This window comes from Haemaphysalis longicornis, unplaced genomic scaffold (assembly GCF_048455015.1).
Source record: "Haemaphysalis longicornis isolate Haplotype H1 unplaced genomic scaffold, Haemaphysalis longicornis Haplotype H1 scaffold_2, whole genome shotgun sequence".
Classification (NCBI taxonomy): Eukaryota; Metazoa; Arthropoda; class Arachnida; order Ixodida; family Ixodidae; genus Haemaphysalis; species Haemaphysalis longicornis.
This window is the reverse complement of record NW_027526295.1, coordinates 79,006,438-79,078,526: the sequence shown is the minus strand read 5'-3', so window position 1 is coordinate 79,078,526 and position 72,089 is coordinate 79,006,438. Positions and strand designations below refer to the sequence as shown.

The following is a 72,089-nucleotide window of genomic DNA, read 5'->3' as shown; positions in this document are numbered from 1 at the left end:
GTTGCAAAATTTAACTAGCCTTTTTTAAATAATTTTCTCTAAGCCTTTTGAAAAAACCGGTAATATAGAAATCGGTCTATAACTCGAGAAGCTATTTTATCTCCGCCTTTATAAAACACAATTACCTTAGATTTCTGCAATTGCATTGGAGAAGCTCCAGTTATTAAGTCAAGGTTATAAATATGCGTTAATGCAGGAACTGTTATAGTGAGGACAAACTTTACTGGTGCGATTTGAATTCCATCTATGTCGCAAGACCTGCTATTCGTAAAGGGAGAAAAAATGTTGAATACCTCGATGTCATCAGTTGGTTCCAAAAATATGCTATTGTTGTTGCTTCGTATAGTATTGTAAGTAATGTCAGAAGTCAAACCGGTATTTATAGTATCTTTGAAAAATGCAATAAACTTCTCTGCAAGTTCCAGACCCTCAACACGTTCACCCTCAAAAACAAGATCTGTGACTTTTGATGCAGATGGGGCCAGGTTTAATAATTTATTACCTTTTTTTCCAGACTTGTGCACTACCGTCGCAGAATTCCTTAGCATACTCTTTATGCAAAAAGTTTATTTTTTTTGTTTTTAAGAAAAGACGTTACTTTGTTGCGGTATTTTCTAAAGCTTGCTATTCAGTGGGGGACTTTGTTCTCATACATTTTTTATGTAACTGTTTTTTTCTTTCTTATAATTTTAAGGCAATCTCAATTTATATATGGCTTACGAGATTTAGTAGACTTTGTCATGGTTTTCTCGGGAAATTGGGCATGGTATACTCGTTTAAAGCAGATAATAAATGCCTCGTACGCCTCGTCAGTATTTTCAGAACCAAAGACGTCATCCCAATGTTGATTTGAAAAAGCAGAGAAAAAGGATGCTAGAGTGCCAGGCGTTATCTTTTGGACTGTATTGTGTGCTGGCAATTCGAGTTGCTTACCAGTGACACATTTCGCAAGTACATAAATGGGAAAGTGATCGCTGATTGCACTGTGCAGTACACCTGAAACTAAGTTAGTGATATTTATGTTAGAGATAAATACATCTATAAGTGTGGCTGACTGCATCGTAACGCGTGTAGCCGTCTGTGTCAGAATAGAGTTGCCATACGATTCTACCGTTAATAAAAAGCTTCCTGAGCAGGATATTTCAGGAGGTCGATGTTGAAGTCACCCCCAAGAATCAAATTGTATTTGTTGTTGTTCACATAGATGAAAAGGTGGTCCAAAAAGTCAATAAATATATTTAAATCGGGATCAGGGGGTAGGTACGCTACGGAATAAATAGAATTTTTAGATATAACGGTTAAGCATTCAACGACGTTCATTATGAAAGAAAAGTCTGACAGGATGTCACAATCAAACATATTTTTAAGCAAGATAGCCAGCCCGCCTCCATTTCTACAAGATCGATTCACAAAAAAGCTTCGATATCCATCACGCTTGTAAATTTCATCATTGCATGGATAGCATGTTTCTGTCAACATGACAGCATCCAACTCAAAAGTAAACTCGTCCAGAAATACTGATAATTCGTCTTGCTTGTGTCTCGCCGAACGAATGTTAAGGTGTAGGCAAGAAAACCGTACATCGGGGTTGGTTTCAACTAGGTCGCTAACATCACGTGGGGACGCGGTCATCTTTTAAGATAGACTGCTGAGGCAGCGAAAACCTGACCAGATTACACAATCTTTTCTACGTCATGTCCGCTTCGAATGTGCAGGAGAGAAGATTTTTCATGTTTTCGCGCATAGGCCTTGCCACACGTGTCCAAATGAAACGCCACTTTTTCGACTTTTTTTGTGCAATAGCCATGCCCAGCAACAGTTTCATCGCAGGGAAAAGGTGCTCGTTGATGAAAACAGGTTCGCTAGACTCGTGGCCAAAGTCATGCGTCGAAAGTTTCATTTTCTTACCTTCTCCAGCACCGCGTCACGCTTTGAACGGCATTTGAATTGCAAGACAATGTTAGGAGCAACATTCTGGTTTTTCACCGGGACACGGGGGCAGGCATCAATATCTGATTCCAAAATGGGCTCGTTTACAAGTCTACCGATCTCGCTCACGGTGTTAACAAGGTTTTCATCCTCAGCCAACGGTTAACCCTTTACTTCAAGGTTAGACTTCCTGGAGTACAGCTCCGAGGCAGTAATGCGTTGCTCATGCTGCAACATTTGTTTTCGCAGAGCTTCGCACTCCAAAAGTAGCTTTTCGTTTGTTTTCTTGAGAGATTTGTTTCAATTTTCTAGCTCACTTCGCTCCTGCTTTGCCTGTTCAAATTGCTTATTGAAAAAAGTTCATGCTTGACTTAAGTTTGCGGATTTGAAAGAGTTAAATCATGCTCCGGACGTCCCGGGTACGGCCGGACGTCCATTTCCTCGTCAGATGACAGATAGGTGCCCGGCGGGCCGGGCCCCTAAGACTTGGCCCCCCTTTGGGGGCCGTTAGTTTGTCCCGCCACCGACGAGGCCTTGGGGGGCGCCAGAGGTGGCATGGGCGGTACGCTAGCGTTCGGAGTCGATAAGGGGCCCCCGGTGTCTATCCCCTCGGACCCATCCAACACACTGGATGACGGGGAGGCAGCGGCGCGAGCGGCATCGGTCCCAACATAGATGGTTGGCACCACAACCACTGCTGCCTCAGCAAGTTGTGGTGACGGGTTCGGCTGCCTGAGGCAACCCAGTGGGGGGTGCGAAAGGGATGAGGCAAGACTCGCTGAACTGAGTACATGTGGAAACCAGACGATGCTGCGCCCCCCGGCGAACTGCGTCGGCGTACGTCCCCAAAGGGAAAGAGGCGAACCTCTTTCGCGCTTCTGGGAAGGAGGTGTTCTCAGTTACCTGATGTTTATTATCTTTTTCCCCAGTTTAACTTTTTCACGTTTGAGGGAGTACGCCGCATGCAGCCTGCCGCAGTTCACGGAAGTGAGGGTGTCGAATGGGCAGTTGTTGCTCGGATGATCGTGTGCCGCGAAGTTTGCACAGGTCGCTCGGCCACGGCAAAAGTTTGTACCGTGCCCGAACCGCTGGCACATAAAACGGCATCGTGGGTTCTGGATGTGGGGACGGATGGAGCAATGGATAAAGCCTGCATTTATAAGTTAAGTACTGCGCGGTGAAAAGTCAAGGTGATGTGTTCGAAGGGAATCTCCTTGTAGCCTCTGCAAATGGCGATGCGTCTCCCCGCAGTGAAACCCTGATGCTTCAAGCCCGCGAGGAGATCCACATCCGTTTCGTTCAGATATGTCTCGGATATCACACCCTGCGAGCTGTTTAGGCTACGATGGGGTGTCACCCTTAAGACTAGATCAGCCACTCTAGTCGGAGCTAGAAACTTTGACAACTGCTGCTTGTCAATTACCTCGATGAGGAGTTCACCAGTCGTTTGTTTTTCCGCCTTATGCGATTTCCCTATTATGGCTTCAGGATATTTTGCGATCAAGAACAGTGACTGCGATATAAGAGGGTGGGCTTGATTGAGGGATTCCATCACAAGAAATCAAGAAAAATTATCCAGTTACGAAAAGGTCCCTGGTGACAATGGGGGAAAATATACCTCGATGCGGCCCCATTTCAGAAACCAATCACGTTTGGGAAGGGGTTTACACAATATCATAAAGCACAGCATAAAAGCAGGTATACAGGGGTACGTTTTTCGTCAGCCTTACCCTGATAGCAGAAGAGGTCCCTAAGCTCCTTGCATGGTAAACAGACAGATGCCCATACACCGGAGCCTGACCTGGGCTTTGACGGCCACCGTTTGAGGCTTCTACCCTTCACCTTAAAACATATAGCCACGGTTTACGACAGCTTATGTTTGGGGCTCGGGGTCCTTGGTGTCACCAATACTATTACCAAGTTTACCCAAGGTGCCCCTCACGGCCCTGGCATTTTTCCCGCGAAGATGAAACTGTTTGAGGCGGTAGAGTTATACAGCTTCGCTGTAGCTCTTGGGTCTTTCAAGCGAGAAGCATTTTAGTGCGAGGTGTTGGAAAACGAGTGTGCGGGTGTGTTTCTGTATATGCGTTTTTTCTGCCTAGATGAAACGTTCTAGTACGAGGCGTTGGAAAACAAGCGTCTCAGTGTTTTGGTATCTTGACCGCATGAAGGTACGATGGTTTAACACGATGACCACATGAAACGCCGACACACGGAGCACCTAAGGGCTACGCCCCTATATTAATTACACCTGCTTAGCCAATGCCCTAGGCTTTCCTTTGCGTTATTGACAAATTATTTCTTTCTTATATATGGATACGTGAAGAAAGTTAAGATAAGCTTAAACATTGGGAAACACTACCACGCCCGCCACTTTTCAAAGAGGACGACATGCACGGCTTGCACGAATCTTAACATCCACAGTGCGGATTGCCTTGAGAAGGCTTTCCTTGCCTTGAGAACATCTGCCGAGAAGACATTTCCTCCAAACCTGAGAAATTCGCATGCTGCATTATGCTGCAGAATAATGCGGTGTATGAAGAAACACAACTTCGCTAGCAGTTGTAGCTGGCAGCGTACCGGCCTCTCTATACCCCGTAAATCTGTCTACCGTGATGATCGCCAAGTGGTTGCCAGATGATGCTGTACAAGGAAGGGGTGCGTACAGGTTAATGACAAAATTGTCCAATGGGTGCACAGATGATGGAAACGGCTGGCTGAGTGAAATCTATGGCTTGACACTTATTTGCAGCGTTTGGATTTCGCGCAATACCGACCTTACGCGTTCAAGAAACCATCTTTGCCAATCCCGTAGTATCGCAGGCAGACTTGTCGATAGATTTATGTGCGCGAGCTGATAGAAGTGCTCACATACATAAAGCGTAGATGACGCGTTAGTACATGAAGCCACTGGCCACCATCATTGTGCTAGTGGCGCCTGTACACCACTTCCCCGCGAATATAAATAAATTAGTGCGCTTCAACTCTGTGACGAAGGATGGCCTACGAAGCAGGGTGCAGTCCACGTAGTGCACAAAAGATAACACGTTTGTTCGTAATTTGTGATTGAGCATACCTCCTGTCCAATTACCTGAATAAAGATCAGCAGGACCTGAGCTTCACTCGCACGGACATACGTGGAGCTGTATGTTCCCTCTCATACTGTAGCAATCCCACTGTTTGTGCTACACACCAACCCAATCCCCTCGACCACTGAGCGGACGCAGAAGAAGTCGCAATTAGGCCATTGGACGTCCACGTTTAAACCTCCCGCCATCACAACCAACACGTCATCTGTCAGTGCAGGAAACCTATATTTTGGTGTACACGACATCGTTATTTGCGCTGGCTTAGAACTGACGTAAGCCTCAAGAATGTCGCTGTAAGATCGCTTTAGGCTGGAAAAGTTTAAATGCCCTCGTCGGTGTTCCATGCGGGAATTGTGCTCTCCATTCGACAGAGATTCGCAGCTACTTGACGAGCTAAGGCAGCAGGGGGCATCGGCGGTGGCATTGGCTTTTTATTGTTTACGCGCCGATCACGCTTCAGTTCGGGCCGACTGTTCGGCAATTACCGCTCTTCCTCCAAGCGAAGGACATGCGTCAGTCCCATAGCGAGTTCAAGCTCGAAGATGTGGTGCTTTGTTCTAGCGGGCAAACATATGACTGTGCATATGCTTTCCCCTTCGGTGGCACCTTTCGAACACACTAATCAGATCAAAACCACTCGATTACGGAAGGCAGCTGACAGGACAGATTTAGCCGTGAGTCCTCCGCTTTAAAAACGCGAACCACCAAAACATGCATTATAGGTAGAGGCGTTGAGCCCAGCTATGTGTGCACGCCGCACTTCTCTACCCCCCCATTGCCCCCAAAACGGAGCCAACGGGTGACGGGCGCACACTGAGGTGTGAAATATACCATCGAAAACGTCTCCGGGAAAGCCTTTGAAATTGAAGAATTACGGGTTCACGCTGCAGTTCCATCCGGGCAAGGTGGATGTTCAATTGACACCAGCTCAGCGAGGGGGAATTTGACGTGGCCACGGCGTCGCGGCTTTCGGTCATTTTTACACCCATTCGCGCTTGTGTGCGTTCTCTGCAATCATCTAATAACGGCGCTGCCACCACCGTCAGCCGATAGCGCAAATTGTAAAAGCGGTATGGGTGGTAGTGAGAAGAATAGCAGTGGTGATAGAGCTGACGGCGGCGTTGACGAGGGGCCCCGGAGCTGCGCCGAGTAAATCGGATTCACAGGAATAAAAACCGGAGGCGGGGAAGGGGGGGGGGTTACACATAACTGCTTCGCAGTGAAAAGAGATTTCAGGCGCAGGGGTTGTGATTCTTCAGTTGAAGACTTTTACACAAGGGTGATGATGCAGGAAATTAACTCATCTTGTCGTTGTTCATGCGGCATCGAGTCAATATACACCGGCGAGCAGAACCAGTTGGCGCTCGAGAAGATGTCTCGAGTTTAAAAAGCTGAGTCAGAGGCGCTACGACAGATGCAAAGGTACGTACGAAACCTCGAAAGAAGTGCAAAGTGTAATATTAGTACCAAGAGCCTTCAGTATAGTTGGCTGTGGAAATACCATAAAAGCGCACCACTCGGCCATGTCAAGAACTACGCATGTATTGCGAAAAAGTGGCCGAGGATTTTCAGCTGCTGGGTGACAAATCGAATTGTTTGAGGCATGACACATGACACAGGCATGACACAGTACGTAAAGGTTCGCAAGATGAGTCAGGCCATTTGGAGAAAGTGAACACCGTCGTATAGGTTGCTTAATTAATCTTTAAATATAAACCAAGACCAATAGAAGCCATCATTTGTTCAAATGTGGCAGGCGGAATGCAAAGATCACACTGCGTGGTAATGAATGTCTAGAGGCAGTCCGGATTAAAAAAAGCCGTTTTTGCTTGGTAGCCATCGGCTACGCGGACGTTTTTCCTGGACGCTGGTCGAGTGACAACAAAAATTCTGCGCCTTGCACAGAGTTGAGGGCGCCATATAGACTGATCGAAGGGTACGTGCGTTTGAGAGTTCGCTTGTTTAACAACCGGTAGTGGGCGCAAAATCGAATAGAAACGTTTCTTGGCTCACAATCCCCACAAAAGAAGTCCGTGGATGGTAAGAAGTACCAAAGCCACGTACCTCTACCGTGCCATCTCCTTGCTCGTCCGTTAAGTGGCATTCAGAATACGGGACCGAATACAGTGTTGTCGCAAAGCAACTTCACTGCCCAATTTGAATATGTAATTTATGGTGGACGCACGCAAAAAAACATCTCCGCCATGTAAAAGAAGCAAGCGACAAAGTGTGGGAAGTAATCGATTTTTGCTTACTGCAGACATGCATGGGAAAAAATCTTTTTCGGAGAAATCTGATAATGGTGGATATGTCACGGCTATGTGGGGACAGAGTCCGTACACCTCGACGTCGGCTATACCGTTGCAAGCGTCAACCACGCCAACGCAGTCGACAAGGACTATGCGACCAATGCACGCATCATGGTACCAGGGGCACAAGCCAGGGTTAGGCACGATGAGTGTATCGCGTCGTCGCAAACAGTGAGCAGACAGTTCGGCACCAGAAGACCGAATAAGATTATAAGGCGGAAAAATACATTTGGGTCACCGATGGGATTGCCGGTTAGGGCTTAAGAATGGCCAACCGAGTAAAACTGTTGACCATCATCAGTTATCAGTTTTCTAAGGTAATAATGCGAAATGCAAAGAGTTTTTTTCGGTGCGGGCGCAATCGATGGTGGTTTTGTGGTGTAGAAGAAAACCGCAATGTAATATTACGTCGTGGAAACTTGGATAGAGGACACTAAACTCAATCGTATAGAATTTTCTATCCTCGCGGTGAGCTGGCATGTGGTTCCAATCAGCCACGGAAGGAAGAGGGCGAAGAAAAGAAAACGCACGTGCAGCCCGCAGCGCGTGCAGTGCCTTTTGCTTTCTCTTTTGAAAAAGTACACACGCTCGCTGGGATGGATGCCGGATTTTGCGTTTCTTTTCTTCTGCTCCACTAACCGCCATGGCACGGTTTTCCCACATGGAACACTATTTGGATTGTGACGCGAACAATCAGGGCGGAAACAGAACCAGCTGCAGCAGTATGCAGTGATATTCCGGCGTGCGTCGTCGTCAAGTTTTTAGCATGCGCCAAAGGTTTGTCTCTATAACAAAGCGGCAGCTCCGGTTTCAAAGAGCTCCAAAACATCTGCGCCTTCTATACTATCACCGATAATACTTGTGGGACATATATCAGCTCTTCGGCAGCTTGAGTGCCACGCAGTCCTTGCCCCTGCCTTTTCGATATAGTTATGGAAGAAAGACAGTAAGGGGCAACAAACTGGATGCCAAGGCATTAACGCAGTTTAAGCATGTGCATTGGCATGAGTTGTCTGTTAAGGGTATCGCAACAACACTCCCATAGGTTTGCTACGGGCATTTGTTGCACTTGTTTTTTGAATCTAAAGAAAGAGTTGGTAATGATTTGTGGCACGGTGTCCATGTGGGTCACCAGAATTACCGCGCGTGTGGGCTGTCGTGCCCCTGGAAGTGCGCCAACCACACGTTGCTGCATTATGGCTTTAAGCTTTGGGGCGAAATTGAATTGACGCTCGAACAAGTTGTGTGTAAGTGAAGGTGGCAATACACCTATTCCAGAAAAAACTGCTTTAGACATAGACACAGTGCAGCCTTATTGTCTTCATACGTCAAATCTGACAGAAAATGGTCTTGTGCTGCTAGCAGCCCTACGAGGGAGCGCTGCTTGTAAAGTTTGTCAAATATTTGGCAAATGCTGAGGACGCCAGCAAGAATTGGTGACGTTAGGCCACACCATCTGGAAGCAATCGACGTGTAAGATTGTAAATATTTGCTTGGTATTTTCTTCCCCACTCATGGCGGTGTTCACCATTTTGTAGAGCCGTGCGATGTCGTGTTTCTACAATTTGAAAGCTTCAGCTGTTCTTGTAGCACGTTCTCGCAAACGCGGTTGAGGGTGCATTTGCTGACAGCAGCGCTCCTGAACACTTCAGCTAAGCTGCTCTTAATATTTGTCCACACGCGAGCAGGGGATTTGGTTTTCAAAAACCCCAAAATTTCAACACAGGTCAAATAAAGGATAGCGTTCTTCATCAAGATGGCTTTCTCTCCGTTGTCTGTGCCCTCCCTTACGTACGAAACGAGCCAGGCTAAGACGACATGCCCTCCAGTGCTACTGAACACGCACGGGCTCCTTCGGAAGATTGCAGAATGACACAGCAAGGAGTGCAAGGGAGGCGCAACCTCGTTATCTTGGAGTGGAGAGAGAGAAATTTTTTTCTCTAAACAGCACTAGCCCGGGCGGAGTGTCCGACTACGCAGCTCCAGGGTAAACAAATGTTGACTCGGACACTCCTACCAAAACTCTTAGGAGGTTTTATTCTGATCGTATTAGGCCTGGCTGAAAACCGGGTGTCCTTCCGAAGTCATGCTTGGAAGAATTGCTATGGCAGCCGGCTGTGTCTCTACAGGAGCCAAGCGCTCGCGCGGTGGCTGTGTCTGCCTGCGTCTTTGTGATTGCTGTGCCTAAGTTGTGCAATCTATACTGATAGGGATCATCATTCTTTCTTGGCTATCGGCTCGTCCTCGAAACTGAGAATTGCAGTGGCATCCTTCCTCGCAGGGAACCTTGATATCCTTGCGGCTGGATACACCCTGGAGAAGGATATCAAACCATGACAATTATCTATCTTGCTTATAGCAATATTCACATGTATTCGGTTTCATATATGGCCCAACCCAATCATCAAGTATCATCTTAGATAAGAACAATTGCCTCGATAAAATACCCTCTCACCGTCGGGTAGTATTATGCAGAAAAATGGTTTTTCTTTTCTGAGATCAAAAATGTACTCAAAAAAGGTTTAGAAAAATCCCATGACTACTTTTCCTTTTGTAGCATAGGACCGTGAAAATGAACGTTTAATGTTCAGTGCAATGAACCGCGATAAAGATACAACACTGTGATCTCCTGAATTTGTTACGTGTGTAAATCTGTAGCTTGTTTTCAGAAAGGCCGATTTGCATGCCCCGAATTGAGTCTGTCACTATTGAGTTTCTCGCGTTTTTCAAAATATTTGTTTCGATAGAGTATCTGCCTTATCTGCTTGTGCGAAATGTGGAAATAGTGAGATTCGCTAGCTACGCCTTCATCCTTAACTATTAAACCTGGGCCTACCTCCCAGGCACTGAAGGAGACAGCACTGAAGGTCCTGGTGGTACAACGAAACCCTCTTACACGTTTCGGCAGCCTTCTACAATACACACGTCACAATCACATACTTGGGGTAAGTATAAGTAATACTTTAGCGTAACTCCTTTTGTAGCTGTCCTGTATCTACACGATCGTTCTCTTTCCTCTGTCGTGCTTCTAACAACCATGAAGGCGCGAACATAAGTATAGAACTCATGCGGCAGGGGATTTACCTCATAAAGAGCCAAGAAGTATGGTAATAATTTATATGAACTGAGCTCTGCAAATTTTTTAAAAAAGGTGTGCAAACAGAGAAGAATCAGACAAAATTATGGCTTGTTATTTACCGAGTGTATCATCCACTCCATCTATTCTTTGGACACATTTACTATATACTGATCAATTGAAATGTTAATTCTGTTGTTTGAAAGAGCGAAATTGGCACTAGTTCATCTTATTTTCGTTTGAATTTGTTTCTGTTGTTAAAAAGGAGGCTTAGGTTAGTAAAGTAAGAATTTGAGGTCAAAATGCACTTTGTACCCATATTATACCGTAATTACCCGATTCTAACGCGCACTTTTTTCTGGAAAAATAGGTCGAAAAATCGCATGCGCGTTAGAATCGGATACGAAACCGAAACTACCGAAACAGTGAAAATTTCGTCCCACCCATCGCCATCGCCATCGGAAGATGGTGTAAAAGCTTTTAACAACAATTTTTAGGACGCAGGAAGCATAGGCGCCTGGGCTTTCGTATCCGCGTTCACACAAATCGTCAAATCGTTCCACTTGCGCGCGTGATAACAGCAATGGCAGCAGCGGCTCTCTCGCGTTCAAAACGAGCGGTCGGATTAAGCGTGCGCCTATGCAGAAGCTCGCAGGATGGGCGTGTGAGGCGTGGGCCACGATCCCATCAATCATGGTTGAACGTTCGTTTAGAAGTCTGGCATCGCGAATGCGCTTGATGGCACCGAGGACGAGGTGTTGTGGTCAGCGGAGAGCGACGAGGAGTGAGATGACTGAGATTACTTCGGCAAATAAATCGCCCGTTTCTGTCGCATTCGTTTTTCTTGCTCACAAAGTTCCGTGTGCGTTACAATCGGAGGTGCAAGTTTTTTCAGTTTTTTTGCCAGGAAAGTCGGGTGCGCAGTATAATTGGGGGCGCGTTGGAATGGGGTTATTACGGTATAAAATACTAATAAAAGCCAAGCATTTGCAATGCATTTGATGAACTATGTATGTGTGCAGGGGTTTGGTACGCACAGAACATTCATCAACCAACAGGCATAAATCCGAAGGAAGTTTGTTTGGCAAGGACTAAGTGATCTGTGCATATAACCTCATTGTAAGCGTGACGCAGTCGCCGCTGTATTTGGTTAGCAATCGTCCTAAACTGTCTTACTGCCATGTGGCGCCGGTTGTTCAGGGCGTGGTTGAGAGCCTCTTATTTGGCAATGCAGTCTTCCGCTGCTTTTGTGGCTGCAGACTTTGCAAAAGAGCTTCTTGAGAGCCATCTGTAACTTTTCTGTTCTGCTGGAGACGGCTGAATAACCCGCAAAAAGCCAAAGTGTGTATTAAGACAACTGTCGAGGGGTAATGTGCCAACGTTGAGCCCATTTATGTCGTCTCGGCACATTTCGTTCTGTTGAAAACTGGATGGAGCACTAGGTCCGTTCAGTCCTCAAGTCAGCCGGCGCACCATCCCTGTGACGTAATTCTTCTAGAACAAGTATGCCAGCTTCGAGGCAACTAATGGGAATTACTCGTTCATTTTATCAACGTCTGGCAGCAAAGAAGTGTTTATGTACTAATGAAGTCTCCCTGGTCAATTTACGTACTCGTCGATATTTATTGAATTGGGGGGGGGGGGGTGCCAGGAAGGTCAATGTGCAGTTATTGGAGCAAGGCATAAAACATGGCGTCGTTTCCGTGCAGTACTGCAATATGAGCTTTTGGTTACAGAAATAAATGGTCAAGTACGAAATATTAACAAAACATGCAGTCACCCTGGTGATAGAAGATTGGAGGATACAATCTTATTTTTTGTATTCCTACATGCCGAGGCCCGGGTCAAAACGGCTCCTCCTAACTCGATGAAATGTCTTCTATGAAACGTCCTTCGGCTACACGGAGTTTGATGGTACTGTATTCTGTGAAACGGCTTGAATGAAGTGGCGTTCGATGTAACGTCGTTAGATGAATTGTTTGCGACCCGTGGCACCTAATTGTACTGCCAGACTAAGGACAGCCATTAGTACTGATGCCAACTATATAGTCTTGCAGAAGAAGTCATTGCTGTGATAATTATATTGGAGAAACCTAGATTTTGTTTAATATATGGCAGAGGCGTTCGGGGAATCATAGCTCCTTACAAGTAAAAGGTCTGACGCGAGCACCACTGAGATCGAGTCCATACCCCACTGCAGCCCCGCACTGATCACACTCCGATTGCACCAGATTTCTATATGCAAATATAATGAGCGTATAGGGAAATCTTGACACGTTCTGGTGAACACTTTTCAATGGCGATGAGGGAATTATTAGAAAAGTGCTTGAGACAATACTCCACATTGTGGATGCCACGAGTTACTGTGTACTTCGTTCTGCCCCAGTCGGGGGTGGTGGGGATCAATGTTGTTCTGCCGCACTGGTCATTACACAGCCAATCCTAAATACGCCAAAAATACCTAAAAAATTCATTGCAAATTAAATATTCATGCACGACCCAGTCATGTGCATCCTTGATATCTAAAAACACTCGTGTAATGGTGTTACGCAGTGATTTTTCGCGCTTAACATATTTTCCCACTGGATACAATTGCGGATGCTGATCCTGCCCTTAAGAAACCGGAGATTTCTGCGCGTATTTATTCGTGGTGGTGAGATGTAAATTTAAACAAAGCAACACTATTTTTAAGATGACCGTACCTGCACAGCTCTTAAGTGCAATAGGTCTGTATGACAGAATGCCTGTTGGGCCTTTTCCTGGTTTTAATTAGGGTACCATGCGAGCAGGTTTTCAGGTTGGCTGAAGGCTACTGGTCATCTAGCATTAGTTGAAACTGCCCGGGAGAAATATCTCCCCGCATCCCCCAGATGGGCTAGAGCAGTGCAGTTTAGGCCACCCGAGCGAGGGAAGAGCGAGTTAACGGATGATAAAGCCATGACGTGTGCAAATAGTGCCAAAGGGTAATTGAGTAATTAATGAGTGCATTTGTATCTGACAGGAGTTCAATATCCGGCAAGATAAGTGACAGAGGCGATATTGATGCTTCTGCAAAATCATTGGAGCTTTGGAGAGACAAGGTGGCGTGCGGATACATCTGAGCAGGCTCCATATTCTAGTGCGTAGCTTCCTGGTGTCCGCGTTTGAGCAGAAGCATGGCTATGCACGCTTTGCCAAGTTACACATGTGCTGATGAATGCGCTTCAGCACGCGTCTGGATGCTCGAATGTCTTCATGTGGCAAAGTTTAACGCGCTCTTCTTGCTGTTCACCGGCGCATCGCAGAAATTCCGTGAAACTCGGCGTCGGTTACTAAGTATAACTTGGATATTAGGAAAGTCTTCCGGCTTGTTTTGCGTGCCCTAAACATCGTGCTTTCAAAGTGATCTCGTACACCAACAGTGAAAACTGCTACCTTTGAGTGCTGCGGGGGAATCATTCCAATCGAAGAATCCCACCTTAACAGTACATCTATATATATATATATATATATATATATATATATATATATATATATATATATATGTATGTATATATATATATATATATATATATATATATATATATATATATATATATATATATATATATATATATATATATTGTAGCAAGTATGTATGTAGCTTACATGGAAGTGTGACGACCAGAAGTCATAACGGGCACATCGCCATATGTAGGAATGGGCCGCATGGCGACGAGGAAGAGGACGCTCTAGCGCATGCTCAGCCTCGCGCAAAGCTGAGCTGGTCGTTTCGGCTCGCTCCTTCTGTGTTGACACCTCGTCCAAGAATAAACGAGCCGATCCTTGTACAGGAACGTCGAGTATCTCCTTTACAATTTTTGGTGGAGGTTGCGGCCCTGCTCCGGTCCCCATCTGTCTACCCTGGAGCTGCGCAGTCGCACACTTCCCTCTACGATGTCTCACGGTAACCACCACGAGTCCACACCTCCTGTGACACCTTTCATCTGCCCTGGCACGGTCCGTCAACAGGATCCCCCCTTCTTCGACGGCACTGGTGATCAGGACGCTGAGGACTGGCTCACCACCTTAAATTGGGTGAGCACCCATAACAACTGCGACGATAAACTGAAGCAGCAATGTCAGTCTCTCCTTTACCGGTGTTGCAGAGACGTGATATAAGGAGCACGGGTCTGATCTCCGCCCATGGTCAGACTTCAAGACCGAATTTACCAAAGTGTTAGGGCGCCCAGCAATTCGGAAACTGTGCGATGAACAGTGTCTGCGCGAACGTGCTCAGCGCATGAACGAAACCTTTACATATAACATCGAGGATATCCTTGACTTGTGTAAAAGGGCAAATAGTGCTATGACCGAAGAGGGAAAGATAAAGCGTGTCCTTAAAGGTATAGACGGTGATACCTTCCAAATGTTGCTCGTGAAAAACCCTCGCACTGTTGCTGAACTCATCAACACTTGCCAAGAGGTCGATGAACTCCGCAGAGAGAAGGCTCTCACCCGTAAACCAGCGGAACAAGGCCATTCGATATCCAGCTTAGCCTCTGATGATAGGGGTGTCCTCTTCGCCCGAATTCAGCAGTTCGTCCGCGAAGAAGTGGCTCATCAGCTTTCCCTCGTTAGCGACGTAGCAAATAGCCTCAGTCCGATTTAGCCCCAACCCTCAAGAGCGTTATACAACAATTCGCCGACGCACTTCCGTGCACCCGGCAGCCCAATCTCGCGGTAGCTCCATTGGCTTACGCCGACATCAGGCCGCAAACGCCAATGGCCGCTCCTTCGACTTTTGCCGACCCAATGCCACATATGCCTCTAACCTATGCTGAGACTGTTGCGCGACCTTTTACTGGAACCATACCTTTACCATACCTTGCGACTGCTGCAAGCTCTGGTACTCATGCCACTGCCGGTGTTCAACGCACCCGGCCCATGCGTGTCGTGCCGCATCCGGCGTCCCCATTCGCAAATCCTTGTCGCATGCCTCATAATCGGCCCATCTGCTATTCGTGTGGGATTCCGAAACATGTGGCACGCTACTGTCGCCGTGGCATGACGGGTGCGTGCAACTCATCGTGGACTTTTCCCTATGCGCCCTCACCGCCCATGACGCAAGCCCTAGCCCGGTTTTCAACGACGCCTATCTCGCCCGATGACCGTGACTTCGCCAGCCGCCGCTCGCAGTCCCCACGATGCCGCTCAATCTCTCCGATGCGCCATCGCCCTACGGCAGGTCAGACGGAAAACTAGACGCCGCAGTATCGGAGGCAAAAACTCCGTCACCGTCGAAATTCCAAAGTCCTCCTTTTTCGCCGCCTAATTTAATCAAATTGTATGATGAGGGTGTTGCTAGCCTGGCGCTCATTGATACTGGAGCTGGGGTTTCTGTTATTGATGGCAAATTATGCCAATCGTTACGAAAGGTGACGACACCTCTGCGCAACGCTACTGCGCAACTCGTGAAACCGCTGGCCGCATGCACCGCTGGGGTTACAATTTAAGGGGTCGCCTACATCATCGAACTCATCGTCCTGTCGTCTTGCTCTCACAATCTCATTATAGGATGGGACTTCTTGTCACCCCATCAGTGACTGCGCGCGCGCTTAAGTAGAGCTGTTTCCGGCACTTGAAAACGATTGCCAGAAAGGCGCCGCAAAGTTGCTTGTTGCTGACGACACGGACATTTCACCGGATTCATCTGTGCTTGTGCCGTTGTCATGCAGCAGTGTTTCGGACGCCACAGTCATATTTGCTCCTTCTCTTTTCTCTTTTCGCGTCGCAAATCCTTTCCACTGCAGTTCGCTGCCCTGGACATCAAATCCGGTTCCTGTTTTCTGCCTGTCTCAAACCCTAATCCTTGCCCCATCAAACTGTTTCGCAGTGAATGCGTTCGCCTTATAGAAGAAGTTCACGCTTTCGTTCTTATCGACGTAGCCGAAGACGTTTCTTCCATCGAAATCACACCGCTTAGCTCTGGTTGCTTACGTGATACCTCGCCTGATGTGACTATGTCGCTCAACGCCATCGATGACACCTTTACTTGGACCCAACGTGACCAACTATTCACTGTTCTTCGACGCTTCAGTACATCATTCGACTGTCATCTCACTCGTTTGGGCCGCACGTCAGCTGTTTCGCATCAGATCGACACTGGCACCCACGCACCGTGGCGAAACGACCGTACTGTGTGTACTCCACCGAGCGCCGTGTCATTGAGGAACACTTGGAGGACATGCTAAAACGCGATGTCATTAGACCATCGATGAGTCCTTGGGCTTCTCCTGTAGTCCTTGTCAAGAAAAAAGATGGATCCACCCGGTTCTGCGTGGATTATAGACGTCTCAACCAAATAATTTGCAAGGACGCGTATCTGCTGCCCCGAATTGATGACACTCCTGACAGCTTGCAAGGGGCCGAGTACTTCTCATCATTGGATTTGCGGTTTGGCTATTGGCAAGTGCCCATGGCCGTCGCAGATTGTTTTAAAACAGCATTCGTAACACCAGATGGCCTCTACGATTTCAATGTCATGCCATTCGGACTCTGTAATGCTCCCGCGACATTCGAACAATGATGGACAACGTATTGCGCGGTCTGAAATGGAAAACATGCCCTTGCTACTTAGATTGCATCGTCGTGTTTTCACCAGATTTTACGACCCACCCAACACGCCTGGAACAAGCATTGAAATGCTTTACTCCCGCCGGTTTGCAGCTGAACCTTAAAAACTGCCGCTTCGTTTCTCGGAAACTCACGATTTTGGGCCATGTGGTTTCGAAAGACGACGTCCTCCCGGATCCAATGAAACTCCGTGCCATGGCAATGTTCCCAAAGCCGACTACGATGAAAGAGCTGCGAAGCTTTATCGTCCTCAGCTCCTATTTCCGGCGCTTCGTAGGGAACTTTGCCTCCATGATTGCTCTCCTCACGCGACTTCTCCGTGGAAGTGGGGAAATTTCAGACTGGCCTTCTGATTGCGAAAACGCTTTTCGGAGGCTACGCCGTGTTCCTACGTCGCCAGCCATACTCAGACATTTTGATCCACGCGCACCATCTGAACTCCTCATCGACGACTCTGGTGTGGCAATAGGAGCAGTCCTCGCCCAACGACTAGACGGTTATGAGGAATACGTAGTCAGTTATGTGAAGAGTACGTTGACGAAGGCGGAAGCGAACTACTCTGTAACAGAAAGGAATGTTTCACTATCGTTTGGGCAATCAGAAAGTTTCGTCCCTACCTGTACGGACGCCCGTTCGACCTCGTGACGGATCATCATGCTCTTTGTTGGTTTTTTTCACTAAAGGAACCGTGCAGTCACCTCGCCCGCTGGGCCCTCCGCCTTGAAGAGTATGATATCCGTGTTGTGTACAGGTCAGGACACAAACATAACAATGCTGACGCCCTTTCTCGCTTTCCGCTTCCACCGGACGTAGCGAGCTTGTCGACAGCAGAAAACATCCTGGCGCCCTTCGCCATAGCTGGTATGGCTGCTGAACAGCGTAAGGACCCGTGGATCACCTCGATTCTCGAGTATCTCTAACGCCCGCCGGCAAATGCTGCTCCAAGATCACGGCGCCGACAAGCTGCCCACTGCACCATTCGTGGCGAACTCCTACACCACCGCAACTACCACAACGACGGTCGAAAATGGCTCCTAGTTATTCCTCACCACCTGCGCAAGGAAATTTGCTCTTCCTTTCACGATGACGCGCAGTGCGCTCACGCTGCAGTCCTGAAAACGTACGAGCGCCTTAGACTTCGCTACTACTCACGCGGGATGTATACCTTTGTGAAAAAGTTTGTTAAATCCTGCCCAGACTGTCAACGACACAAGACTCCTCCGCAGCACACCGGCGCTCCACTTCAGCCGTTGCCTTGTACAGTGGGTCCCTTCGACAGAGTGGGCATTGATCTCTATGGCACACTTCCCAGCACAGCTGCCGGTAACCGCTGGATCATCGTCGCCGTTCATCATAAAACGCGTTATGCCGAAACAGCCGCGCTACCGGCGGCCACGGCTCGAGAAGTAGCGTCCTTCCTCCTTCAGCGATTCATTCTCCGCCAGGGTGCTTCTCGCGAGCTACTCAGCGATCCAGGTCCCGTGTTTTTATCTGACGTCGTGGACGCCGTTCTAGCTGAATGCAACGTGGTCCACCTCAAAAGCACATCATACCAACCACAGACCACTGATCTGACGGAGCGGTTTAACCGCAGACTGGGGATATGATCGCAATAGACATTTCCTCGGACCATTTCAATTGAGACCTCGTTCTTCCTTTTGTTACGTATGCTTGCAACACCGCTAAGCAGACGACCACGGGATTTTCGCCGTTCTTTTTGCTCTACGGCCGTGAGCTTTCATTTATACTAGACACTATACTGCCATACCGACCTGACGCCTCCGAATTTATGCCAGGTTCAGACGTAGCTCGGCGCGCCGAGGAATTTCGCCAGCTTGCTTGTCGATTCCCATCGGAAGACCAGCAGCCCCAGAAGGCACGTCACGATGTTGCGGTCAACGCTCCAACTTTTCAGAGCGGATCACTCGTGTTGCTCTACGTACCGTACCCGACTCCCGGACTGTCGCAGAAATTTGTGTTGCAATACCACGGCCCCTACCGGGTTGTGAGCGAACATCGCCCGGGAATTACGTTGTTGAGCCTGTAACGGCCACTTGAGGCGGCCGCCGTGTGGGGCGTGAGACAGTTCATGTCGCGCGGCTAAAGCCCTACTATGACCCGTTCGTATCGTGTACACCTTAGTTCGCCAGGATGGCTTCCCCTTTCCGATGGGGGAACTGTAGCAAGTATGTATGTAGCTTACATGGAAGTGTGACGACCAAAAGCCATAACGGGCAAATCGCTATATGTGGGTATGCGCCGGAAGGTGCCGAGGAAGAGGACGCTCTCGTTTATGCTCAGCCTCGCGTACAGCTATTCGTTTATACATATATATATATATATATATGTATGTTGTCACCGATGAGGCGGCTGCTCCCACTGATTGAGAGGTAATACAGTTGGCTTTATAGCCAAGAGCGCGTCAAGTAAAGACAGAAGCATCAGCTGGATTGCCGTGTCCGAGTCCAAGTCTCGTCTTTCCCCGGTCAAGTGATCTTGATCACAGATGTTGGTTTTTTTCAATCAAAACAGATGGTCTCTCCAGCAGCTCACAGCGGCAGCTGGCACTGAAGTGTTTGGCGAAATCGGCTTTTATGGTGTCCTTATGGTTTCCTTAGTACCCTCTCGCCCCTTTTCGGAAGGATAAAAACGGTGGCATGCATAGCGCCGCTTCGGTACCCAGGATGGCATGCTGAGGATCAACGTAAGGTTCAAAAGCACGACATGACCGATATCTCGGCGTAGTTTGGCGAGATGGTCGGCCCGTTGGTTCTGAAAAGACCTCGTATTTGACGTCACCCATACGGCGAAGTGTCGCGTTTGACTCTGACTAGGGTTTAAAAGAAGCTTTTCGACGAGTTCACAGTAGTGTACCCCAGCTTGGTCACCTGGCCAAAGCAGCACGCCACGTCGGCGAAGGTTGTGAAGAAAAACGTCGTGATGATGATGATGATGGTTGGTGTTTTATGGCGCAAGGCCAACGAGGGCAAAGAGCGCCAAAGAAGAAGTTATTGAGTTTTCATCACACCGTAAGTACTAAAATATGTAACTAAAAGTAAAGGTGATGCAAAACAAAAGACAATGGAGATGGCTGGTGTATAGGGCCAGGGTGATTACACATGATATGACAAGAGCTGCAGGAAGTTTACCTCAGCTAAAAACTTAAAAACACGTTGACTAGAAAACATTGGTTCGTCGGCTAAAAAATATGATGGGTGCAAAGGAATGTGTCGTCTGTATAATTTAGGGAAATGTTTGTGTCGTGTTGTGTCAAGTGCTCTGCATGTGATTAGTATGTGGACTACGGATAGGCCCTTTCCACACCTGCTACACGTGGGTCCCGAAGTTCCAGTGAGCAGGTGGGAGTGCGTCGCATGTGTGTGGCCTATCCGCAGCCTAGCCAGGGCAACTTCAGTGTATCTGTTGTGTGAGTCAATTATGTAGCGTCCCAGTTGTGGTTTTATTACGTGTAGTTTGTTGTCTGTCTGTTGACTCCAATGTAGTTGCCATGTGTTACGAAGCTGTCGTCTGATGTGTGTCTTTAGGTCGGTGTAAGGTACTGTTGTTATGTCAACTGTGGTCATGAGAGCAGCAGCACTAGCCATTTGATCAGCGGTCTCATTGCCAGGGATCCCACAGTGACCTGGTACCCAGCATATGGTTATTTCTAAATCTGAAGCATATGCAGTCATTATGACCTTTAAAAGAACATTGATTACATAGTTTTTTGACGACCTTCCTGATGACAATGCCTGCACAACGCTTAGAGAATCTGTGTAGACGATGGACTTTGGAATCTTATGTTCGAGGATGTGATTTGACACGAGTAAAATGCCATATGCTTCTGCCGTGTAAATACTGCTGTGAAAATTCATTGTTTTGATAACTCTAAAATTTGGTCCGTGCGCTGCACAAGAGACAGTAGAATTAGTTTTGGACGCGTCGCTATAGAATTCTGCGCACCTGTACTTGTCCTGCAGGAACTGGAAGTGCTGCAGAATTGCATTCCTGGGTACCCTATTTTTTTCTACACGAATGAATGACAGGTCGCATGTTACAGGACGAAGATGCCATGGTGCGATAAAATTATGAATGGGTGTCTTGTGCGTGTCTGAAAGGGGGACATTGAGTGCAGAAGCACAAGCCTCCTCCCTAACTCTGAGAGAGAACGGTAAGGGAATAGATGGCCTGTTTAAAAAGAGTTGTAAATTTGATGTATCGTTCATGATGGGATTAAAAGGATGGTTGGTCAGTGACACGATCTTGGATGCATACAACAGGTCAACATACTCCCGCTGATGCTCTAGGCACCATTTGTCGCACTCGACATAAAGACTTTCAACGGGGCTAGTGCGGAATGCGCCACATGAGAGGCGAAGGCCAAGATGCAGCACTGGGTCGAGCATTCTCAGTGCGGTCTTTGTCGCCGACCCATACACGACACTGCCGTAGTCGAGCCGAGACCCCACCAACGCTGTGTACAGGCGCAGCAGGAGTTGTTTGTCGGACCCATAAGATTGATGTGAGAGGACCTTAAGAATATTCATTGTTTTTAAGCATTTGCATTTGAGCTGTCTGATATGTGGGATGAATGTAAGTTTTTCGTCGAATATAATACCTAAAAACTTGTGTTCCTTGTTCACAGGAATTGGCACATTCGCAAGAGTGATGTCTGGGTCCGGTGGGACGCCACGCCTCCTGGAGAATAGAACACAAGAGCTCTTCGCGGGATTAAGATTAAAGCCATTCTTGTCAGCCCAGCCGGCAAGCTTCTTTACGCCGAGCTGGACTTGACGTTCGCAGATGGACATATTACATGATTTAAAAGATATCTGCACGTCATCTACATACATGGAATAAGAAATTGTAGGCGGCAGTGCCTTCCCAAGGGAGTTCATTTTTACTATGAAGAGAGTGCAGCTTAGAACCCCGCCTTGCGGCACGCCATTTTCTTGCACGTGTACCTTTGACAGTGCAGAACCAACTCTGACGCGAAAGGTTCTCTCCGACAAATAGCTAGCAAGGGTGTTAAACATATTACCAGAAACACCGAATGACTTCAGGTCAGTAAGGATCCCATAACGCCAAGCGGTGTCATAGGCCTTTTCTAGTTCGAAAAACACAGTTAAACAGAACTGTTTATGCACGAAGGCATCCTTAATATACGACTCTAGTGCCACAAGTTGATCATTCGTGGATCGCCCTGCCCTGAAGCCTGCCTGGCAGCTCTCGAGAAGGCCGTTATAATCCAAAAAGTACACGAGCCTCCGGTTTATCATCTTCTCGAGAAGCTTGCACAGGCAGCTGGTCAGGGCAATGGGTCGATAGCTAGCGGGAGAAGAAGGGTCCTTCCCTTCTTTCAAGAATGCTACAACTATGGCATCCCTCCAAGACTTTGGAATGTGCCCCGAAAGCCATATCTTGTTGAAAAGGTGAAGAAGTGTTACAAGAGTGTCTGTGTGTAAGTTCTGTATCATTGTATATGTAATGTTGTCTGGGCCTGGAGCTGAGGGTTTACACGTGCTCAGAGCATCCCTCAGCTCATATAGTGAAAACAGGGAGTTGTACGAAGTCTGTGATTTGTTGTTGTCGTGTAGGGACTTCTTTTCACAAGAGGCTTTATGTTTCAGGAAAGTGTTCGTGTAGTGTGCTGAACTGGACACGTGTTGGAAGTGTTGTGCGAGTGTGTCAGCCTGGTCTTCCAGAGTGTCCCCTGTTGTACTGACCAGGGGCAGGCTGTGTGTCTGTTGTCCTTTGAGTTTGCGTATACGTGTCCGTACTTTCCGTGTGTCTGTGAAGGAGTTTATTGATGTTATGAATGTACGCCAACTCTCTCGTTTTGCCTCACGGCGCACGCGTTTTCCTAAGGCCTTGGCCCGTTTGAACAAGAGGAGGTTTCCCGACGTGGGGTACCGACGAAGGATACCCCACGCCTTGTTCTGGGCCTCTCGCGCCCGCCTACAGTCCTCATTCCACCACGGCCTCCGCTGGTTGCGCGGGGCACCAGAGACGTGGGGAATGGACTTTTCGGCGGCGTCGAGGATGTGCGCCGTGAGGAGTTGGGTAGCTTCTTCAATGTGTAGGTGTCCTATGGAGGTGTGGTGTAGTTTGGATGTCTCTGTAAATGTATTCCAGTTAGCTCGTGCTTCATTGAACCTATTATGGGAAGATGAACTGCTTGGGCCTTTACCTATATATGTAAGAGAGGTGGGGAAGTGGTCGCTGCCATATGGGTCAGTGCCCACACCCCACTCGAGTAGAGGAAAGAGAACTGCGGAGCCAATCGCCAAGTCAAGACATGAGTATGTGTTGTGTCCTATGTTATAGTATGTAGGCTGTTTACTGTTGAAAAGGCATGCTCCAGAAGATGTCAGCAATTTTTCTATCAGGCGACCTCGGGCATCCGTTCTGGAAGAGCCCCAAAGAGAGTTGTGAGCATTAAGGTCGCCTGTAAGGATGTATGGTTCGGGCAGCTGGTCAACCAGCGCCTCGAAGTCGGAGCTCGTAAGCGAAACATCAGGAGGAATGTATATGGAGCATACCGTTATCAACCTATTAAATATTATTAAGCGTATTGCTACAGCCTCAAGGATAGTGTTCAAGGTGACAGGGTGGCATGCTAAGGATTTCCGGTCGATTATGGCCACACCGCCAGAAGAGTGTGTGCAGCCATCCCTGTCTTTCCTGTATACCAGGTAACTATTCAAGAAATTTTTGTGTTTAGAATTCAAATGTGTTTCCTGAAAACACATTACACTTGGCTGATTGGTATGCAGAATCTCATAAACGTCGTCAAGATTATTCAGAAGGCCTCTGCAGTTCCATTGAACAATATTTTCTCTTCCCATTATATAGTGTGAGAGCTACTGGAGTGTGTATGTTTATGTGTCGTCTTTCGGGGCTGTGACTCTTGGATTTGGCTTTTTGGGCGGCCTGTCTGAAGGCTTGGACGTCGGATGCCGCTCCTTGCGCTGCGTTGCAGGCAAGAACGGCACGACGTCCATCTCGTCGTCCGATGTCCTGGGTGTGCCCGTCGAACCGGGCCCCCCGGACTTGGCCCCCCTTCGGGGGCCCTTCGTTTGAGCCGCCACCGCCGGTGGTGTTGAAGGCACCAGAAGTGGCACGGGCGGTGTGGTGGCGGTGGGAGCCGGTGCGGGGCTTGTGGTGTCCATGGCACCCTCCAACGCACTGGACGATGGGGAGGCACGGACGGGAGCGGCACCGGTCCCGACGGAAGAGGTTGCCACCACAACCGCTGCTGGCTCAGCGAGCGGTGCGGAGGCGGGTTGGGCTGCCAGAGGCAACCCAGGGGGGGGGGGGGCGGGGGCGGGACCAAGTCCGACTCGCGGTACTGGGTCCCCGCCGAAACCAGACGCCGCTCCGCCCCCCGGCGAGCTGCGTCGGCGTACCTGTCCAGAGGGGAGGAGGCGAACCTCTTCCGCGCCTCTGAGAAGGTGATGTTTTCGGTTACCTTGATGTTTATGATTTTTTTTTCAAGTTGGAATTTTTCAAATTTCCTGGAGTAGGCCGCGTGTGGACCCTGGCAGTTTGTGCAAAGAGGTTGTTGCATGTTACAATTTTCGGACGCGTGGTCGTGCTGGGCGCATTTCGCGCAGGTAAGTCGGCCGCGACAGGAGTTCGTGCCGTGCCCGAACCGTTGGCACTTGAAACAGCGCCGCGGGTTCGGGATGTAAGGCCGGACTGGACATCGCACTAAACCTGCATTGATGTATTCCGGAAGGCTCGACCTGTCAAAGGTTAGAATGAGGTGCTTTGTTGGTATGTGTTTATCATCTCTTCGTATTGTTATTCGCCTGACCGCTGTTACGCCCTGGCCGCGAAGGCCCTCCAGCAAGTAGGCTTCAGTTTCATTCAGTAGGTCATAGTCAGAAATCACGCCCTGGGAGCTGTTTAGGCTGCGGTGGGGCGTGACTCGGATTGGCAGATCGGCGATGCTGGTTTGCGCAAGAAGTTTTTTGGCCTGATCCTGGCTACTGACCTCGACAAGAATTTCACCGGTTCGATGTTTTTTGGCCTTATACGACCCTCCAACAATACCGTCAAGAAACTTTGAAATGAGAAATACGGACTGTGAAGCAAGAGGTTTGGATTGGTCTACAGATTCCATCACGATGAAGCGAGGATAGTTGTTCGGTTTCGGAGGACTCAAGTCTGGAAGTGGTGGAAAGGAAACTTCGGTGCCGCCCCTTTTCGGGGGCCGATCACGTCTGGGGGGGGGGTTTGGAAAATGCCATATGATACATTGAAAAGCAGGGAGACGGGGGTACTTTCTCCTTTGACCTTACCCTGGTAGTCAAAGAGGTCCCGGAGCTCCCTGCCTGGTAGACAGGCAGGGAGCCCATCGGCCGGAGCTTGACCAAGGCTCCGACGGCCACCGTTTACGGCTTCTACCCTTCACCTTTAAACACCTCGCCACGGTTGGACGCGGCTTATGTTGGGAGCTCGGGGTCCGCGGTGTCGCTGCTCACCGTCACCATGAATACTCAAGGTGCCCCGTGCGGGGAAGAAAAACGTCGTGGACTGCTGAGTGCTGATTATGATTCTGGCTAGTTTTGGCAACTAGCCAGAATCCTGACCACCACTCAGCAGCCCGTCGATGCTTCTCGTCTGCAAGGTGGGATAGAAGATGCGCCTTTTCATAGGTCTCGTAATAGTGCAACAGTGTCAGCATGCCATCCAACATTTTTATCACTTGTCCATGAACCAGCAGAAAGAAAAAAAAATCCCCGTTGTCTCTTGTACGGCGGTGTTATTTACGAACGGCAAGACCTCGTCCCGTGTTCGGTGTTCGGCATTAACATGCATCGCCATCATATTCATTGTTGTCCTATTCAGTCGCTGTGTAAGAGCATTAGCTTGCGGACGGTACATTGCCGTTCTGCGATGGCTGGTGTGACCTAACGGTAGGAAATCTTGCGTTCGTTGGGCTGAGAAGACATACCCGCGGTCGGTAATTTGACCTTGGGTTCACCATCTCCTAAGGAGATCTCATGGTTAAAGAAGGTTGCAATTTTAGACGTGGCTGTTGAGGGAAGGACTTTCGTTTCAGCATATCTATTATGTTACCATCTCGCTATAATTATATACCGAGGATGCGTGCTGGACTTCGGGAAATTACTTACAACATCCTTTCCTACTTGCTGCAACGGATCCATCGGCGGTTGTATTGGTTGTAGAAATCCGACTGAACGGGTTGGTGCACTGTTTTGTCATTGGCATTCTAGTCATAGTCTGGCATTATGATGCATTGATTTGTCAAGGCACCGCCAGTACTAGCTTTCTCGCCATCGCGCAAGCGCAGTGCTGTAACCTAAGTATCTAGAAGTGAGTCATCGTGGCAAGATCGGATGACCGCCTGCCGTAGGTTATCAGGCAGGACTAATAAGCATGACCACCCGCCACGTTCAAGAATTCGTTTAAAAGTTCATGGAATACAGCTTGCGTTGCCGTCTATATAATGAATTACCTGCCCAAGTTCAGGGTCGCACCGTTGACGGGTCGTCGTGGCTCCATTTCTAACTGCCCCCAAAGTCGCCGTCTTCGTCATCGGAAATTGTGTGAACAATGTCAATCCGTCAATCACTATGCTAGCCATGGGTCAATGGGTTAATCACTATGCTTGCGCCCAGACTCGTACGTTATAGTGACGTAGAATTCCTGTAGCGGCAGATTCCATCGCGCCTGGCGACCACAGGAGCCCTTCAGGTTAGCCAGCCAGCATAAGCTGTAATGATCAGAGACCACACGAAACCAGCGTTCATACAGATAGGGACGAAATAGTTTGATGGCCGTAGTAACGACTACTAAGTCATTTTGAGAAGTGGAGATTGCGTTCCGTTTTGGGGAGTATGCGGCTACCTTATGCGATGACGCAATTAGGGCCATCGTCATTTTGAATTAGTTGTTCACCGAGCCTCTTGTGGCTTGCGTCAACGTGAATCTTAGTCGCCGCCTCTTGGTGGAAGTTTTGCACAACAGACGTCATCAGGAAAGCTTTTCTCAATTCTTCGAATGCCTCCTTTTGCTTTTTCTGCTATTCTCCATTTAAATGGGACGTCGTCTTTGTGAGGTGGGTCAGTGGCGCGTAAATATGAGAGGAGTTCCACGCGAGACTTCGGTGGGGCGCGCACAAACCCAGGAACTTCCTGACTCCCTCCTTGTCCGATCGCGTCGTAGTTACTGCAGAAAACGTCTCGCGGTCAGCACGTACTTCACAGCTCACGACGTCACCAAGAAATTTTTATTGCTCGTAAGCAAAGCGTCATTTCCTTGGATTTAGCTTAGGTCAGCGTTCTTCAGAACTTGCAGCACGGCTCGGAGTTTGCGGAATCTCTCGTGACTGCAAGGAAATTGACGTCGTCATCCAGGTACGAGACAAGTCTTGCATGTTAAAGCTGCTGAAACTGCGTCCATGACGCGTTGAAACGTAACCGGTGCTCTACATAGCCTAAATGTCATCACCCTGTATTCGCGTACACAATTTGGTGCGATAAAGGTCTTGTTGTCTTTGCCCCGCTGTCCACCACATTTTGCTAATATTCGCATTTTAAGTGAATCGGCAAGAAGGAACGGGAATGGAGGGGCCGATTAGGCGTGTCATAAATGTGAGCAAGCGTATACACGTCTTTCTTGGTCACCTCGTCAAATCTTCAGTATCCACACAAAACCACAATAACCCGTATGTCTTTTTCACAAGCACTACCAGCAGCGCAAAGGCCGTGTCGCCCGTTGAATATAGTCGTCTTCAAGGTTGCGGCGCACCTAATCTTGCATACCTGCTCTCTATTTTGAGGAAACACGGTAAGGTGGTTGACGGATTGAATGGGTGACGTAGACAATAATTAATTTGGGTTTGGCAGTGCTCTTTCTGCCAACACTACCGTGTGCAGGGAAACAGTGTCGCAATTTGTCAAGCCGGTGTCATGGCACTGTGAGGGTGAAAGCTTTGCTGTAACTTCGACCTCGACGAAATCGGTAACGTCAGGGTTCGTGCTACAATATGCTTTATTTCAGTTACTGCGGGTTCAGAAGCTGAGTCAGCTATTCCTTCCATGTGAGCAATCTTCATTCCTTTAGTGAGATCGCCCTGGAAGTTTGGGGGAAGGACATCGGCGCAACCATGATGAAGTTTTACGATACCGCGGGTAAAGCCGATCCCTTTTTCTGGAATGAGTCAGACACTTTCTTCGAGCAGACCTTCTATGGAGGTTTTTGTGTGTGACCGCACAGACATAAACGCACTAGGCCCGGGGTGGGCAGCTTCATGTGATCCGCTATAACACGCAGCGGCGCAAATGTCAAGAAAATCTTTTCAAGGGTTCCAGGCTTCCGAAGAGTCAGCCTGCTCAATCGCAGGACGTCAAGGCCTCCATATCCTACCAGAAAGTCATTCCTAAGGATAACGTCCCTTAAACAGTTATCGAGGACGACGAATTGTATTGGACGTGCTTCCCGATTAATTTCCACGTGAGCAGTGCGTCCTCCGACTGGCGCTACAGAGTGTTCCCCGGTGATACGTACCTAAGGACCATGCCACTACGTCGCTACTGTTCGCAAAGGGCGGCATAACGTCACACTTAAAAGAGAATAGCTACCGCCAGTGTCCATGAGCGCTGTAACCTAGTGGCCGTCGACAACGACTTCGAAATTATTTCATGTGGCATGGGAGTTATCATGCTTGTCGGCGCTAGAGTTCGTTTATTACAAAGTTGGTGGAGTCCGTTTACTATCTTCGACGTACGCAGCACCACCTGCAGTCGTTGCCGAGCATAGTTTTCTAGGTGAACAGCAGACGAGCGCTCACGGAGCAATCATCGAAAGGAATACGTTGGGCGATGCGAGGATGGCGAGCGGGATGGCGTGCCGACGAACGTCCTCCTCGATTTCTCGAGTCTGCTGGCAATATTTTGGGGTTGGATCGTTGGCTTGGAAATCACGGAGGTCAACATCCCGGTAGGGCCATCCGCGATATATTGTGTCGGCCGCGGTGCAGTCGAAGCACAGCGGGCGGTTGTCAGCCATCCTCTAGATGCAAGTTTCCGCAAGCAACGCTGTTCTGGCTAAGGTGGTATCCCGTTGCTAAGGGAAGTGCAACCGCGTCTCGTCACGTCGCGGGAAGTCTCGGTGTAGGATCGCTCATCGCGGTATGCCTCGTCGTGGTTGGCTCATGTCCCGTCCAGCAGGAAGTAACTGCGGCGGGGCGGCGATGGCGGAATACGTGACCGCAGGGCACTCAGGTGAGGCATCGCCTGGACAATTTGGAATAAGTGCTCGTTGGAATTCTTCCTCAACAGTCTGCACGACACAAATTTCTGTTACAAAAAAATTCTGTTCAACATCTGTTACAAAGAAAATTCAGTAACTCAAAATGTTGAACTGTGTGGGGCTTCAAACTGTCAGTTGGTGAAAGTGATTTATTTTGTTCATTCCAATTGTTCAAATCATCTCGCCCCTAGAGGAGGTCGATTTAAACTAAACATGCTTCCAATTCGCAAAACCGAATGGAGATATTGAGCAAGTTTTACTGCAAAAAATATTTTTTTCCTTATTACCGTTTCTCACAGAAACGAAATGCTTGAAGCGATATTTATTTTCTCTTGTACATCAAGTAGGTGCTGCAGTGGATACATATTTGACATAAATTACTGTGTTTACGGGATTTATTTATGGAGAAAGCTGTAAAGCCTGTAAATGTGGCGGATTGTTCTCCCCACTCACCAGCAATTACGACATCCTCGACATCGACAACAACTACCGAAAGGCTTCCTAGACATGTATACTGCGTAATTGGAGAAGGGCTTGTCGATGACGTGATTATCACTTCTGGGTCTTGCGACTACGTCATCTATCCTGACCTCGCATTTGCCAAAGACAACTTCCAAGCGATTCACGGACAGCTGTCTTGGGACGTGTTTGATAAGGTGAGTGCCCCATTGCACCCCAAACAATCGCGTGGAAAACTTCTTCTAAGAAAAGAGCCTTTCAGATTACATGCAATCGCCTGTTGTAACCCCAGCCACCTTATTTGACCATCATTTAGGTCGTGCGGAAGCACATCTTTGAACAAAGCACAAATGCATAAAATGACGTACGAAGTGGGCAAACAAAACCCCGCATGTCTTAATACAAGAAATTGTAAATATGGATAGCTTTAAACTAGATTTATTTTTACTAGATTGTTGGCAATTCTAGTTTAAGCTAGCACTTTTTTGTGAAAGAAATGCGGTGGTTTAGCAGGTCACTCCGTCAAACTTTGCGTTTACCTGCACATATCATTAAAGGCCAGCGTCATAGATCAATGACAAAGCAACCATGCAAGCCATTGATGTCTTCAGTCCGAAATCTTAGGAAGGGGTCATAAGGAATTGGGTTGGAACTTGTATTGTCACTTCATTATCCATAAAATGGCTTCCGCGCCCGTGCCGTTGACAGAAATAAAACCATCTTGGAATGCAACAAAGCACGATTAACTGAGGCAGAAAAGCTCTGTAGGTGAGCATTGTAAAGCCTCTAAAGGAATCACATTTGCATCGCAGTCGTCCATTCAGCGTCTATGCCGGTCAAGACGCAGTTGATTCGTGAAAAGTAAAAAGCGCTCCCATTTTTTAGAAACGCGGGTTGTAAGAAGACCTGTTGGAATATATTAAATAGGTGATGTCTTCTAAAACGTGTGGGCAAAACATGGCCTTCTGCCCCTGGAATTGCCTTGTTGCCGTGGTGTTAACCGTGTAATAAAACATCGGCATGATATTCAGAAACGTACGGTAGCTGTTCGAGAGGAGGGATGGCTCGCCCACCAAGATCATGTACTGTAAACCTGTATTACGTTCAGGAGTTTTTGACAAGCTGCCAGAAAAAACCTTAGGTTCAAGTGAAGACAGTGTCGTCAATAAAGTTCTAAGGGCGTATTTAGAGATATTGTTTTTCGTTTCCTAACAGGTTGACCTCTTCCAGCTACAATTATTATTGAGCACGAGTGCCACTTGATGTGCATCTACAGCGCATCGCATAAATTGAGAATAGGTATCGTTTATTGTACTAGGAACGGTACTCTGATGCTGCGACAATGGGCCGGTAACTGCTTCTCAAAGCTTGCATATCAAGTTAGCGCAGCTTGAAGTACTGTAACTATAAAATTGTTGAGAAAATTTGCTCTCGTAACTTGTAAAAGTAGAGCTGTCTTCGCGAAAATTCTAATTGCGGTCAAAACATGTTTTGTTGCACCTAGCAAATATAATTTCATAGCTTTTCGCGCCATATTATTCCATGTGGGTAAACGTCTTCCTATCAATTACAAATCAGTGACCAACTCTTACTAACGCCATTGAAAGCAAGATAAGATACAATCTCTGGAACCAGTGGTCTTGTTTTCATTGTTCGCGCCATTTTGCCCTCAGTTGATTCGTCAATAAAGAACTTGCCTTGAAATTTGAGGCCGAAAATATAGGCCCTAAAATCAAACCTTTAGGCACCAGCCAAAGGTAATCAAAGTTCTATTTACGTATATATAAGCGACCAATACTATCGTTTCGCAGATGTAGGCCCAATTTAAAGGCACTTCTGACCCGTGGTTAAGGACAACTATTTTAATTGCAATAAAAAAGAAAAACTAGCGGGCGAAGCCGGTAAATCATTAGATAAGTATCGCCATGTTAGCTGATTAACGTGAAATGTGGGGATATTGGCCCAAAGAAAAAGGCTTTATATAAAAGACTTGCCAAAGTGGTACAAGGTCAGTGTTTTACGGTTTACAGTTTAGCTTCTTTCACTGAATATTTGTGGGCGAACAAAGAACGCCCACCGCACAATGCAGTCGGTGGAATTTGCCTGTACTGCGCAACCCTCGAGGATCCTATTACATTGTAAAAAGAATCAGGGTATTTCCATATGAGGGCCTTTTGTCGTTTACTTCTCACTGCAAACCGCGTATTTTGTTCTAGGTAAATTCTGGCCTTTTAAATGGAAACGTTTTATGCTTTAGGAGCACCGACAAGTAGGCAAGTTGGTATGGAGACATGCTAAATTAAAGCACAGAAAAACGCGGGACAAAGAGAAGACCTACACAGGACGGGCGCTTACTAACTGAGTTTATTTAAACTAAAAACTAAAAATCTCGACACAGCGCACCCTTGTGGCGCATCATACATTCAAAACTGACGTAATTCAATCGGGAGAAAATCAGCAATAACATGCGCTGCGACAAATTGCCCGATGATCCGCGCGAATGTTGACAGACCAATAACATCAGAACTGAACATTGCGATTCCAAGACATATACTGCCTTTTCACTGAACGCTATCTTAAAGATAGGCGAATTCCTCTTTAAGGAGGACAACGGATGGGGCGCTTACACAAGTTCCATTCTTACTGCACAAAAAGATAAAGTACGCCACTGCCACCTCGCGTGTACGTTGCTGAGTGTGCCCTAATAGGGCTTCTTTTTTTCTAGCAGACGCACACACCTATGCTGCCTACAGTGGTCAGATAGATGAGAACATGGGGTCCCCTTCAATGAAAACGTCTGCTCTTGAAGACGGATGTTCAGTCACCTGCCCGTCTTTCCTACGTAGGATCCACCGCAATCAAACAGGATTCGGTGAACAACGCCTTTCTCGCAGACGGGCAGGTGACTGAACATCCGTCTTCTAAGCACTCGTCTTCTTTGAAGGACACCCCACGTTCCCATCTATCTGACCACTGTAGGAGGCATGGTTGTGTGCCTATGGTGAAAAATAAGAAGTCCTCTTTAGGCACACTCAGCAACGTACACGAGAGGTGGCAGAGGCGTACTTTATCTTTTTGTGACGTTTAAGAGTGTAACTTGTGTAAGCGCCCCATCCACCGCCCTCCTTAATGAGGAATTCGCCTACCTTGAAGATAGCGTTCAGTGAAAAGGCAGTAAATGTCTTGTATTCCCAATGTTCGGTGCTGATGTTATCCATCTGTCAAAATTTGCGCTGATAATCGGGCAATTTATCGCGGCGCATGTGACTTCTGATTTCTTCCCGATAGAAGTACGTCGCTTTTGTATGTATGATGCGCCCCAAGTGTGCGCAGTGTCGAGATTTTTTGTTTTTGGTTTCAATAAACTCTGTTGTTACTAAGCGCTCGTTCTGTGTAGTTCTTCTTTTTGTCCCGCGTTTTTCTGCGCTTTTATTTAGCATGTTTTTATGCATTGTTGATAACGTTCACCTACCAGCGAAACACCGTACCGTAAAGCCCACTTTAAACAAACTGCACAAACGGCCTATTGCAGCACATAACATAAAATGAACCATTTGCACATTTACGGACCCCTCGTAACACACAAACTACACAACGGCAGTACACACCGTTTGCAATGATGACTGTAATGATGATGGTGGTGGTGGTGGCGACGGCGACGACGGTGATGATGATGCTGTACAGTCTCTCAGTGGAGTTTAATTCTCTGTGGACTTCCCTTGTGTAGGGTTTACATTGGCTTTGGACTTCGGCTAAGTAGAACTGGACTTTGGCTTGGAACTTTGGCAGTTTCAATTTTTGTGTTTTAGAGGGAGGATTTCAAACTTTGTTTTTTTACCCAATCTGCATGGAAGAAAGCTTCGCGTTTTAACCCATTCCATTCTGTGGGTGGTGCGAAGTTGTTTAAGTGATTTCGATAAATGAGGATATGCGCCCGCGCTGACAACATTTTCGGTGGATATAAGCAGGCGTCAATATGCTCGTATGAACAAAAAGGACAGCATCATTGAGAACAGAGATACCTGCAAAACAACCTGCAAAAATTCTTGAGGAATGAATATACGAAAATCAAGGCCGTCGGTCATAAATAGGTGCATGCCTCAAGTATTGATGAACAAACATCCCAAAACCGCCCTGTTCAGCATATTGCACCAACCGGTAGAGTTAGAATTTGCCTGAGGGCCATGAAGGCAGGCCGGCGAATTCTTGTGGACAGGATCATTATTACATTTAACGTTAACTACATTTAACATGATATACACAAGGCAGGAAAATGACAACGGTGGAAGGGCTATACGTGCTGGTACTCGCGGAAGGCAGAGTTCGTCAACGAACACTTCCATGAAAAGGCTAGCAAGTTCAGACGTCCGAGAACGACTGGCGCAAGAGGCTGACGAGAAAACGGTCCAACGTACCCCTGGGCCATGGGACGGAGAAGAAAACTCAGACAGGGGTGCAGATTGGAGTCCTGGTACGTCGTGAACACGGTCAAGAGAGACCAGGAACGCTGCCACTATGGGAGTAGAGCCGTTGCCGCAGGAGTCGGCGCACCAGCGGCACGATGACGGCGCCCAAACGTACTCCCGAGTCTTGGCGGCGGGTGGCGCCGCTCTTGCCTCAAGGTTGCATATAGACCAGGCGCCCCGTGGGGTAGTGTCAACGGCAGCGTCTCCAATTCTACCGCTTGGTTTATGCCCGTCCTCGTTCGTAGCCGTCAATTGCTCTACGAGCTGCACCTATTCTTTGTCGCTTTTCGTGCCTCACTAAGCTGCCGCACTTGAGGGTCCATTCCCTTGCGTGGACTATTCATCACAGCTAGAACAAGAAGATTGTTATAACAACCTTGGTCAGGTCACGTGTGCTGATCCCAACCACGAGAAAGAAATCCCGCGCTAAATTGTAATGGGCGGGTGCATTCGGCCAACACTACCAAAAAACGAACACTAAGGTTCCTCTATCACAGGAAAGTAGAATATACAACCAATCTGGATTACAGGTAATGATATGAGGAGCGGAAACTTGGCGCCTTACTAAACCACAATGAATACAAACTTAGATCGGCTCAACGGGCCACGAAACGAATCATGGTTGGAGTAACACTTAGAGACAGGAAACACGGTGTTGGGATCGTAGAACAAATTACTGCAGAAGATATGGCTGAAATAAACCAAAAGAAATGAACTTTGGCTGGCCACGTAGTTAGGCGAAATGACCGTCAGCCACTTCTATACTGACCGAGTGGACACCGATAGACAGGTCCATAAAGAGGAAGACCAATTGCTCGGTAGAACGACCAAATAAGGAATTTCGGAGGCACAAAACGGAATGGAGTGGCGCGGGCCAGGCGTACTTGAAGGTCGATGGGGGATGACTTTGTCCTAGAGTGTACCTGGATGAAATTTGTTGATGATCATGATTTTCTGAAGTTTGATATAAAAAGGTTATCGTTGTTTTCACGACCAAAATCTTCCCTTCATGTACCAAACATGCATTTTGCCTAATAAACACTTTTTTAACGGGATAAATTATTTCCCAAGAATTTCCTAAACCGCTGCGCTCTTCCTATCGTTAACTAATAGTGGAATCTTCTGCATGTTCATGACACTTTTATTTCGCCTCTGTACTGTTTTAAAATATATACACGGGCATATATTTATTCCAGTCATCAGAAAAAATGACTTTTACGTTTGTTCTCGGAGGGAATTTTTGGGAGCAAGCGTGCTTTCTGAGGGCTTATTACGAGGGCCACACTTCTATGCAGGTTTTAAAACCCACGCTGGTTGTCTGAAAGTGTGAATTTATGTTAGCTTAAATGTATAAAATCAGTAACAAATGGGCTGCATGCAGGAAGAACCCACAAGGAACGGCACTGTGAAACCTAGCAGCTGTCCTTGTGCTTCCTTTCTGCGTGCAGTGTTTCTGTTTTTTTCATCCCAGCCTCCATAAACCATCAAGCGCAAATTTCCAATTACCGGTAACTTATGTCTTAGCGTGAACTTTCTCATACTGCGATTGTATACTTTTCCGCAAAAATAGGAGCTCTAAGTCTCCTCATAGATGAAGCGCTTCTTCCCAGCTCACCTTGAACTAGCTTTTGTGTAATATTGGTAGCTCGACAGTCATCCGCACTAATAAATACCTTTGCCGTTTTTCAGGCCCGGAAACACAACCCCCCGAAATTTATTGCTGGGGCCAGTTTTCTTCACGCTCAGCCTACCGCCCCAAACAGCACAGTCTCACAGATCTCACAACACAAAGACAAAATCATTGATTTGGTTAAATCCGGATATTACGCTCTAGGGTTTCTGGACGTGCCAATCCTCAAAAACTACAAGGTGGAGGTATTGAAAGATGCCTTGAAGGTAAGAAATGTAGCCTGTAGAAATTTGCCACGATATTCTTGTTCTACCCAAATGTTGAATACCCATTCGTGTGCAGTTTCCTGTACAACGCACTGAAACTAAAAATCCTAAACCGAGCAAAGTTTTCCGGGGAAGGCAGAAAATTGCAAAGATTTGAAAAGGACGCGGTACAAATAAGGTGTTGAAGTATGCAGGAAGTGATAGGCCTCGTTTGCGGCACTTGCTGAATTTGAGTGTGAATTTCATAGGAAATGAACGAACAACAAAAGCTAGTGGATACACATCGTCGGCAGGTGAGCGCATTCGCAGTAGAAATCACGCCTGCAAGCATCATAGTGAACCGAACACCTAAGCTGCAGATATATTTTGACCTATTTTTTGCGTAAATTGTTTTAGGAAAAAGGCACCTATGTGTTAAAGCTATATTCCTGCTCTAATATAATGGGAATGATACTATCTGTGCAGGTTTATACTAGATATAAAGATGTCTGGTGTGTGCCCGGGTTTCGGAACGAAAGATATGAACTAAGAGGCGAGAACAAGGGCCGAGACGGTCCGGTGATGCGTGGTGGGGGGTTTGATAAGCAGCCTGTCTTGCCTGCGATCGCCTCGGCGGTCTCTTTGAGTGCATGCGAGAGCAGGGCATCTTCTTTTTGAAGGTCACGCGCAACCAGCGGATCTGTCCTAATGTGATTTTGTGGTTCCAATAGGAAATCTGACGCAGTCGAAGTCTCTGTCATCGAGTTAAAATCAAGTGGGCCATCGATTCACTCGGTCAATCTGTACAACTCACTGAACTTTGTAGATGAGTTCATTATCTCGTCTATCTGGCACTATTCTTTCGTGTCGCTTTTCTTGTCCTTCAATTTATAAAATATACGGAGCAGAACATGTGTAATTTCATCTTAGTATTCCGGGTTGATGGCATACTCGTCGTCCAGGAAGTCGGTGTGAATAAACGGTTCGATTACTTCGTTCAGCGTTCTCAATCCAATTTCAGTTTTCCGAAGCTGCCGGAGGAATTCCTTCAACATGTCGCAAACACCACTCTTCAATACAGTCAACCGTAATGCGGAATCTGCGTTTCTGCGTAGTTCACGAGCGTATTGCCGCACCTTTTCTCTTTTCGTCTTAAGTTCGTTAAGACACGTTGTATTCTCAAGAACACTCTGGTCACACATCGAAGTTGCTGCGTCTTGCATTGCGCGATCACCGGCGGTATTTCCCTAACCATTCAAGGAATCGCCGCCCATCGAGGCAATCGTCGGATGTGGGGATCTGTCGTCGCTTGGTCCGCCCATCGCCTCGGTCACTTTCGCGTACCACTCCTGGTTCAGTTCATCATACCGGTCCGTCGTCGGTATCAAGAGGTTCTTCCCCTCCAAAAGGCCGACGTTTGGAAGATGCCGAATCGCAGGAGGGCCTTCTTCCCGGGTTTCGGCATCATATCAAAAAAGAGGAAAAATCAGGGACCGAGACGTCCCGGTCACTGGATGGTGCTTCCGGTTTACAAGATGGCGGATAGATGAAGATGAAGCAGCTCGGGCGAGAGCTGCTCCCGCGAGATTTAAGGCACCGACGATGATAATATCATAGCTGCAGCGATGATGACAATAACGTTTCAACAAAGAATACATAGTAATCTTAGGAATCAAGTCTTAGGAATCGATTGTACTGCGTGTGCGAGCATTGATGCCGCACGCAATCCTAATGGCACACAACACGCTCGCAGTCATTCTTTTCTGCAGATCTTAAAGGACTGTGGCGAAATGCACTTCCATTACGAAATGGCACAAGTCACTACAGGCTGCGCCACTCATGCAACATTGAGAATGCTTCACTGCCAGAACCCTCGTCCGCATGCATAGGCTTACCGCGGAGGTTGTTCATGGTGTATGAGGGTTCGCATCTGCGAAACTGACAGTGTCATTGCTTGTGTGTGTTTCAGACTGCTTCGTGCATATCGGCGCATGTTTTGACCGTTGCCGGCGAGTTTATAAATAGGCACTCATCGTGACTACCCGCACTTCGTCTAGGGCCTTGACGCTTCTCTGCCCGTTCCAGTCGTCAGGTTTTATGCCCGGCAGGATGCCCCTACCTATACCAATGGTTTTCTCTACTCCCCTGGGGGAAGGGGGGCGGTGGGGGGCTCCCCGCCCGCAGAAGCATTGTCAGAAAATCCCGTCGACGTTATCCCCATGTATCAAATGTCCCGCGGCCATCTCCGATTCCTGTATGCTTGATTCATTCGCCGGTGGCGATAGCAGAAAATGCCATTTCTTTGTGGCTAAAGGTCCTATTAAAAGCACTAATGCTCAGTTACCGTGTCACAAAAGACGTAGAGGGAGCAAACATAATTTTTAAGCGTGGAGGAAGAGAGGGAGCTCCCTTTTAAATTGTTTTAGTAGCGTAGTTAGCGAACGTCACGTCTCGCTGCCCTCCTTCTCCTACTAGCACTCGGATGTTATGGGTTTCACCCTTAGCAGCGGTAATTGTGATGCGTAGTTTAAATAGGGTGGACTTTAGGCCCGCTGCAGCGGAAGTAATGAATACGCAGTGAGCTTGATCTCGCCCGCGTCCCTGGCGAAGCATAATGACACATTGTGACATCTGGGGGTTCAACCTTGGCTGGGCACAGCCTCGTCGAGGGAGTCCGACATTCAGCAATAAAGGAACCGCGTTGACACGTAGGGGCTTGGAATCCCAAAGCAGCATGCGCTTTTTATACATAGATACAAGGGTACCATGCCAATACGTACTACATTACTATAAATTGATATTGCAGGAAACAAACTTCCGGAGGCAAAAACATTTACCACTAGATAAGCTAGCAATGCCTAAGTTCTCATTTGTTTATTCTTATTCTCCTGTTTCAACGCCTGGCTTTATATTACAATTACAAAAATTACAAAACAATAAAGGAAACAAACGTCGAATGCCACTGGCTTATATCACTAGTGCGGTGCCCAAAATGCAAATGTATCGGCGCGGAGGATTCACCCCGGGAATGCAACGAAAGTGTATCATTTTCAATTTTTTTCAATTTTAATTTAAATCATTTCCGACAGAAATACATAGATGTAGGTAAGTCAAGAAAGCCTGGAAAACACGAGACCCGCATGTGTCCTGACGAGGCCTCCGCCGAGGGAGTACAGATCAGAAAGGCGTTGATGCAATAAAAGAAACCAGGACCATTTAAAACTCCTGTGGGCTTTCGAAATCAGTGCGGGCTTTCAACAATGGGGCAAAAAAGACGGGCTCCTTGTGAGGGGAAATCGAGAAGCGGTGATTGCAATACTGGACTTTCGTGCACCACCATCGCCATGCCCTACACATGCTAAGTTTTGTCTTGGCTATTCTACGTCGGAACTGTATCAACGCTTTAAGCCGCTCGCAAACCACGCTATTTCAACATAACGAAAGCCCGTACTGGTACGCCATAGTTCTGGCGCTATTACCCGTGTTTCTTGATTTATTGCATCCAACCAACAACGACTGTTTCTCCGCCAAAGAGGTTGCGCTTGGCAATGTAACCACGAAGCAGAACTTCCGACGCAGCTTGACATAAGTTACCAGAAAAAAAATGTTTATTACGACTGTAGTCGCAGTAACAAGGTTTGCTTTATGACCCTGGTTGTTGTGCAGCGCTAAAATATTTTTACAACAAAGCCATATGGGTCTGTCTTTGGATATTTCCCGTGCTCCAACTGGTTCCCAACTTAGTAAACGGGGTAATGACGATGCGCTGAATAAGAAACACGGAATGGAGTCTGCACACGCGCCGAAGTTTCAGCAGCCGTAAAAAAATGTCTGTAAAAAAGCCTCAGCTGGTGCTATTGTAACCAGCGGCATCAACAAATAGTTACACAAGTTGCGTGTAGCACGCTACATGCTGCATTCCTAGTAACAATCCACCTCGATCAGCACGTCAAACTCACCGGGATATTCTACGGTGAGCGCGAAAAGCACATGATGTGTCTTTGCTCAGAAGTACCGATGAGGGGAAGTGGTTGACGGATTGTGCAAACCGCTCATCTGTTCCCACCAAAGTAGGAAAACCAAACCATGCTTCAAACAGAACAACACAAAATCTACTTAACACGCCACTGCCTTAATGAGCCTTACAATGACACCAAAAAAAGTGTCGTTGCAATAAAGTATGCACAATCATCATCATCACCATCTTCAAGAACATCATGAACCACAGCTTTTTCAGGCATACCGAAGAACGAAGGCCTCTTGCATTGACTTCAACAGCTCCTGTCTGGCGTCGCTTGAATCAAGTGTTGGCCATTGAATTTCTGCAGTCCATTCCTTCGTTGTCTTATTGGCCTTCCCCTTCTTCTAGACCGTCACCTGGTATCCACTCTGTGACCGTAATCGGTCACCGGTTGTCGGTTCATCTCACTACGAAGCCAGCCCACGCCGATTTTTTTTCTTTACTTGAACTATGGTAGCGTCTACTCGAGTTCGTTTCCTGATGCAGGAAGCTCGTTTCCTGTCCTTAAGTGTACCACTTTCATTATTCGTTCCAGGTCCCGTTGGGAGGAATCTAAATTCGCTTTCTGGTTGTTTAGTAATTCGCCAAGTTTCTGCTCCGTATCTCACCGCAAGCAGTGTGAGATGATAAATTTTTCTTTTGTGTGTTATGAGGTAACTTAATTTTTTTAGAGTGCTTGCTGCCTTCTCCTCAGCCCATAGCTAGTTTGCGCCGATTTCTCTTGCGTGGTTCTAGATGGCAGTACCTATCGGTTCGAGATCGTTATAACATTTTACTTCTAGAATTTTGTTGCCTACCCTGAAGAGGGTGCTTTCAGCAAGCATTTTCCTCCATACTTTGGATTCATTACCATTTATATTTACCATCACGGCCGTGCTTTTTGATCGCTGTTCCTAAAGCATTTATTGCAGGTGTTCTGCAGTCTCATTAAGCAAGACTATGTCGCCTGGAAGCCTAAAGTGACTCAAGTATTCTCCGTTTATTCCTAATCCCGTGATCCGCCTGTCAAGCTTTCTGAACACCCCCTACAGACAGGGTATGAAGGTTTGGCGAGATGCTGTCTTTCCTTCTTACTGCTTTTCGAACCGCGAATTTATCGCTTTGCTTGTGAAGTGTTATCCTGTTGATGTATCCTATACATACGCCACCTAGGAGTCCTAATTTGGTCTACTTTATAGCCTGGTCCTTTTACGTTTAGCACGCTGAGAGTCTGTACTGGGCAAAGTGGTTTCTCATAGTCTATAATAGCATGCAAAGGGGTTTAGTATTGCTATCACTTGATCACCAACATGGATATGAGGCATGGTTGAGCATCCATTCCTAAACCCAGCCAGCTTTCATAGTTATTGGTTATCCTGGGAGTCACAAATGCTGCTCAATATAACTTTGGCAAACAGCTCGTAAACAATTGAGAGTACGCAGATGGGTCTGTTAATCTTGTGGTCGCTGCTATCTCTCTTGTTATGAATCAAAATATTATTGTGGTTTTTTCATGCTATGGGTTCTTTGTGAGACGTTAAGCATTCTGAAAATAGTACATCTTGCTTTTGAGCACTATATATTCACACTCCTTCGAAACATCCAGCGTTATGCCACCGCCACATGCAGCTTTTCCACTTTTTCTGCCCTTGAGAGTCTTAGCTACGCCCTCTTTAGTTATTAGTGGGACATCTCAAGTCAAGTTTGTACTCTCAGTAGTTTCCCTTGGTTTAACGTAAGACTTACAGTCTGGTGTAGAATCGTTTTGCTTCCTTTTTTATCTTGTTCATGCTGTGCATAATTTTACCCTGATCGTCTTTAGGTGCGTACAGCGGATCTTTGCCAATGGCTACCTTCCTCTCCATTGGTTTCCAGCTTCCTACTATTTCATGATTTTCATCGATCACTGTCATGTTATAAAATGATAATCTGAAATAACCCCTAGCAATGAGCAGCCAACTAGCTCAGAAGCTGTAAATACACTTTATACTACCACGTTCTGCAAATACTTCTCTCTAGTGAACTGGCTACCGATTTTATTTGCGCTGACTTGGCGTCAACGTTGCGTTGCCGTAAAGCGGGGCCCTAAATGCATATTGGTTGGCCGGCTGGGAAGCCAGAAGCGATGCGATGTCGGGCAGCTACAGCCCAGGCATATGTAGCGTGGTTCAGTACCTGGCCACACACCCCTCACTTGTAGTTAGGAGTGTCGTGCCGGTTCTTCCTCCCGGGGTTTCGCTTTGCCCCGTCCAGCTTAGCCCGGGAACAATAACTTTCTTCTGGTGGTCGCAAAGTTTTTAAATTGGCTTTTCTATTTTGGCTTCCCTGGTTGTTGTTTTCCGCTGCCTTCCGTGTGTTCGTTCTGGCTTTGCCCGGCAGGTACACATCTCGGCGGCAAATTTAGTTTATATTACTCGCTTCTTTAGCGCACATACTTTCAAATGGCTCGTCATAACGATTTCTCTGGGCATTGACGCCTGAACCATGAGAGTGGCAATAAACATTAGGGCCCTGGAAAGGCTTTTCCGTACGTCCTTCGAATTGGAAGGGGCAGCTGACAAGACTCAACGCCCATTTCGGCTCTTGTTCTCCAGCTCGCCGCCGACGCTGTAAATGAGTACGCAAATAGATGTGGGCTGTCGTGCTCGCCACAGAAGTCTGAGCTTCTCGTGGTGAGGAGACGCCGAACAAATAAAGATGTCGACAACATCCAAATCACCCTCGATGGGCACGACATCAAGCCAAGCAAATCAATCAGGATTCTGGGTCTGCTCATCCAGGCGGACGGCAAGAACAATGCATTGGTAGAGCAACTCACCAAGACCATCGAACAGGTCACGCATATGGTACGCAGGGTCACGAACCGACACAGAGGCATGAAAGAGAGCGACACGCTCAGGCTTATCCAAGCGTTCGTCCTCTCACGAATAACCTACGTGACTCCATACGTCATCCTGAGTAGAACGGAACAGGAGAAGATCGACGTGCTCATACGCAAGTCACTTAAGCAAGCCCCTGGATTACCCATGAGCGCATCCACAGACAAGTTACTACGTATGGGGCTGCACAATACTGTATCGGAACTCGTTGAGGGCCACTTGTCAAATCAAAGGGCACGGCTCGCTCGTACACGAACGGGCCGCAGTTTACTGACCAAACTTCAGTGGGTTCCACGAGACCAGCCCCAGTCGCAGGCGATCCCGGAATCGTGGCGCAAATCCATAATAGTCCACCCGATACCTAGAAACATGCACCCGAACTACCATCAAGGTCGCAGAGAAGCACGCGCAAAAACGCTGAATCAGATTTACTCCCGAGTCCCGACGACGACCTACACCGACGCAGCCCACTACAACGGTAAAAGAGCCATGGTGGCCGTGGTGACGGACGGGTGTAAGCATTTGACCAGTGCATCCATTCCAAGAGCCACAGCCAAAGAAACTGAAGAACTTGCCATCGCTCTCGCCCTCACGCAAACAAACACCACGACCATTGTCACAGACTCACAAGAGGCATGCCGCAGCTTCATGTCGGGATGGGTGTCACCTGTGACGCTACGCATCCTGAAAAGCAAGACGCCGGACAGGAAGGTGGCAATTGTGTGGACACCGGCCCACTCCTTCATGAGAGGCAACGAACACGCCCATCTCATGGCCCGAGATCTCGCCCACCAGGCCGCGGAGGAGACACCGGAACCCACGCCACTCAGAACCTTCCACGAAATTACTCAACACTACAGGCTCAGTAGAAGAACATTCCCGGCACCACACCCACAGCTCTCAAGGAACCAAGAAACCACACTCAGACTAATACAGACAAATACGTTTCCACATCCAGTCAGGATGCATCTGTTATTTCCTACACAATTCGACGCACAATGTAAATTCTGTACTCAACCAGGCACTCTACGGCACATAATATGGGAGTGTGTCAAGAACCCAGACCTGCCAGCCCTTTTTCCTTCCCCTACCCCGGAGCAGTGGGAGATACTGCTGTCTAGCTCCCTCCCTCAAGATCAACTTCTGCTGGTCGAGAGGGCCAGTCGAGCAGGGACAGCACATGGTTACCTGAAATGAGGAACCACCACACCTTAGTTCAATAAAAAGTTTTGTCTCTCTCTCTCTACCCGCCATCGTAGAATTTTACAGTGAATTCGAAGTGGTGATTTCAGCAAAAGTTTTTAAGCGCTCAAGCAATATAAAGGTGACATCCAGGGAGAGGAGGACGTATTGTTTGGCAACGAGGGTAGCTGCATGTAAGCTCATTATTGGTGTAGCCGATTGGAATGCTGCAACCATTATAATTTATGACTAAAACAAATAGTTCAGCCTTCATTAGGAAGTCAAACTTATGAAGCCTTTACTAAGCTTTTGCAGACGAATACATTCAATACGTCCAGCAGGGTAAACAGAATAACCGTGGAGGACTCACACTGAACACTGAACGCAGAGTGGACATGGTTTCAAGTGTTAGTTGTAAGCAAACGTTGGGCCTGCTCTTGTGACACGTTCGGTATTTTATGTTTGCAGCAGTTTTGTATTGCGAGGTTTACTGCCCGTCTGGTCGGGCCAACCCGTGTCTTTCCAACAAAGAGTAATAAAAGTACAAGAGAGCACTGGCTGGCTTCTTGATTGTATAAAAAGCAATACACAGGAAACAAAAGAAAATTTTACTGATACTTGACTTGTGTCAAAAATAAAAAAAACAGCTCGGAAAGCTGCTTTCTAAAGAATGACACAAATATAACCTTGTGAAGGTATTGTAAAAGCATATACTGAAGCCCCTTTGGGTATGACGCGTAGGAGGTCCGATAATTGAGATACATTTTTGAAAAATAAAGCAAGAATTTATGCGACCGCGTACTAATTAGCGACGTCACGCTCATGACCAAAAAAATCTTGGTTACTGGTGGCATCACAGTGCCCACGCGATGATGTTAAAAAAACAGCAAGGTGTTCAAGCGGGAGAAATTAGAAGGCGAAGTATGTAGAGCACGTACAAATGCCGAGATATTTCTAGTGATGCGGAGATTTTTATTACGAGGTTGGTATGTTTTTTTTCCAGGACCTGCCTCCTACCCTTCGTCAGAAAAAGTTTCCGCTTAATTTTTTTCTCTTTCATCGGGAGCGAGCATCCTATTCCTCTCCTTCCTTTACCAATCCTCTTCAACTACAGCCGGTGAGGCGTGCGCCGTAAATGCGCACTGAGGCGCCACTGCCATGTAGCAGGGGCAGCGACGCCTTATCGACACTATATCGCTTTAATATATATCACGTACAAGCCCGGCGGTCATGCTGTGAAAGTTACTGGTTGTCGTCAATTTCTTCAGGTTGTGCCCATATCATCGGGTCGCGTATGCTAAGGCATTTAGGCGAGCGACTTGCCTTTGGGAGAGCAGATACTTTCCACGTATATCGCTCAATAAAAATTCTAGGTTATCAAACACATACACAATTGTTCAGAGGTACATGGCGAGTGCCTTCAAGATTGCGGACGTTTTGCAATAAAGCCGGCCGTCTGAATTGGTTCGTGCCTATGCCCCATTCTGCCATTACTGACCATTTTCGTATAAGTCTCAAAATACCTGCCCCCTTTTTCAAACTCCCGTCTTTCCGCGGCACCGGCGTAGATAGATGCGACAATCTACTTACTGTTCCGAGTTACGTTTTTCTGAAGTTACTGTAACTTGCCAGTGCAAAATAGAGATCCCCAACATCGCTTTTAAAGAGCTTGACAACTTCGCTTGGCTTTATCTCTTCAAATCATGCATTAAGCACAAAATTTGCAAGCTCAAAAGCTAATCACTACATTTTGACTGCTACAGGTTTTCTCCGATTGTTTGAGCACCGCTGGGAAACTTTCGAGAACATTTCTAGGTGGGCGCTTTTACACTGATGCACAGGCGAAGACTTTCGCTGAAGACGTCATGAAGATTACGTAAGTTTGCTCTGATAAATTAGTATACTCCCTCTTGATGCTGAATTGAACAGAAAGTTTGACGCTTTGTGGAAGGAATCAACAAATATTCTATCCAACGTTAAAACAGGAACTATTTTAGGCGACCTCCCCAGCAACAAAAAAATGCCAGAAGCTAAATAAAAGAAGGTGTTGTGTTGGGCTTGCTGGTGATCACTATAATTCAAAACCGCGCTTCTAAGCGATACTGGGATATTCCTAAGAGACGCCTTCTCTTGCACCGTGTAGTACCGCTGTGTGCATTACCCAACTCGGTTACGATAACTTCTATATATTCGAAGTTTAATATTAAACCTTTTGCTTCCCCTTCCAGAGACTTCTGTCGGTAGCTTTGCTTCCCAAGACAACATCTCAATCATTTAAGCTGCTAATTCATGGCGTAGAGCGATACCTTACGTATTCTGAATTCATAGAAAAGCTTCAGTCCAGCCATTGCGAAGACCTGACCGTCCTTTTACTTGGGGGGCCAATTTCCAATCGTTACCGACAAAAGTGCTGCAGTTAAAGTAATTGGCGGCAGCACATCTTGACAGTTGTTCATTACAGTTTCAACACAGTACTCTACCATATCACCAATAAATCGAAGCTTCCCTTCCCAATTGTTACTTTTATTTCAAAATGACCACTGCTTTTCAGTCTGACCTCAATCATCTGGCAAAAGTAGCCTGGGCGTATCTTTACGCTCAGTGTTAAGCGTATCTTAGGTTGTCTGTCTGCCTAGTGGCGGATGATCATTCCTTAGAGCAAGTCTTATGTTGGAGCACATGCAGAAAAACGGGCAGCACCTTGGCCTGAGACTAGCAACTGAAGACGCCTATGGTAGCACTGGGAATAGTATGCGGTCCTTCGTGATAGGCTTGGGAAACGATATCTTAAAAAAAACCACCCGTCCATATTGAAGAAAAGGTGAACGAGAACCTTGTTCGACCCTTGAGAAATCGTAAACCAATCCCTTGTTATACCCCTCCGAAACAAATAGCCCAACCTCTGGCCAACCACAACCCAACCCTTGGCTGAACCGAACCCAACCTTGTTTCTGTGAGTGGTGTGCCACGGAAGAGTTCATTGGCATCTGGTTGTCAATGTACCGTTCGCTTGGCTCCATCTCCGGTATTCGTCAGAAGGCACGCGTGCACAGCCTGATTGCGGGTGTTTTAAATTTTGAATTACGTTTTAATGTTTCCATTTTTTATGCAGGTTGTTTTATTTTCTATCACTGAGTCCTGGCTCAGTTCTCGAGGAACACTTGCAGACGATTTTTGTTTACTTTATTATATTATTGGCCATTTTCATGTTTTCCGCCAGAAAAATTTGCTGAAGATTACGAAAGCTCCACATGCGTAAATTAGGTGCATCTGTTTGCCTCTTCGTATCAAAATGGGGTGGGGTCAAGACTTTGATGCAGACATATGTGTACGGGCGGCAACCAAAAGCCTTTCGGTCTCGGCGATGGCTAATATCTGCTACTTTGGCGGCGTGCGCCTCTGGATTCTGGAGTCGGTGGCGCTTGCCCATGCTCGGGCAGCTCATGTGCCTGCAGCTTCAGATGACGTACTTCTTTCCCCTCAGAGAGAGAGAGAAACAACTTTATCGAATCGATCCGGCAGTTCTGGGGAGGGGGTGTGGGAGGGGAGACTCTTGCGTGCCCGCTTGCCCCACGGAGGCGGCGGCCGTGCTGCGAGCCCGAAGGCCAGCACCGGTCGTCTCACGCTCCTAGGGGAACGTGGCACGTGCTGGACCTTGTCTCTGTGGGTAGTCTTGCTGCTTCTTCGTTGTGGTGTTCCATGTCTTCGTCCTAGCCCCGCGTTCACCCTATCCGTTGTCTCGCAAGCGAGACGACGTCCCGGGTTTCTGCCGGTCCAGGAGCTCGAGGACGTGCTGGACGACGGCCCGTTGATTACCGAGTTCTGTGCTGATGAGCTTGCTGCAGATCTCGTCTGGCAACTCGTTGTCTTGGGTGTTGGGTGCAGGGGGCGAGCATTCCCAGAGTATGTGGCCCTGGGTGGCTCGCGCCTTCTTGCACCGTTGGCACGTGTCTGTGTGATATATCTCCGGACAGACGTGTTTCGCCCATACCGGAGTCCATATCGCTCTTGCCTGTAGTTGTCGTAGGGTGGTCGCTTCTTTGCGTGTTAGGTCCCGATGAGGCGGTGGGTATCTGTTACGGTTCGCTCTGTACCATTGCAGAACTTCCCCGTACGTTGTGATGGCATACTCTTCGCTGTTCTCGTTCTCGGCAGCGGCTTCTGTCGGGTTTGCCTCGCGTATTGCGGGGAGCGATGACGGGAGCCCGCGTCTTGTTAGCGCGTGCGCCTCCCTGTCTGCTTCCTCGTTGCGATTCGGGCCAGCCGACTCGTCCAGCACACCAGCATGCGCCGGGAACCACTTGATGGTGACGTTGGTTGCCAGTCTTCTGTTCTGTGTGATTGGGGCTAGTGCTCTTGCCGTAGTGGGGTACACGTTATTCTGCGAAAAGTTGGAGACCGCCGTTTTCGAGTCGCTTATTATCATGCGGCAATCCGGTGCGTGCAGCGCCAGCACGATGGCGTATTCTTCTGCCTGCGCTGGCGTCCTGCACCGTATGCTGCCTGAGGTGACGAGTTCTCCGGTGCTTGCGTTGATGACCACCGCCGCGTAAGCGTTCCGTATATTGTGAGATTTGGCCACATCCACATAGTAAGCATGTGGATCGTTGGCGTGGCTTTTGGTTAGAGCCACAGCCCTTGCTGTTCTTCGCTCTTGATCGTTCTGTGGATGCATGTGTCTCGGTACAGGTGGTATCCGGATCTTGCGCAGTACGTCTCGGGGTAGAGCGGCCGCTTCTTTTGGCGAGGTGTGTGGGATTTCCATGCCGATCCGCTTCAGGATGGCTCGCCCCGTTCTGGTTTGGGCCAGGCGTTGGTATTGCGCTGTTCGTTGTGCTTCCATGATTTCTTCGAGCGTATTGTGTACGCCCAAAGCGAGCATGTGTTCTGTGCTCGTGTGGTGATATAATCCGAGGGCGCTCTTGTATGCCCTACGGATGGCGGCGTCGATTGTTTTCTTCTCGTCCGCCCGCCAGTTGTGGTAGGACGCTACGTATGCGACGTGACTGATTGCAAATGACTGTGTTAGTCTCAGCAGGCTGTCCTCCTTCATGCCTTGCTGTCTTGTGGCCACCTTGTTGATGAGCCGAACGGCTCGAAATATCTTTGTTTGTAGTTCGTTTACCAGGGTCTTTTCGTTGCTGGCCTTGTCTCTGAGCGTTAGACCCAAGACTTTGAGTGTTTTGACCTTGGGAATTTCTCCCCCGTCGCCCGTCTTGATTGTGATGTCCACTGGTCTCTCCTTGAAGCGTTTGCCTCGTGGAGTGATTAGCATCAGCTCTGATTTTGCCGGTAGGCACTTTAGCCCCGTGGGCTGTAGGTAATCTTCCACCGCTGACACCGCCTCTTGCAACGCCGCCTCGATCTGTCCGTCGCTGCCTTGCGTTGTCCAAATCGTGATGTCATCTGCGTATATCGTATATTTAACGTTCTGGATGGTGTTTAGCCTGTTGGCAACTCCAATCATCACGAGGTTAAAGAGCAGTGGGGAAATTACCGACCCTTGCGGCGTGCCCGTGCTTCCCAATTGTTTGGGCAGGAGCTGTAGGTCCCCTGCTACTACATGTGCGGTGCGTCCGGTCAAAAAGTCTTTGATATATGTGAAGGATCTTCTTCCCATGTTGAGGTGTGATACTTGCTTGAGGATGGCCGAATGGTGCACGTTGTCAAACGCGCCCTGTAGGTCCAGCCCCAGTACCGCTGTGTTGTCTTTGGTCTTTCCGTCCATCACTTCGTGTTTTAGCAGTAACATGGCGTCCTGCGTGCAGAGTTTGGCCCGGAAGCCGAGCATGGTGTCCGGGTATATGTTGGTTTCCTCCAGGTATTGCTGCCAGCGGTTCAGCAGGACGTGTTCGAGTAGTTTCCCGGCGCATGACGTGAGGGATATGGGCCTCAAGTTTTCGATACCCGGTGGCTTGTTTGGCTTTGGTGTTAGGACCGTCTTGGCGGTCTTCCATTGCTGTGGTAATTTTCCGTCTTGCCAGCACCGGTTGAAATATTTAGTGAGGGCGGATATTGCCGTATCACTTAAATTTCTCAGTGCCTTGTTGGTGATCTGGTCTATCCCGGGCGCCGACTTGCAATTGATCGATTGGAGCACCGCACGCACTTCCCACTCCTCTATATCTGCGTCTAGGAGTGCGTTGTCCGCGCCGGTGTATACCGGTAACGGATCCACCGGCGTTTCCGGGAGATATTTGTTGTTGAGGCGCTTTTTCACCTCGTCTTCGCCCAGTTCTGTGACCGCCTTGTGCAGGGTTCTGTTGAGTATGTATTGTTGGGTTCCTTTGGTTTGTTGCTCATCCAGCAGGTGCCGTAGTAGTTTCCAGGTCTTGCCCTTGTGTAACTGGCCGTCTGCTTCTTGACATACAGCGTGCCACTGCTGCCGGCACACCACCTTACTGTGTTTTTCGATTTCTATGTTAAGTTGTGCTATTCTTTTCCTTAGTTTCCTGTTGTGGCGTTGTCGTTTCTAGCGATTTTTAAGTGAGTTTCGGGCTTCCATGAGGTGCGCTAGGCGGCTGTCGATTTGCACGCCGTCTGCTTCGGCGTCGACCGTTTGCGTGGCGCTCTGGATCGTGCCGTTGAGCAGGTTCGCCCATGTCTCAATGTCTTCTATGGTTTCCGGGCCGTTGGCTTCTAATTTCTGTCTGTAGTCATGCCAATCCACAATGTGCTGTTGTCTGCTTTCCTTGATGTTGCCTCTGATGGGTATCTCTATCTCGAGGATCTTGTGGTCGCTTCCCAGTGTCTCCTCGGTGTTTCTCCATTTCACCCTTAGTGGCCTCGTGGTTTCGCCCAGAAACGTCAGGTCCGGGTTTGTGTCCCGCTGCGTTGATGTTAGTGCGTTTCTTGTTGTGGTTTCCAGGTCGTTAATCAGCTGGTAGCCCATTTCTGTCATGTCGTCCAACAGGTGCTGTCCCTTCTCGGTGGTTTCGGGGTAACCCCAGAGTCTGTGCTGTGCGTTGAAGTCCCCTGCAATGAAATTGATGTTGTCCCCCGCGATCTGCTTCGTCTTCTGGATGAGTGCCTTAAACTTTTGCTCGTGTTGCCTTGGGTTGCTATAGAGGTTGACTACCGTGATGCTCGTGCGCCTTTTGCGTTTGCCGGCTACGATTTCAGTTGTCACGTGTTCAATAGCGCTGCGTGGCGAGGTCGTGTTCTATTACTATGAGTCCCTTCTTCACCAGGGTGCAGACTCCCCTCCCTTTTTTAGATCCCGTGTCACGGGCGCTTGGGGGGGATTTCGAAAACGATCTGTACCCTGGTAGCGTCGGTGCTTCGTTGCTAAGCGTTTCTTGTATGATGATGACGTCGGGCGTATTTTCGGCCTGTAGTATGTATTGTTGAAGCTGTGCTTTCTTATTCTGAAAGCCGTTGGAGTTCCATTGCCATATTATTAATTTCCCGCTGCGCTGTTTTCGTGCGTGGTGGTTACCTTGATCCTTTTTAGCTGTGCTATCCATTATGGTTGGGTTACGTTCAGCGCTTGTTGTGGTATAATGCCTGCTGCAACGAGTGCTTGGATGATTACGTCTATCTTGCGATCGAGTGCGTCGACTTTCTGCTCGAGTGCTCCGACTGTCTGGTCTAGGCGGTCTATTTTCGTCTCCAGTTGGTCCTGGCGTTCTTCGAGTCTATCCAGCCTCATGTTGACCCGTCTTTCCCGTGCGACTTCGAGCGCCCTCCGTTTTGGTGCTGGTCCGTACGGTCTGTCTGCCTCTCCCGTTTCGGTTTCGGCGTTGTCGTTGTTCTCCGCGCTAGGTTGTGCTTCCATCTCGATGTTATCTTTTTCCTCCTCCGGTGCCGGGGGTTGCGGGGTTGTTTCGTGTAATCTTGGCTGGGGCGAGTGCTCCCTCAGCTTCATCGCTTGATTGTTCTGCGCATCAAGGAATGAGTTCAGCCTTGCAGTTAGCTCGGCTAGGCTCCTCTTCAGCTGCTCATTTTCTTGTCGTAACGCTCTGTTAATTTGGTCTAGCGCTGCATTGGTGTGTACCGTTTCTTGGGTCTTGGCGGCTTGGGCCCAGTTGAGCTGTCGCGCCGGTTGTTGTCTTCCTTGGTTGCAGTACATCTTCTCTTGCGAGGTAACTCCCCGGCTCGTGGAGCGGCCTCTGCTTTTATCGCCTTTCCTCGAACGGCTGCGCCCTCTTCGGGTTCCAGGCGTCTCGCCTTGCTTTTGTTGCTGTTGTTTCCATTGTCCTCGCGAGGGCGGGGGCAATTCTGGGAAATCCACTTGCGATAGTGATGACCTTTCATTGATCTTCTTTGCCCATCTGCGCTGAGTGACGACAAAGGGCACTTTGTATTTGCGTGTGCAGCCTTCCGTCCCCGTGGCGTGAGCTCCGTTGCACAGCTTGCAACGTGGCTTGCATTGCCCGTCGTGGTCGGGTGCCGGGTTCGGTGCGCCGCACGCGAAGCAAATTTTGGTCTCCGGCGTGGGACACACGTCGGCGCGATGTCCGATCCTCCCACATGTTCTGCATACGTCGTAGTGTTGCTTGAAGATTCCGCACGGAACTCTGCACGGGCCGTACTTGACACTCCTCGGAACCTTCGTCCCTTGAAATAAAATGACCACCGATGTTGTATTGCCAAGTCTGTGTCCTTCCAGCGCTAATGGGTTGGCCGGGTGCACAATGTCGTTCTGTATGTCTTCGTCCGTGGCGTCCAGCGCTGTGCCTCTGATGACTCCCTTCGCCGTAGCGTGAGGGGCGGTACGGTAAGCGTATGTTTCGTAGTTCTTGCCCCCGATGTACAGGGAGCGTACGTTTGCATATTTGTTTGCTCGATCTTCATCTGGTGTGCTTACCACGATGATGTTTTGCGTCGGGTTTGTGCAAATGGTGTCCGCCATGGCCACGGTTTTGGCAACGCTCGCTGCTGTGATAACTGCCGATAGGACTACGTCAACCTCGAGCCTTGCGAGGCAGAGTCCTCCCCTTGGTCTCATGATGACTTTCCGCTCCTCCTTCGGTAGATTTACCGGTAGGCGCGATGCTTTGGTAACCCTTGCTACGATTCGCTTTGCTTGACTGTCACTGAATTGCGAGGTTGACTTGCTGTTTTGAGTGTCCTTGCCAGCCTGGGGCTGAAGTTGGACTTGACTTACTTGCTTCGTTGCGGTGAATTTCCAACCTGCGGTGTCTCTCGGGTTCAGGTCACTGCCTTGGACCGCGATAACGGTGCGGCCGGCGTTGTTGAGTACCTTCGTCGTCCTCGACGGCGTGGTGGTGTTGTTGCTCTCGTCGGCGCCAAGTTCCATGTCCTCCATGGCAAGGGCCGCAAAACGGTTGTGGGTGACAGCAGCGTTGGGTTGAGATGATGTCGAGGCCATCTTCGGAGTCGAGGAGCCGAGCGCGGCGAGCGCCGGGGCTACCGGCGTCTCCGGGCGGCCGGCGCAGCTGTGTGCCGCGGCCGATCTCGAGCTAAGCCTAGGCGAGGCCAGCTAAGCTTAGTTCCGCGCTCACCAATAATCGGCGAAAATTCGGAACTCACTCGGTAAACCGGGCCAAAAATGGTGTCAGTAGAGTCCAGACATGTTCACGGACACAAAGGAGTTGAAATCCGGTCGCTCAAAGTCAATTAACTCGGCGCAATTAGTGAGATCTGCGGAGCTCATGTGGAGCACGTCTGCTCTCCACGGCGACCGCAGCGCCACCCCCTCCTTCCCCTCAGAAAGTGATCACGACGTCGGTGAACACAAGACAGCGCGTGCTACTCGGGTGCTATCAGGCAGCGGTCAATGGGGCCGAGCACGTCTCGCGTGGCACCGAGTGGGGAGACGTCCTCGTTAACTCTTCGCCAATGTATTTTTCGCCGGTATGCTCCTCGCTATATCTGCGGTGTCCATTTTGTTCGCTAAAATACAGCGAGGAAATACAGCGACGGCTATGTACGCTGTTGATTCTCGATTGCGGGGGAAATCGCGTGCACGGTCACTTGGAAGAAGGGAAGAAAGATGTGCGCGGTTGTGTGCGCGCGCTCGTGCTTAATCGTGAAAAATAAAAGTTCAAGGCGTTCCGAACGGTAGCGCGGCGTCGGGTCTTCTCGAGTTTACATTTCGGGTGCCGTGAAACCCGGCAGAAGACCGGCATCGTGTCCTGACCGATGGACAAGCTCCGCCGTCAGCGAGGCGCTCTCCGTGGAGCCGTCACGAGGCTGCTGAAGGCAGCCACCGAGATTTACGAAAGCCCCTCGCCGTCTTTGCATGACCTCAAGAGGCCATAGACCAGTTGGCAAGTAAAGAGCGCTCACTGAAATAACTGGATGACAAGATCGGGGAAGCACTCGAAGGCGATGAGTTCGACCAGGATATTGCCGACGTGATAGAATATCAAGAAAACATATGTCGTGCGATCAGTCGGCTGCGCTCGGCCTTGAATGAGCTGCGGTTGCCCATGAGAGCTTCCGGCGGAGGAACTGCAGGGGAACCACCACCAGTTCAACCGCAGAGCGTGGAGGTCGAAGGCGTCCGCCCTGCAGCCCATCCTAACCCGCCGCCGTACGTCGGCTTTCGCCCATTCACAACGCGGGTTGTCCTGCCGACGCTGCAAGTTCCCCACATTTTTGGCCAGCCACGCGAATGGCAGGGATTTTGGGACCATTTTGAGGCCACCATTCATAACCACCCTGACCTACCCGACATAGAGAAATTTAAGTACTTAAGATCTTACCTCGCCGGAGACGCAAAACGCGCAGTTGAAAAGATTCGCCTAAACGACGCAAATTACCGGCAGGCGGTGAAGATCCTCACCGACCGGGTTGGACGCACAGAACTACTCGTGGACGACCACGTAGACAGCCTACTCGCCATCACACCGATTCAATCGTCGACGCAAGTGGCACGCCTCCGAGACCTGTACGAGCAGGTACAATTCAGGACTGGCTGTCTCGAGAGCGATGGCGTTCCAGCTTCCGAGTACGCGGTGATCCTGAACCGAGTCCTCATGCGCTCGTTAACTGAAGACCTGGCGAATATCTACCGTCAGCGTAGGAAGGAGACCGCCAACGGCAATGTTCAGCCAACGTCTCGAAAAGAGCAAGTCAAGGCCATCATGGCGTTCTTGAAAATTCAGGTGGAGAGCAGGGAGGAAAGCAGAGCTTTTCGATCGAACTCTGACTCGAGGATGCCTTCAATCCCGCAGCAGCCGGACACCTCCTCTCCTCACTTGACGTCCGCCTTGGCCTTGTCAGCAGGCTCTGCATCGGCTTCAACAAATTTGTCGCCCGGAGGAAAACTGGCGTGCTACCTGTGCGGTAGTCAGGGCCACAAGGCACGGGACTGCCGGGCCGTCTTAACAGTTGCGGAAAAGCGACGGCGCCTTTCAAGAAACCACTGCTGTTTTAGATGCGCGAGGCAAGGGCACGTGGCGCGCAATTGCCGTACTAGCACGACACTCAAGTGTGATACTTGTTTGGGACCTCACATAACCGTCCTTTGTGACATTTGGGAGCGATCGGGGACCACTTGCACGACTGCTGCTCGCCGTGACGGAGAGTCCGATCGTGAGCAACTTCCACAACGAGATCGTAACGTGACGACAGCTCCTGCCAGCAGCACGTGCTCCTCGTCGGTGCTGCTCCAAACTGCCACATTCTGGGCATCTGGTGACTGTGGTCGGCCAGTGTTGGTCCGGCTACTCCTCGATACTGGGAGCCAACGAACCTTCGTGAGCAGTGACCTGTGTCGTCAGCTGGCCCTGCCTGGTTCTGGAGTGGAGGACTTGGCCGTGTTTACTTTTGGCAGCTCGAACCGTCCGCGGTCGCACTAGTGCCGGAAGGTGGCGATCACCTTACGAAGCCGCTATAAATCGAGTCCAGTTACCCTCGACGCTCTCGAAGTGCCAGAGGACTGCACGGTAGAGGGTCCTCCCTTGAAAACTGAACTTGTAAATCTTCTTCGCGACCGCAATTTGCTCGTTGCCGATGAACCCGAAGAAGGGAAAGCACAGACGCCGACAATAAGTGTGTTAGTGGGTTCGGACAATTACTGGAGGCTCGTGAGCGGGCGCATCGAGCGCTTTAATGACAACCTTTGGGCCGTTGATACAGTGTTCGGCTGGGTTCTTCAGGGACCGTACTTAAGCAGCGATAGCACCCTGGTAAGAAGAAGCAGCACTAGGGCTTGTTTTTGGCCTGCGTTGAAGGACCGGGCGAACATTTCCGGAGACCGGGACCGGGCGAGCCCTCCGAAATGTGGAGATTGGACGCCATAGGGATAACTGACCCACCTGATAAGACTAACGACGAACACCACGATGCGTTAGTGAAGTTTCCGTGTGGACTGCACAAAGAAGAAGTTAGGCCTGTAGTGCCGCTCACGATCGAACCGCCAGGCCTTGTGTCCAGCACTAACCGGGTTGTAGCGGAGAGCAGTCTTCGACGGCAGCTACAACGCGGTGAAAATCACCCGAATATTCTGGAAGAGTACGACGCTGCCATCGGCGAGCATTTCAAGGAAGGTCATGTGGAGCAAGTGCTGCAAGTTCCTTTCCGCGGGGACACAGTTTACTTCCTCCCTGAACACACAGTCGTCAAACTGGAGACAGAGTGCACCATGCCAACGCCCGCTGCACCCGATGTGCGTCGACGTGCTAAGTACAGAGAGGGAACTGTACGTACACTATGGAGCAGGTGGAACAAAGAATATCTGCTGCTGCTTCGATCAGCGCATCAAGGCACGTCAACGCTCCCTCCGAAACTTCACGTAGAGGACATCGTCGTGGTTCAAGATGACAACGTGGGCCCACTGAGCTGCAAGAGTGGCCGCGTGGCCCAGTTATTTCCACGAAGAGAGGGCGTCCAGCACTACCACAAGATTCTCGTTCCTAATGGATAGCGAATCCGACGCGCCATTCAGCGGCTCTTCCTTTTGGAGTCAACCGCGGCCGCGGGAGGATGTTGATTCTCGATTGCGGGAGAAAGCGCGTGCACGGGCACTTGGAAGAAGGGAAGAAAGAAGTGCGCGGTTGTGTGCGCGCGCTCGTGCTTAATCGAAAAAAATAAAAGTTCAAGGCGTTCCGAACGGTAGCGCGGCGTCGGGTCTTCTCGAGTTTACATACGCTGCAAAGCAAAAAATCGGGTGCTTAAAGCAACACTGATGATAATTTGTAAAACTCCTGTTGTAGGCAGTGCATCCTGTTTGCATGGTATTGTGTATATACTGGCTCAAATAAACACACTCATCCTGTCTTAGTTTCTGGATAAAGCCGCATTTAATTTATAGGGAGGTGAAAAGAAATGCTATGCGTCATACGCGGTTACAACAACAACTAAAATCAGTTGCGACTATTACAGATGTGAAGTGATTGGACTGTCCAAGATGGAAATTGAAACCAGTTTCAGTGTCCGGTTTGTGAATCAATATTCCTGGCTTTATAAATAGGCCAGCCATCATCGCGTAGAATCGTAACGTTCACTATCCCAGGCGAACTCAGTAGCCAAAACCCCTCGGTGACATCAGAGGCGATGAAGTAAAAGGTGCTTCGCCCCCTCCTATTGATCTTGGGCGGCGCGTCGCTGTATTGCAAGAAACGTGTTCGGCTGATTCTGCACAATGCGTGAAGCTGTCTGCGTTTATATCTACACGCCAAAGAGAAGTCGCTAGCGCGTTATAGTCAGTCTGCATGCTGCCTGCCGACTCCCTCGTGGGATATTTGTTGCGCGAAATGGTAAATGAAGTGTAGAAAACATCAGCAAAATAAAACAAATACTTCCAAAACAAAAATGTCGGGTAGGAGCATCCTAGGGCTCACTGTAACGCACTACATCCAGTGGCATTGACACTATGACCGTAAATCTACGGACATTGATCAGGAAACTACGGTCTGTACAATATACGCAGTTTATTTCTTTTTGTTTCAGCAATCTCAGCAGCTTAGATGAGTATATTTTGAATCTCTTGTGCAGTGCGCGTGCAGAAAGTTTGAATATTGTAAAACAAGCGGCCCTTCCACCTTCGGCGTAAAAGCGATCGCAATACGTGGTTAGGCTACTGACCGTTATGTTAATTCAAGATGGGCGTAACGTACCTACGGCACCTTATTTTACACAGTAAAATAAAATGAACGGTTGATTATTTTTGCTAAAGACCTCTGATGCCTTCTTCTCCCAATTTTTCGGTTTTAGGATTTCCGCTAGCGTAACAGTCAATCAGGCATATTCAGCTTAAAGCTACGGCAAATTTTGAAGTAAGCGAAGCCGAGAGAGGCATACCTTGCCTGCTGGACTGCAGCTAGTCAAATTTTATGAACTTTATTGGGCTTAACACAGCTGAGAGCTAACTAACTAAAGCTCCATTCCTACACACAAAAGTCGTCCCGACTTGGTGTAAACTAAGCAGACGAATTGCGAAGAGCCACCGGCGGCCGACCGACTAGTCGACTGTCAGAGCACCAATTGTGGATAGAAGGAAGGACATCTTCACATCAACTGACCATCGGTGGGTGGTCGGTTAGCAGTGCAGTAGTGGAGCCAAGCCAAGACTTCTCGAATAAGCATCGTACGACATCTTGTAGATCATTGGCCACGAGGACGGAGAGAGGAGGAGAGCAACGCTGCAGTACGGTCTACAGCCCCACAGTGAGGCCGGTCGTCTGTAAGCATAAAGCAGATGTGTGAAGACTTCCTGTTGGTTTGCCGCAGACCCCTTCGGGAACACAAGGTCCTCCATGCCGGCACTCGGAAGGACTTGACGCTGGAGGCCTTGATTCTGCAGGCCTTCCCAGCGCAGGCATGTAGGACCTTCTGCTCCCGAAGGGGTCTGCGGCAACCCAATGGGAAGTCTTCCCACATCTACTTTATTACCTGCAGACAACATGTCTCACACAGCGGCTGTAGCCCGTACTGAATTGTTACTGAATGATGTGCCCAGACTGGAGCCATGTCCCTTACTGTTCCTCCTTTCTTGATATCTTTCTCTGTCTATTTGTACTGCACAGTTTCACTCCCCTTCTACTTCACTTCCTCCGCGCTGGGTTGCATCTGGGTGAGCTGCCTGCCGAGCTCAAAAATACAGCAAGTGCACGTCCCGTCCTTTTCATTCTCCACAAACAACAACTACCACTTTAAAATTCATTTAAGTGCGAATACACTTGTTAAGCGAGCCTGAAGCGTCCGCCACCGTCCGCATTCCGCCGCCGTCCGCATAGCAACAGCTGCGGGTGCGCGCGCTCATCTTCCTTGGCAACGGGGGGAGATGGGCGCGAGCTGCCTGGCCGCTTACATGGCACATAGCCACGTCGGGGATTGGCCAGGAATCTCCTCGTCTTCCTTGGCAACGGCGGGAGATAGGCGCGCGCTGCCTGGCCGCTGACATGGCACATACCCACGTGGGGGATTGGCCCGGAATCGCAATCAAGTACAACGACAACACAAATAGGTGTCTGTGCATGGCACATACCCACGTGGGGGATTGGCCAGGAATCGGGCGTGAGAAGGGCTAATGCACCCGCTTAAAGGAGTACTGACACGAAATTTCAAAGCAGAGATCCGCTCTAGCAATCAAGTACAACGACAACACAAATAGGTGTCTGTGAATAAATGCATCTTTCTTTCTTTGTAGTTGTGTGTGTGTGTGTGATCTCTCTTTCGCGAACATTACCGAACCGTGCACATTCAACTCGTGCATTCGCACTTTCACATTCTTCCCCTCGGGGAAACGCGGGGAATTTTTTTCCCACTGATTAACGTGCTGTGAACGCACTGGGGGTCGAAACACGACTAACTGACTAAAGACTTCAGCTTGCTCAAGTAATTGCGCAATTTTTACAAATCTCTTCTACGGCACTTAACGATCTGAGCTCTGATAGGCGGACTAAGTGCACGGTCGGGGTTGGCACGTGGGACCGATAGCTGAGGGGTAGGAGTAGCTTCCGTCTGCAGGTTGCGGGTAAGGAGGTTTTGGCCAACGACATGAACAGAAAGACGCCGATATACATTCCCTCGATCGCTGGATGTCTGGCGGACTTAAAATTGCCGATCCGAGAACAGGCATTGGGGTTGTCATATTCAGGACTCTAAACCCCGAAACTATATTAATACTCGGTTCTTTCATTTGTTGTTGCGAAACAAGGAAGACACGTGTTTAAAACAGAGATTTATTCTGAAACTATATTCGTTCTTTGATGCTCACAACTAATCGAGTGGATGTTACTTGCGACAGGGTCCTAGATATTATAATAATACAGGTTCACAATGCCGGCACCATTGAAGATGAAAACGATTGCTCCATCCACCAAGTAACATACACTGGGACCGAAAAAATCCCGGCTTCACGCTATAGGCTCACTTACGTAAGTAAAACGTGCGCCGCAAACTGCTTTATTGCATTTTTGTTTTTTTACAGCATCAGTATTTCATGTTTGTTCTGCTGCCTGCTACACTATATACTCTGCTTTCAAAAATTATAGCTTGCTAGCCGCATTGATAAAAGCAAGTAAACTGTAAAACACGCAGACGAAGCCTTATGAGAACGACGTGATGATGCTGCGCTCCCGCCACTGCAGTGTGCGCGTTTTTTCTTATTCGCTGCTGAATTCGAGTTCTTTCATTTAGCAGCCCATTCAAAGTTTGAATATATATATATGTATTTATATATATACATATATAAATATATATATGTATAAATAATATATATATATATATATATATAATATATATATATATATATATATATATATATACCGAATCAGAATAGGAAATGAGGGGCTCGTTGAAATAAGACAGAAATAAGGGTTGGCAGTCAAGAAAACCTCGAAAAACAAAGGGGAGGATGTGGTAGGTAATTGAAACAGATAAAGAATATGGAAAGAAAGAAAGTAGAGAAAAAATGCCGGCCTGGTGGGATCCGAACCCACGACCTCCAGAATACCGTTCTGGTGCGATAACCACTACGCTACCAGTGTTGCTATTTTCCCCCTCTACTTTCTTTGGTATTTATGTCAATGTAATTTTTTCGTGTGCTTGGGGGTGGTATCCAGTGGCACTCCTACTTGTCGAGGTGAAGGGGACCTTCTTTTTCACCCCCAGGCCCTGACTCGAGTGTCTACGACGTTTGAGAGTGGTCAACAAGCGTCGAACCCTCTTAAGCTCCGTATGGCACCAAGACTGCCAGAACAGAGGCCCTGTATGCATGTAGCGAATCAGAATAGGAAATAAGGGGCTCGTTGAAATAAGACAGAAATAAGGGTTGGCAGTCAAGAAAACCTCGGAAAATAAAGGGGAGGATGTGGTAGGTAATTCAAAGAGATAAAGAATTTAGAAAGAAAGAAAAAAAGTACAGAAAAAATGCCCGCCGGGTGGGATCCGCACCTACGACCTCCAGAATACCGTTATTCTGGAGGTCGTGGATTCGGATTCTCTCTCTCTATATATATATATATATATATATATACATATATATATGCGTGTGATTGTGTGTGTGTGATAGTAGAGACAGAGACACACGAGAAAGACGTACAAAAATTAAAAATAACTTTAGTGATCTTTAAGGATGAGGACTTCCTTTCTTTAAAAGAAGTTCTTTTCCTCTGAAAAGTACTCTAAAGAGAAGGAAGTACTCTTCCTGAAACGTCAGTAAAACTTATTTTTATTTTTTCTACGTCTTCTTCGTGGGTTTCTGTCTCTACTAACCTTATTTTTTCGCGCTCTGTGTGAGTTTTTATCTTTCCAAACTATATATATTGTAGTGCAGAATATTAGCTATGCTCCCCAAAAGCATCAGAGTCGTCATTACCCAGAATGGGGCATGTTGACCAGTGCGAGCAGGGTCATCATCAGCAAAAAGACTGTGGGTCATCCTGATCGCCATCGCCTAGAGCGATGGGGTTCACTCGGACTGCTTCAATCGGCTCGTGTCTGCTTCAATGATCCGCGATTCCTAACCTCTCGCCTTCAGAAAGATCTTCGTCAATAAATCACCTTTAAAGGGGTGGAGGAGCCGGGATCACGCCTTAATCCTGGAACTCCAGAGCCGGAAGTTGCCCTCGGCCATGAACAACCAACCGAACCAGAGTGCTACGCCCTCATCACCGACGGTGATGTGCTACGGTGCTGTGCAGCGGGAACCTCCAGTCTTCAACGGAACCGACAATAACGACGCCGAGGATTGGCTGTCCGTGTATGAACGCCTAAGTACATATAACCGATGAGATGACGCCATGAAACTGAATGACGTCGGCTTTTCTCTGAAGGGCGCCGCCGAGTTATAGTATGGGAACAACCAGCGCGACTGCCTGACGTGGTCTTAGTTCAAGGTAAAGTTCATTGCGGTCTTTGGCCCACCAGCGGTGCGCAAGCTTCCAACGGAGCAGCGTCTGCTTGTTCGAGCACAGCAGGCTGGCGAGAGCTTTGTTAGCTATATTGAAGACGTCGTAGACCTAAGTAAGCGCGTGGACTCATCTATGGCGGAAGATGATAACGTCAAGCACATTTTAAAAGGCATAGATGACGACGCCTTTCAAATGCTTTTGTCCAAGGACTTGGGCACGGTTGCCCATGTCGTCAAGCTCTGCTTTAGCTTTGATGAGCTGCGGAAGCAACGGGCCCTCACTCGAGGATCTCTTGCACGGAATAGCTCTGGTTGAGTTTCGCGGCAATTTCGGCCGATTCTTCATTGTTACCCAAATTAAAGACTTCGTGCGTGAGGAAGTGGCTCGACAGTTGTTTCTCCTACCCTTCACGACGATGTCCGTGTCCACGCTAGAGCCTGCACTCAGAGATGCCATCGGGGTCAAATTGCCGAAGCACTTCCGCCGCCGTCTCCGCAGTACGTGCCAGTGGTTGCGCCAGTCACTTATTTCGAAGTCGCCACCAGACTATTGCAACAGCCTGCCGTGACGTTCCAGCCGACATTCCCAGTTAGACCTCGGGTTCCGCCTTCGGTGCTTTCCCAACCTCAGTTCGTTCCGCAACCCTAGAGTGCATGGCGTACACCGGACAATCGCCCTATCTGCTTTGCGTGCAGGATGTCTGGGCACGCTGCACGCTATTGTAGTCGTTATCCGCCATCAACCTGGAACTCTGCGCCTGCAGACTTTCCTCATTCGCCTCAAGCCCATATGACGCCACGTTCGTCGTTCCCGACCTCCTCTTCGAACCGCGCCACCTTTACTGACCACCATTCGCTGTCACCACGCCGTCGCTCGCTCTCCCCGATGTGACCCCCTCCTGGTCAAGGAAATACGGAAAACTAGACGCCGCAGTTCCTTAGGCACGAACTGCGTCGATGTCGAAAAGTCCAAGGCCTCAACCCCGTCCGTCCCCTACCAATGTCATCGATGTTATTGTTGAAGGCGTTCGCACATTAGCTCTGGTCGACACAGGAGCCGCCGTTTCCGTTATTCACGCTGATCTCTGCTGTTCCCTTCGCAAAGTAGAGACGCCCCCAGATGAACTATCGCTCCGAACCGCAAGTGCACAACATATCGAGCCAATGGCAGCGTGCAGGGCTCGGGTTGTTATTCAGGACGTCGTGCACCATATTGAGTTTATAGTGCTTCCGGCTTGTTCCCACGAAGTATATTAGGATGGGACGTTCTCGCAATAAGGCAGTGATTGACTGCGCACGCGCACAAGTGGAACTTTCTACCTTTTTTACGCATTCTTTGACGACGACGATTTCATCCACGCTGCTAAACTTGTCGTGGCAAAAGACAATCCCATTCCGCCCTGTTCTTCTGTATGTGGGTCTGTTTGCTGTGTGTCTGTGACCGACGCCAAGGCGCTGTTTACGCCATCTGACACGTTTCACCGCCGCTACTTTTTTCCACTGCCATTTGCTGTTTTGGATTTCCACTCCGGGAGAAGCGCCATGTTCATCACGAACATTGCGACCGTACCGTGCGCCCTCCTAGAAGGCGAAACTCTTGGAAGTCTAGAACTTATGGACCCTGGCCTTGTTTTCAACGTTACAGATGGCCTGTCACACATTGACATCGACGGACTGGATCCGTGTTCGTCAGATCCCAACTCAGCGACTGGCCTTTTTCGCGCCTCCGTGGACGATTCTCTCGACAGCACCCAACAAGCTCAACTTATGGCTCTACTTCAGCGATTCCGTTCGTCTTTTGATTTGTCACACAATGCGCTTGGGTGCACGACCGCTGTGGAGCACGCCATCGACACTGCAAGCCATGCTCCCCTTCGGTAACGGCCGTATCACGTCTCCCCAGCCGAGCGTCGCACCATCGAGCAGCACGTCAACGACATGCTCCAGCGTGGCGTTGTTCGACCCTCAAGCAGTCCCTGGGCATCCCCGGTCGTTCTCGTTCGAAAAAAAGATGGCTCTATTCGATTTTGTGTAGACTATCGCCGCCTCAACAAAATAACGCGCAGGGACGTCTATCCTCTCCCTCGCATAGATGATAATCTGGACAGCTTGCAGGGTGCAGAATTTTTCTCGGTGCTTGATTTAAGGTCCGGGTATTGGCAGGTTCCTATGGCGGACGATGATCGCCCGTAAACGGCATTTGTCACACCTCATAGATTTTACGAATTTAATTTTACGCCGTTAGGGCAATGCAACGCCCCTGCAACTTTTGAAGTATGATGAACAATGTTTTCCGGGCCTCAAGTGGAAGATCTGTCTTTGCTATGTAGACGACATTGTCATCTTTTCCGCCGATTTTGAGACGCACCTTTACCATTTGGAGAAATTCCTAACATGCCTTTCTAGAGCTGGGCTCCAACTTAACCTCAAAAAGTGTCGGTTCGCCACCACGAAACTTACCGTCTTGGGTCATGTCGTCTGCAGGAAGGCGTGCTCAAAGACCCAGCCAAGCTTCGCGCTGTCGCCGAATTCCCGAAGCCAACCAACATAAAATTTTTTCGGAGCTTCATATGGCGTTTCTCGTACTTCCGGCGTTTCATTCGAAACTTTGCTTCCATCATTGAGCCATTGACGAAGCTCCTCGTGCTCGAAGTGCCCGTGACTTGCCTGCCTGGTCTCCGGCCTGGGACCACGCGTTCCAGACTTTGTGCCGTCTCCTGACCTCGCTACCTATAAATTGACATTTCGAGCGTACAGAGCCTACGGAACTTCATACTGACGCCAGCGGAGTTGGCCTTGGGGCTGTGCTTTGCCAACGTAAACCAGGTTTCGACGGATATGTCATCGCCTATGCCAGCCGCACCCTAACGAAGCCAGAATCCAATTATACAGTTACCGAGAAGGAGTGCTTGGCCATCATCTGGGCGCTTGCTAAATTTCGACCATATCTATACGGCCGCTCATTTGATGTGGTCACCGACCACCACGTCCTCTGTTGGCTGTCTTCTTTGAAACATCCGGCAGCTCGTCTGGGGCGATGGGCACTTCGCCTCCAGGAATATGAGATACGAGTGAAATACAGGTCTGGTCAGAAGCATTCGGACACCGACGCTCTCTCCCGTTAACCCGTACCTGCCTATCTATCAAACTCTCCAGGTTATCTGTCTTCCCTGGCTGTGACTGATACGGCAGCTGGGCAACGGAAGGACCCATGGATTGTTGCCCCCTCACCTCGCTCACTAATCCTTCCCAAGCCGTAACGCCACGCGCTCTCCGTAGGCAAACATCAAACTTTTCACTACGCGATCAGCTGCTTTATAGACGCAACTACTACTTCGATGGCCGTAAATGGTTGCTCTTGATTTCTCGACATTTGCCGTCCGATGTTTCTGCTGTGTTCTACGCTGACCCCACCTGTGGTGATGTCGGCCTACTCAAAACCTATGAACGTTTGCGTCTCCGTTACTTCTGGCGCGGGATGTACACCTTCGTGCGAAAATACGTTCGATCCTGCCAAGATTGCCAACGCCGAAACCCGCCGGTACCTCATCTGTGTGGTCCGTTACAGCCGCTGCCTTGCCCAGTGAAACCATTTGATGGTGTGAGCATTGATTTGTACGGACCGTTACCCTGCACAGCCGCCGGAAACGTCTGGGCTATAGTTGCCATCGACCACTTGACGCGCTATGCTGAGACCGCCGCTCTACCAGCTGCTACCGCATGGGACGTCGCCTCGTTTCTCCTGCGGCGTTCTAAACTTCGTCGCTGTACGCCTAAAGAGCTACTCAGCGACAGGGGACGCGTCTTTCTGTCTGACGTCGTCGCGGAGCTTCTTATGAAATGCGGTGTCATCCATCGAACGAGGACTACCTACCATCCACAAACGAATGACCTCACAGAGCGCTTCAACCATACCCTCGGGGACATGTCGAAGTACGTTGCGTCTGACCATGGAAACTGGGACCTTGTATTTCCTTACGTGACATACACCTACAACACCGCCATCCAAGCGACGACGGGTTTTTCTCCGTTTTTCCTGCTCTTTGGCCGCGAGCCATCGTGCATGCTGAACACCATCCTTCCCTACCATCCTGATGTATCTGAGTGCACGCCGATTTCTGAGGCTGCCAAACACGCCGAAAAATGTCACCAGCTTGCCCGTTCTTTCAGCACTGAAGAGCAGGAGCTATAAAAGTCCATCACGGCTGGAGAGCCCGCACCCGACTTCGTTCCCGGTTCTCTCGTTGGCTCTAGGTATCCACCTGGACTCCTGGCCTGTGCTCGAAATTCCTGTCGAACTACCAGGGGCCGTACCATATTGTCGAACGCACTTCCCCGGTGAATTACGTCGTCGAGCCGCTTCCGCCTTCCAGCATCTCCGACGCCGTGGACGTGACACAGTGCATGTTGCTCGTCTGAAGCATTACTGAAGACCTGAAGACCCAAAGGCGTTCCGAATAAACCGGCCTTGCTACGTGGTGTACTCGTCTCCCTTTCAACGCCTCTGTGGAATGCGCTCTACAGCTGGTAACGTTATCTCCCAGTGAAGTTGTAGAGCCATGTCAAGCACAGCAAGCAGCCACTCACAAAGTCGCCGCCCGGGCTATCCACTTGCCGCCGCATTGGGGACACAACCAAGCCATCTGTTTCCTCCGGGCCTAGTCACAGTTCACGCTGTCTGGGATCCCCTCCCAAGAACACAAGTTTCACTACATCGTGGCAGCTCTACCCACTGCTTCTGCGGAAGAGGTTGCCGACATTTTTGCTCCTTCATACGCAACCCACCTGCAACGGCCTTTGACCAGCTCAATACCACGCTCCTTGAACGTACAGCAGCATCTAAGCGCACTTGCCTACAGCAGCTATTTTTTACCGAGGAGCTTGGCGACCGCACACCGAGCCAACTCCTGCGACGCATGACCCAACTCCTCAGATCCTGTGCACAAGCCATGGATAGCATTGCTGCGAGAGCTCTCTCTGGAGCACCTGCCTGCGAACGTGCAAATGGTCCTCGGAACCAAGTCATCCATGGATCTCCCTTTCTGTGTCCCTGGCTGACAAGGTAATAGAAGTAGCGAGAACTGATTCACGTATTGCTACCGTAACCGTGATGCCAACAATACCCGTCCCTAGGACGACGCCAGCTCCTGCCGACGAAGGAGCGTCTCTGGCACCTGCCAATGCAGATCATCTATGCGAACGACTGGAGCAACGCGTTCTTGCAGCGACAAGGCGTAGCAGGTCAAAAAGTCTGCTTGCTCGTCATGCCAACGCGACAGCTACTTTAAGTCACCGTGATGCCGTTCGTGACGCAGCCCTACCTCAACCCCTGTTGTATGCTTCTACCACCGCCGTTTCCTCGCAGACGCTCGCACTGCCTTCTGCCATGTTCATGAATGGAAAACGGCCTGGCAGACCACTAGCGGCGACCAGCGGTTCTCGCCCCGTTGAAGAATGTCGCCTGTTTTACATCGTCGATCGCAGCGCTGGAAAAAAATTTCTCGTCGACATGGGAGCGCAAGTGAGTGTCTGGCCCGCTTCTACCTTTTTCTACCTCCAGGCAGGAAACGGTACGCGTATTCCCGTTTTCGCGCAGCGATCTCTAAATTTGAACCTGGGTCTTCGCAGAACTTTTCGGTGAATTTTCGTGGTCACGTACGTTAGCTCTGCCATCGTTAATGCGGACGTTTTTGTAAAATAGGGCCTTCTAGTTGACTTCAAGTGACGGCCAATTCTCAACGCCACAACCCTCCTCTCAGCTCAAGGCGTCGTAGCGACACCAGCTGCTGACGTAGCCGTCTTCTTGCGCTACACATGCTGAAGATCCGTTTGGCGCCCTACTGAAGGAGTTCACCGCGTCACGTAACCCACTGACTGGGCTCAGCCCGTGACCCAAGACGTTCGTCATCATGTCACAACTGCCGCACCACCCCTTTTATTTCATCCGCGACGTCTCGCTCCCGACAGACTCAAGATCGCCCGTGCAGAGTTCGAGCACACGCTAGAAATTGGCATCGTCCGACCTTCTTCCAACCACTACGCATCACCCTTGTAAGAAGGACGGTGACTCGTGACCTTGTGTTGACTCCGGTTTTTGAGCTTCTCCACCATCCCGTATCGGTTTACCCTTCATAACATACAAGATTTCACCCCCAGTCTGCACGGTTCCACCATAGTTTTAAAAAGTGGCCTTTTCCGGCGTACCATTAGATCTCCGACGCTGAGGAGTGCGAATACAAGACCGCCATCGCAACACCTTTCGGCCTTTTGAGTTCCTCGCAATGCCGTTCGGCCTCAGGGACGCTGCCCAAACGTTTCAGCCTTCCATCGAAACAGTGACGCGTCAACTGCCCTTCGTGTATGCTTACGTGGACGATCTACTGGTAGCACGTACGCCCTAAGAGGAGCATCTTCACCATCTCTGCATTCTCCCCGAACGCGTAGCTGCCCATGGCGTTATCATCATGCAACGAAGACCGAGTTCGGTGTTCCCGCCCTTGACTTTCTGGGACATCGACTAGATGCGACAGGCATTGGGCCCCTCTTGAAAACGGTCCAGGTCATCCTTGACTTTTCAACACCGACGCCGGTCACCAACTTTCGCCATGTCCTGGGTCTGATAAACTTTACCGTCCTTTTATCTGGCACTCCGCCACTCTGCTTGAGCCTCTCGACAGTCTGCTCTCCGGGAAGCACTGTACGGCCGAATTGGACTTGAACCCAACTGCTGAGGCAGCCTTTCACGCCATCAAACCTGCGGTGGCAAACGCCGCTCTCCTCGCTCACCTAAATCCTGGACGCTTACTCGCACTGAGGTCCAGCGCTCGAGTTCTGCTGTGGGAGCTGCCCTCCAACATCACGTAAACGGCGGGTGGAAGCCCTTGGCCTTCTGAAAACGTCTAGCCCCACCGCGAACCAGGTACAGTGTCTTCAGGCACCACCTTTTGGCAATGTACCTGGCTGTGCTTCATTTCTGATATCTTCTAGGGGGTCATCAGTTCACCATCTTCACTGACCACAAACTCTTGACTGACCCCAAACACTGACCAGAAACACTGACCAAAATTCAGTCAGCACAACACCCATAACATGGCACGACAAGTCCGGCAGCTTGCCTACCTGTCCAAGTATGCGATGTATATGAAGCATGTCAGTGGCGTTGACAACACAGCTGCGTATGTTCGAAGTTCCGTCAACGCCATTGGCGCCACTTCGCCACTTTTATTTGCACCCGACCTTCACCAGCTGGCTGCTGACCAACCAGACGACAGGCAGCTGCTGCGTATTCGCACATACCCCACTGCTCTCCAGTTCGAAGACGTGACACTCGAGAGACAGCAGTTCGTTTGCGACTTGTTGACCGGAAAGCCACGACCATTCGTACCCAAAACCTGCCGTCCCGAGATCTTGGATGCCCTGCACAGTGTGGCCCATCCTGTGATTCGTGCCACGCAGACACTCATTGCTGCTCGTTTTGTCTGGCCTCGTATGAATGCTCACATTCGCTACTGGGTCCGCACCTGTGCACCCTGCAAACGCTCAAAGGTTCACCGGTGCCCAGTTCCGCCGACAAAGATGTTCCTAAAACTTGATAATCGCTTCGCCGTCGTGCACATTGTCCTCGTCGATCCGTTGCCCCTTGCCAAGGCTACCGCTACCTACTGACGCGTGTGGACCGATTTACACGATGGCCTGAAGCCACACCGTTACCCGAAATCTTCGCCCCCACGGTAGGGGTAGCATTCGTATTGACTTGGGCAGCGCGCATCTATTGTTACCGAAGTTGGACGGCAGTTGGAGTCTACTTTGCTCTCCAAGGTCCTTCACCTCCTCGGCACGACTTCTTTGCACACTGCAGCGTACCGGCCACAAACAAACGGACTCGTCGAGCGCTTTCACCACCAACTTAAGGCCGTGCTCACAGCACACGACTTCCCAATACAGTGGGTCCAGCGCTTGCCCCCTCACACTTCTGAGCATACGCACCGCCTTCAAAACTGACCTGACGTGTTCTTCAGCTGAAATAATTTATGAACCCCTGTTTCGTCAACCAGCCGACCTGTTCGAGGTACCGCCTAAACCACCTTCCGCTGCGGACTACGTTAAATCTCTGAGATTAATCCTCGTACACCTTCAACCGCAGCCTACACGTGAACGAAAACCCTGAGGACCTCATGTCCTTCCGGAATTTGAACAGGGAGGAACTTATGTGCTTCAGGACTTTGAACAGGTAACACATGTGTTTGCGCGATACGGACCCGTGCGCCACCCTTTGCAACCGCACAACCTTGGCGCGTTCCCTGTTGTAGAACGGCCCTCATCGACATCAATGGCTGTCGCGACACCGTGTCGCTAGAGTGCCTGAAACCGGCTTACGTAACCGCCACTTACATCAACCCTAGGAGCCTTGCCACTGTGACTACACACCACTGTAACCATCATGTACCCTGGGTTCATCAGAGCGTCGCACCAGCTCCTCTCTTGGGGGTTGGGGGAGCCGTGTAGGGGCACGCCACAGTGCCAGCGGGAGCAGCGTGAGGCAGGCGAACGAGCGCGCTCATTCGCCGGAGGGCTCGCGCGCCACTGGCATCATTAGATAGAGACCACACGGCGTAACGAATAAACTGGCCTGCTACATGGTCTGGTCGCCTCTCTTTCAACGCCTCCGGAGCACGCGCTCTACAATATATATAGGCAAGATACTCCATTCCAAAAAACATTTGCAAGACGTTTTGCTTGCAAACATTTTTCAGCAATAATATATGAGCTCATTAGAGAAAGAACGTGGATACATTACTAGTGTTTGCAGTGTTGGTTAAGTTAAAAGTATACGTGTGCTTGTTTTGTAAGCTGGAAGAATAAATCCAGCTGAAAAGTGTTTTTGAACCACGAGATACAGTCAAGGGTGGCGCTAGATCCATGAGATCGTGGCTCAAAAAGAAGTTCCAAGAGTCCCACCAGACGGCACAGCCGCGCGAACGCGGAAATATTAGGTCCACCAGAGGACTGGAAAAGTGTGAGTGAGAGGTAGGCTGAAAAGGCACAACATGCCGTTATGTGGCATGAGAGCAGATACATAAGTTGTTGCTGATTCATTTACAGGCACCTAAGCGGTTACGTGGCCGTGTTTGATGCTGTTCCTTTCGTGCCGTGGTAGCTCTCGGAGTATTGATTTGGCCGTGGAAGACACTTCTGGCGTCGATTTTATCAGAAGTTTCTCGAGTGAGAACTGGGCTCCCCACACGCCCAGTCCTTGCCCTCAAGCTGTTACGAGACCAACCCTGCCTGTGGAGCCAATCGCTCCTCCGACTGATCACGGCCAGTTGACAGCTATTTCGGCACTTGTGCCTTCACCGCCTTCCTTTCAAACATGACGAGCAGCCCGGCCGACGAGCGACCTGCCAGTGTGCTACTATTGTGACATACGAGGGCACATTTCTCGTTTTTTGCCAACGACGCTAGCTGTACGAGCGCCGAGGTTACGCACCATAAGAGCGTAACACCTACTTCGGCTACGCCCCCCGTCAACGCTTCTACTCGCCACTTGCGCACCAACGTTTTCCTCCTCGTGATGCTACCAACTTCCCTCAGGACTCGCGCCATGCTAGACGTCGCTCTCCTTCAACCTACCGTCCCCCTACATCACCCTTTTGTGCGGCCTCACAGTTTGGTGAGAAG

The 72,089-nt window shown here is 49.1% G+C and overlaps 1 protein-coding gene across 1 annotated transcript; it reads right to left on the bottom strand.

The window, feature by feature from the left end:
- Positions 1–50,615: 50,615 nt before the first annotated feature.
- Positions 50,616–53,477, bottom strand: LOC144168093 (uncharacterized). The gene is made up of 2 exons (XM_077697164.1): positions 51,678–53,477; positions 50,616–51,161 (listed from the first exon to the last, which is right to left on the bottom strand). The coding sequence occupies exons 1-2, from the start codon at positions 53,475–53,477 to the stop codon at positions 50,616–50,618; spliced, it is 2,346 nt and encodes a 781-aa protein (XP_077553290.1).
- Positions 53,478–72,089: the final 18,612 nt, after the last annotated feature.

Bases quoted from the DNA above. Each gene is read 5' to 3' on its own strand.
- LOC144168093 (XM_077697164.1), bottom strand. From the start codon at position 53,477: ATGGCCTCGACATCATCTCAACCCAACGCTGCTGTCACCCACAACCGT. The intron at 51,162-51,677 runs GTAATCATCCAA...GCACTCATCCAG, and splicing joins CACTCGATCGCAAGATAGAC to AAGACGAAGCAGATCGCGGG.